Source organism: Vipera berus (assembly GCF_964194415.1).
Source record: "Vipera berus genome assembly, chromosome: 5".
Lineage (NCBI taxonomy): Eukaryota > Metazoa > Chordata > Lepidosauria > Squamata > Viperidae > Vipera > Vipera berus.
In genome coordinates this window covers 76110776-76182192 of record NC_138207.1, presented here as the reverse complement: position 1 = coordinate 76182192, position 71417 = coordinate 76110776, and positions in this window count along the sequence as shown.

The following is a 71417-nucleotide window of genomic DNA, read 5'->3' as shown; positions in this document are numbered from 1 at the left end:
GAAAAATGGTGCTTTTTCTAGTTTTTAAAAATCAAGCTATTTTGGTGTCCTGGGAAGGAAATTCCTGATGCCAGGGGGGTCAGGGATTTTTGTGCCCAGGAGGCAAAAAAATTTTTTGACCCAAATGTAAAAACGGACACCAGAATGAGATTCGGGGTTGAATTTCATGGTGAAAAATGGTGCTTTTTCTAGTTTTTAAAAATCAAGCTATTTTGGTGTCCTGGGAAGGAAATTCCTGATTTTGGGGTCTGGGATTTTTGTGCCCAGGATGCATGTTTTTTTGACCCAAATGTAAAAATAGACACCAGAACGAGATTCGGGGTTGAATTTCATGGTGAAAAATGTTGCTTTTTCTAGTTTTTAAAAATCAAGCTATTTTGGTGTCCTGGGAAGGAAATTCCTGATGCCGCGGTCAGGGATTTTTGTGCCCAGGTGGGAAATTTTTTTTTCACCCAAATGTAAAAACGGACACCAGAACAAGTTTCGGGGTTGAATTTCATGTTGAAAAATGTTGCTTTTTCTAGTTTTTAAAAATCAAGCTATTTTGGTGTCCTGGGAAGGAAATTCCTGATGCCGGGGTCAGGGATTTTTGTGCCCAGGAGGCAAATTTTTTTTTTGACCCAAATGTAAAAACGGACACCAGAACGAGATTCGGGGTTGAATTTCATGGTGAAAAATGGTGCTTTTTCTAGTTTTTAAAAATCAAGCTATTTTGATGTCCTGGGAAGGAAATTCCTGATGCCGGGGTCAGGGATTTTTGTGCCCAGGAGGGAAATTTTTTTTTGACCCAAATGTAAAAACGGACACCAGAACGAGATTCGGGGTTGAATTTCATGGTGAAAACTCGTGCTTTTTCTAGTTTTTAAAAATCAAGCTATTTTGGTGTCCTGGGAAAAAAATTCCTGATGCAGGGGTCAGGGATTTTTGTGCCCAGGAGGCAAATTTTTTTTTTGACCCAAATGTAAAAACGGACACCAGAACGAGATTCGGGGTTGAATTTCATGGTGAAAAATGGTGCTTTTTCTAGTTTTTAAAAATCAAGCTATTTTGGTGTCCTGGGAAGGAAATTCCTGCTGCCGGGGTAAGAGATTTTTTTGCCCAGGAGGGAAATTTTTTTTTGACCCAAATGTAAAAACGGACACCAGAACGTGATTCGGGGTTGAATTTCATGGTGAAAAATGGTGCTTTTTCTAGTTTTTAAAAATCAAGCTATTTTGGTGTCCTGGGAAGGAAATTCCTGATGGTCAGGGATTTTTTTGCCCAGGAGGGAAATTTTTTTTTTGACCCAAATGTAAAAACGGACACCAGAACGAGATTCGGGGTTGAATTTCATGTTGAAAAATGTTGCTTTTTCTAGTTTTTAAAAATCAAGCTATTTTGGTGTCCTGGGAAGGAAATTCCTGATGCCGGGGGTCAGGGATTTTTGTGCCCAGGAGGCAAATTTTTTTTTTGACCCAAATGTAAAAACGGACACCAGAACGAGATTCGGGGTTGAATTTCATGGTGAAAAATGGTGCTTTTTCTAGTTTTTAAAAATCAAGCTATTTTGATGTCCTGGGAAGGAAATTCCTGATGCCGGGGTCAGGGATTTTTGTGCCCAGGAGGCAAATTTTTTTTTTGACCCAAATGTAAAAACGGACACCAGAACGAGATTCGGGGTTGAATTTCATGGTGAAAAATGGTGCTTTTTCTAGTTTTTAAAAATCAAGCTATTTTGGTGTCCTGGGAAGGAAATTCCTGATGGTCAGGGATTTTTTTGCCCAGGAGGGAAATTTTTTTTTTGACCCAAATGTAAAAACGGACACCAGAACGAGATTCGGGGTTGAATTTCATTGTGAAAACTGGTGCTTTTTCTAGTTTTTAAAAATCAAGCTATTTTGGTGTCCTGGGAAGGAAATTCCTGCTGCCGGGGTCAGGGATTTTTGTGCCCAGGAGGCAATTATTTTTTTTTTTGACCCAAATATAAAAACGGACACCAGAACATGATTCGGGGTTGAATTTCATGGTGAAAAATGGTGATTTTTCTAGTTTTTAAAAATCAAGCTATTTTGGTGTCCTGGGAAGGAAATTCCTGATGCCGGGGTCAAGGATTTTTTTGCCCAGGAGGCAAAAAATTTTTTTGACCCAAATGTATAAACGGACACCAGAACGAGATTCGGGGTTGAATTTCATGTTGAAAAATGGTGCTTTTTCTAGTTTTTAAAAATCAAGCTATTTTGGTGTCCTGGGAAAAAAATTCCTGATGCAGGGGTCAGGGATTTTTGTGCCCAGGAGGCAAATTTTTTTTTTGACCCAAATGTAAAAACGGACACCAGAACGAGATTCGGGGTTGAATTTCATTGTGAGAAATGGTGCTTTTTCTAGTTTTTAAAAATCAAGCTATTTTGGTGTCCTGGGAAGGAAATTCCTGCTGCCGGGGTCAGGGATTTTTGTGCCCAGGAGGCAATTATTTTTTTTTTGACCCAAATGTATAAACGGACACCAGAACGAGATTCGGGGTTGAATTTCATGGTGAAAAATGGTGATTTTTCTAGTTTTTAAAAATCAAGCTATTTTGGTGTCCTGGGAAGGAAATTCCTGATGCCGGGGTCAAGGATTTTTTTGCCCAGGAGGCAAAAAATTTTTTTGACCCAAATGTAAAAACGGACACCAGAACGAGATTCGGGGTTGAATTTCATGTTGAAAAATGGTGCTTTTTCTAGTTTTTAAAAATCAAGCTATTTTGGTGTCCTGGGAAAAAAATTCCTGATGCAGGGGTCAGGGATTTTTGTGTCCAGGAGGCAAATTTTTTTTTTGACCCAAATGTAAAAACGGACACCAGAACGAGATTCGGGGTTGAATTTCATGGTGAAAAATGGTGCTTTTTCTAGTTTTTAAAAATCAAGCTATTTTGGTGTCCTGGGAAGGAAATTCCTGCTGCTGGGGTAAGAGATTTTTTTTGCCCAGGAGGGAAATTTTTTTTTGACCCAAATGTAAAAACGGACACCAGAACGAGATTCGGGGTTGAATTTCATTGTGAAAAATGGTGCTTTTTCTAGTTTTTAAAAATCAAGCTATTTTGGTGTCCTGGGAAGGAAATTCCTGCTGCCGGGGTCAGGGATTTTTGTGCCCAGGAGGCAATTATTTTTTTTTTGACCCAAATGTAAAAACGGACACCAGAACATGATTCGGGGTTGAATTTCATGGTGAAAAATGGTGATTTTTCTAGTTTTTAAAAATCAAGCTATTTTGGTGTCCTGGGAAGGAAATTCCTGATGCCGGGGTCAAGGATTTTTTTGCCCAGGAGGCAAAAAATTTTTTTGACCCAAATGTATAAACGGACACCAGAACGAGATTCGGGGTTGAATTTCATGTTGAAAAATGGTGCTTTTTCTAGTTTTTAAAAATCAAGCTATTTTGGTGTCCTGGGAAAAAAATTCCTGATGCAGGGGTCAGGGATTTTTGTGCCCAGGAGGCAAATTTTTTTTTTGACCCAAATGTAAAAACGGACACCAGAACGAGATTCGGGGTTGAATTTCATGGTGAAAAATGGTGCTTTTTCTAGTTTTTAAAAATCAAGCTATTTTGGTGTCCTGGGAAGGAAATTCCTGCTGCCGGGGTAAGAGATTTTTTTGCCCAGGAGGGAAATTTTTTTTTGACCCAAATGTAAAAACGGACACCAGAACATGATTCGGGGTTGAATTTCATGGTGAAAAATGGTGCTTTTTCTAGTTTTTAAAAATCAAGCTATTTTGGTGTCCTGGGAAGGAAATTCCTGATGGTCAGGGATTTTTGTGCCCAGGAGGGAAATTTTTTTTTTGACCCAAATGTAAAAACGGACACCAGAACGAGATTCGGGGTTGAATTTCATTGTGAAAACTGGTGCTTTTTCTAGTTTTTAAAAATCAAGCTATTTTGGTGTCCTGGGAAGGAAATTCCTGCTGCCGGGGTCAGGGATTTTTGTGCCCAGGAGGCAATTATTTTTTTTTTGACCCAAATGTAAAAACGGACACCAGATTGAGATTCGGAGTTGAATTTCATGGTGAAAAATGGTGCTTTTTCTAGTTTTTAAAAATCAAGCTATTTTGGTGTCCTGGGAAGGAAATTCCTGATGCCGGGGTCAGGGATTTTTGTGCCCAGGAGGCAAATTTTTTTTTGACCCAAATGTAAAAACGGACACCAGAACAAGATTCGGGGTTAAATTTCATGGTGAAAAATGGTGCTTTTTCTAGTTTTTAAAAATCAAGCTATTTTGGTGTCCTGGAAAAAAAATTCCTGATGCCGGGGTCACGGATTTTTGTGCCCAGGAGGCAAAAAAAAATTATTCACCGAAATGTAAAAACGGACACCAGATTGAGATTCGGAGTTGAATTTCATGGTGAAAATTGGTGCTTTTTCTAGTTTTTAAAAATCAAGCTATTTTGGTGTCCTGGGAAGTAAATCCCTGTTGCCGGGGTCAGGGATTTTTGTGCCCAGGAGGGAAATTTTTTTTTTGACCCAAATGTAAAAACGGACACCAGAACGAGATTCGGGGTTGAATTTCATTGTGAAAACTGGTGCTTTTTCTAGTTTTTAAAAATCAAGCTATTTTGGTGTCCTGGAAAGGAAATTCCTGCTGCCGGGGTCAGGGATTTTTGTGCCCAGGAGGCAATTATTTTTTTTTTGACCCAAATGTAAAAACGGACACCAGATTGAGATTCGGAGTTGAATTTCATGGTGAAAAATGGTGCTTTTTCTAGTTTTTAAAAATCAAGCTATTTTGGTGTCCTGGGAAGGAAATTCCTGATGCCGGGGTCAGGGATTTTTGTGCCCAGGAGGCAAATTTTTTTTTGACCCAAATGTAAAAACGGACACCAGAACGAGATTCGGGGTTGAATGTCATGGTGAAAACTGGTGCTTTTTCTAGTTTTTAAAAATCAAGCTATTTTGGTGTCCTGGGAAGGAAATTCCTGCTGCCGGGGTCAGGGATTTTTGTGCCCAGGAGGCAATTATTTTTTTTTGACCCAAATGTATAAACGGACACCAGAACGAGATTCGGGGTTGAATTTCATGGTGAAAAATGGTGCTTTTTCTAGTTTTTAAAAATCAAGCTATTTTGGTGTCCTGGGAAGGAAATTCCTGATGCCGGGGTCAGGGATTTTTGTGCCCAGGAGGCAAAAAAATTTTTTGACCGAAATGTAAAAACAGACACCAGAACGAGATTCGGGGTTGAATTTCATGGTTAAAAATGGTGCTTATTTTAGTTTTTAAAAATCAAGCTATTTTGGTGTCCTGGGAGGGAAATTCCTGATGCCGGGGTCAGGGATTTTTGTGCCCAGGAGGCAAATTTTTTTTTGACCCAAATGTAAAAACGGACACCAGATTGAGATTCGGGGTTGAATTTCATGGTGAAAAATGGTGCTTTTTCTAGTTTTTAAAAATCAAGCTATTTTGGTGTCCTGGGAAGGAAATTCCTGTTGCCGGGGTCAGGGATTTTTTTGCCCAGGAGGCAAATTTTTTTTTTGACCCAAATTTTAAAACGGACACCAGAATGAGATTCGGGGTTGAATTTCATGGTGAAAAATGGTGCTTTTTCTAGTTTTTAAAAATCAAGCTATTTTGGTGTCCTGGCAAGGAAATTCCTGATGCCCGGGGGGTCAGGGATTTTTGTGCCCATGAGGCAAAAAATTTTTTTGACCCAAATGTAAAAACGGACACCAGAACGAGATTCGGGGTTGAATTTCATGGTGAAAAATGTTGCTTTTTCTAGTTTTTAAAAATCAAGCTATTTTGGTGTCCTGGGAAGGAAATTCCTGATGCCGGGGTCAGGGATTTTTGTGCCAAGGAGGGAAATTTTTTTTTGACCCAAATGTAAAAACGGACACCAGAACAAGATTCGGGGTTGAATTTCATGTTGAAAAATGTTGCTTTTTCTAGTTTTTAAAAATCAAGCTATTTTGGTGTCCTGGGAAGGAAATTCCTGATGCCGGCGTCAGGGATTTTTGTGCCCAGGGGGGAATTATTTTTTGACCCAAATGTAAAAACGGACACCAGAACGAGATTCGGGGTTGAATTTCATGGTGAAAAATGGTGGTTTTTCTAGTTTTTAAAAATCAAGCTATTTTGGTGTCCTGGGAAGGAAATTCCTGCTGCCGGGGTCAGGGATTTTTGTGCTTAGGAGGCAATTATTTTTTTTTTTTACCCAAATGTATAAACGGACACCAGAACGAGATTCGGGGTTGAATTTCATGGTGAAAAATGGTGATTTTTCTAGTTTTTAAAAATCAAGCTATTTTGGTGTCCTGGGAAGGAAATTCCTGATGCCGGGGTCAGGGATTTTTGTGCCCAGGAGGCAAATTTTTTTTTTGACCCAAATGTAAAAACGGACACCAGAACGAGATTCGGGGTTGAATTTCATGGTGAAAAATGGTGCTTTTTCTAGTTTTTAAAAATCAAGCTATTTTGGTGTCCTGGAAAGGAAATTCCTGATGCCTGGGTCAGGGATTTTTGTGCCCAGGAGGCAAAAAAATTTTTTGACCGAAATGTAAAAACAGACACCAGAACGAGATTCGGGGTTGAATTTCATGGTGAAAATTGGTGCTTTTTCTAGTTTTTAAAAATCAAGCTATTTTGGTGTCCTGGGAAGGAAATTCCTGATGCCGGGGTCAAGGATTTTTTTGCCCAGGAGGCAAAAAATTTTTTTGACCCAAATGTATAAACGGACACCAGAACGAGATTCGGGGTTGAATTTCATGTTGAAAAATGGTGCTTTTTCTAGTTTTTAAAAATCAAGCTATTTTGGTGTCCTGGGAAAAAAATTCCTGATGCAGGGGTCAGGGATTTTTGTGCCCAGGAGGCAAATTTTTTTTTTGACCCAAATGTAAAAACGGACACCAGAACGAGATTCGGGGTTGAATTTCATTGTGAGAAATGGTGCTTTTTCTAGTTTTTAAAAATCAAGCTATTTTGGTGTCCTGGGAAGGAAATTCCTGCTGCCGGGGTCAGGGATTTTTGTGCCCAGGAGGCAATTATTTTTTTTTGACCCAAATGTATAAACGGACACCAGAACGAGATTCGGGGTTGAATTTCATGGTGAAAAATGGTGATTTTTCTAGTTTTTAAAAATCAAGCTATTTTGGTGTCCTGGGAAGGAAATTCCTGATGCCGGGGTCAAGGATTTTTTTGCCCAGGAGGCAAAAAATTTTTTTGACCCAAATGTAAAAACGGACACCAGAACGAGATTCGGGGTTGAATTTCATGTTGAAAAATGGTGCTTTTTCTAGTTTTTAAAAATCAAGCTATTTTGGTGTCCTGGGAAAAAAATTCCTGATGCAGGGGTCAGGGATTTTTGTGTCCAGGAGGCAAATTTTTTTTTTGACCCAAATGTAAAAACGGACACCAGAACGAGATTCGGGGTTGAATTTCATGGTGAAAAATGGTGCTTTTTCTAGTTTTTAAAAATCAAGCTATTTTGGTGTCCTGGGAAGGAAATTCCTGCTGCTGGGGTAAGAGATTTTTTTGCCCAGGAGGGAAATTTTTTTTTGACCCAAATGTAAAAACGGACACCAGAACGAGATTCGGGGTTGAATTTCATTGTGAAAAATGGTGCTTTTTCTAGTTTTTAAAAATCAAGCTATTTTGGTGTCCTGGGAAGGAAATTCCTGCTGCCGGGGTCAGGGATTTTTGTGCCCAGGAGGCAATTATTTTTTTTTTGACCCAAATGTAAAAACGGACACCAGAACATGATTCGGGGTTGAATTTCATGGTGAAAAATGGTGATTTTTCTAGTTTTTAAAAATCAAGCTATTTTGGTGTCCTGGGAAGGAAATTCCTGATGCCGGGGTCAAGGATTTTTTTGCCCAGGAGGCAAAAAATTTTTTTGACCCAAATGTATAAACGGACACCAGAACGAGATTCGGGGTTGAATTTCATGTTGAAAAATGGTGCTTTTTCTAGTTTTTAAAAATCAAGCTATTTTGGTGTCCTGGGAAAAAAATTCCTGATGCAGGGGTCAGGGATTTTTGTGCCCAGGAGGCAAATTTTTTTTTTGACCCAAATGTAAAAACGGACACCAGAACGAGATTCGGGGTTGAATTTCATGGTGAAAAATGGTGCTTTTTCTAGTTTTTAAAAATCAAGCTATTTTGGTGTCCTGGGAAGGAAATTCCTGCTGCCGGGGTAAGAGATTTTTTTGCCCAGGAGGGAAATTTTTTTTTGACCCAAATGTAAAAACGGACACCAGAACATGATTCGGGGTTGAATTTCATGGTGAAAAATGGTGCTTTTTCTAGTTTTTAAAAATCAAGCTATTTTGGTGTCCTGGGAAGGAAATTCCTGATGGTCAGGGATTTTTGTGCCCAGGAGGGAAATTTTTTTTTTGACCCAAATGTAAAAACGGACACCAGAACGAGATTCGGGGTTGAATTTCATTGTGAAAACTGGTGCTTTTTCTAGTTTTTAAAAATCAAGCTATTTTGGTGTCCTGGGAAGGAAATTCCTGATGGTCAGGGATTTTTGTGCCCAGGAGGGAAATTTTTTTTTTTGACCCAAATGTAAAAACGGACACCAGATTGAGATTCGGAGTTGAATTTCATGGTGAAAAATGGTGCTTTTTCTAGTTTTTAAAAATCAAGCTATTTTGGTGTCCTGGGAAGGAAATTCCTGATGCCGGGGTCAGGGATTTCTGTGCCCAGGAGGCAAATTTTTTTTTGACCCAAATGTAAAAACGGACACCAGAACAAGATTCGGGGTTAAATTTCATGGTGAAAAATGGTGCTTTTTCTAGTTTTTAAAAATCAAGCTATTTTGGTGTCCTGGAAAAAAAATTCCTGATGCCGGGGTCACGGATTTTTGTGCCCAGGAGGCAAAAAAAAATTATTCACCCAAATGTAAAAACGGACACCAGATTGAGATTCGGAGTTGAATTTCATGGTGAAAATTGGTGCTTTTTCTAGTTTTTAAAAATCAAGCTATTTTGGTGTCCTGGGAAGTAAATCCCTGTTGCCGGGGTCAGGGATTTTTGTGCCCAGGAGGGAAATTTTTTTTTTGACCCAAATGTAAAAACGGACACCAGAACGAGATTCGGGGTTGAATTTCATTGTGAAAACTGGTGCTTTTTCTAGTTTTTAAAAATAAAGCTATTTTGGTGTCCTGGAAAGGAAATTCCTGCTGCCGGGGTCAGGGATTTTTGTGCCCAGGAGGCAATTATTTTTTTTTTGACCCAAATGTAAAAACGGTCACCAGATTGAGATTCGGAGTTGAATTTCATGGTGAAAAATGGTGCTTTTTCTAGTTTTTAAAAATCAAGCTATTTTGGTGTCCTGGGAAGGAAATTCCTGATGCCGGGGTCAGGGATTTTTGTGCCCAGGAGGCAAATTTTTTTTTGACCCAAATGTAAAAACGGACACCAGAACGAGATTCGGGGTTGAATGTCATGGTGAAAACTGGTGCTTTTTCTAGTTTTTAAAAATCAAGCTATTTTGGTGTCCTGGGAAGGAAATTCCTGTTGCCGGGGTCAGGGATTTTTGTGCCCAGGAGGCAATTATTTTTTTTTGACCCAAATGTATAAACGGACACCAGAACGAGATTCGGGGTTGAATTTCATGGTTAAAAATGGTGCTTATTTTAGTTTTTAAAAATCAAGCTATTTTGGTGTCCTGGGAGGGAAATTCCTGATGCCGGGGTCAGGGATTTTTGTGCCCAGGAGGCAAATTTTTTTTGACCCAAATGTAAAAACGGAGACCAGATTGAGATTCGGGGTTGAATTTCATGGTGAAAAATGGTGCTTTTTCTAGTTTTTAAAAATCAAGCTATTTTGGTGTCCTGGGAAGGAAATTCCTGTTGCCGGGGTCAGGGATTTTTTTGCCTAGGAGGCAAATTTTTTTTTTGACCCAAATTTTAAAACGGACACCAGAATGAGATTCAGGGTTGAATTTCATGGTGAAAAATGGTGCTTTTTCTAGTTTTTAAAAATCAAGCTATTTTGGTGTCCTGGGAAGGAAATTCCTGATGCCGGGGGGGTCAGGGATTTTTGTGCCCAGGAGGCAAAAAATTTTTTTGACCCAAATGTAAAAATGGACACCAGAATGAGATTCGGGGTTGAATTTCATGGTGAAAAATGGTGCTTTTTCTAGTTTTTAAAAATCAAGCTATTTTGGTGTCCTGGGAAGGAAATTCCTGATTTCGGGGTCAGGGATTTTTGTGCCCAGGAGGCATGTTTTTTTGACCCAAATGTAAAAACGGACACCAGAACGAGATTCGGGGTTGAATTTCATGGTGAAAAATGTTGCTTTTTCTAGTTTTTAAAAATCAAGCTATTTTGGTGTCCTGGGAAGGAAATTCCTGATGCCGGGGTCAGGGATTTTTGTGCCAAGGAGGGAAATTTTTTTTTGACCCAAATGTAAAAACGGACACCAGAACAAGTTTCGGGGTTGAATTTCATGTTGAAAAATGTTGCTTTTTCTAGTTTTTAAAAATCAAGCTATTTTGGTGTCCTGGGAAGGAAATTCCTGATGCCGGCGTCAGGGATTTTTGTGCCCAGGGGGGAATTTTTTTTTGACCCAAATGTAAAAACGGACACCAGAACGAGATTCGGGGTTGAATTTCATGGTGAAAAATGGTGGTTTTTCTAGTTTTTAAAAATCAAGCTATTTTGGTGTCCTGGGAAGGAAATTCCTGCTGCCGGGGTCAGGGATTTTTGTGCCCAGGAGGCAATTATTTTTTTTTTGACCCAAATGTATAAACGGACACCAGAACGAGATTCGGGGTTGAATTTCATGGTGAAAAATGGTGATTTTTCTAGTTTTTAAAAATCAAGCTATTTTGGTGTCCTGGGAAGGAAATTCCTGATGCCGGGGTCAAGGATTTTTTTGCCCAGGAGGCAAAAATTTTTTTTGACCCAAATGTAAAAACGGACACCAGAACGAGATTCGGGGTTGAATTTCATGGTGAAAAATGGTGATTTTTCTAGTTTTTAAAAATCAAGCTATTTTGGTGTCCTGGGAAGGAAATTCCTGATGCCGGGGTCAGGGATTTTTGTGCCCAGGAGGGAAATTTTTTTTTTGACCCAAATGTAAAAACGGACACCAGAACGAGATTCGGGGTTGAATTTCATGGTGAAAAATGGTGCTTTTTCTAGTTTTTAAAAATCAAGCTATTTTGATGTCCTGGGAAGGAAATTCCTGATGCCGGGGTCAGGGATTTTTGTGCCCAGGAGGGAAATTTTTTTTTTGACCCAAATGTATAAACGGACACCAGAACGAGATTCGGGGTTGAATTTCATGGTGAAAACTGGTGCTTTTTCTAGTTTTTAAAAATCAAGCTATTTTGGTGTCCTGGGAAGGAAATTCCTGCTGCCGGGGTCAGGGATTTTTGTGCCCAGGAGGCAATTATTTTTTTTTTGACCCAAATGTATAAACGGACACCAGAACGAGATTCGGGGTTGAATTTCATGGTGAAAAATGGTGATTTTTCTAGTTTTTAAAAATCAAGCTATTTTGGTGTCCTGGGAAAAAAATTCCTGATGCAGGGGTCAGGGATTTTTGTGCCCAGGAGGCAAAATTTTTTTTTGACCCAAATGTAAAAACGGACACCAGAACGAGATTCGGGGTTGAATTTCATGGTGAAAAATGGTGCTTTTTCTAGTTTTTAAAAATCAAGCTATTTTGGTGTCCTGGGAAGGAAATTCCTGCTGCCGGGGTAAGAGATTTTTTTGCCCAGGAGGGAAATTTTTTTTTGACCCAAATGTAAAAACGGACACCAGAACGTGATTCGGGGTTGAATTTCATGGTGAAAAATGGTGCTTTTTCTAGTTTTTAAAAATCAAGCTATTTTGGTGTCCTGGGAAGGAAATTCCTGATGGTCAGGGATTTTTGTGCCCAGGAGGGAAATTTTTTTTTTGACCCAAATGTAAAAACGGACACCAGAACGAGATTCGGGGTTGAATTTCATTGTGAAAACTGGTGCTTTTTCTAGTTTTTAAAAATCAAGCTATTTTGGTGTCCTGGGAAGGAAATTCCTGCTGCCAGGGTCAGGGATTTTTGTGCCCAGGAGGCAATTATTTTTTTTTTGACCCAAATGTAAAAACGGACACCAGAACATGATTCGGGGTTGAATTTCATGGTGAAAAATGGTGCTTTTTCTAGTTTTTAAAAATCAAGCTATTTTGGTGTCCTGGGAAGGAAATTCCTGATGCCGGGGTCAAGGATTTTTTTGCCCAGGAGGCAAAAAATTTTTTTGACCCAAATGTAAAAACGGACACCAGAACGAGATTCGGGGTTGAATTTCATGTTGAAAAATGGTGCTTTTTCTAGTTTTTAAAAATCAAGCTATTTTGGTGTCCTGGGAAGGAAATTCCTGATGCAGGGGTCAGGGATTTTTTTGCCCAGGAGGGAAATTTTTTTTTGACCCAAATGTAAAAACGGACACCAGAACGTGATTCGGGGTTGAATTTCATGGTGAAAAATGGTGCTTTTTCTAGTTTTTAAAAATCAAGCTATTTTGGTGTCCTGGGAAGGAAATTCCTGATGGTCAGGGATTTTTGTGCCCAGGAGGGAAATTTTTTTTTTGACCCAAATGTAAAAACGGACACCAGAACGAGATTCGGGGTTGAATTTCATTGTGAAAACTGGTGCTTTTTCTAGTTTTTAAAAATCAAGCTATTTTGGTGTCCTGGGAAGGAAATTCCTGCTGCCAGGGTCAGGGATTTTTGTGCCCAGGAGGCAATTATTTTTTTTTGACCCAAATGTATAAACGGACACCAGAACGAGATTCGGGGTTGAATTTCATGGTGAAAAATGGTGCTTTTTCTAGTTTTTAAAAATCAAGCTATTTTGGTGTCCTGGGAAAAAAATTCCTGATGCAGGGGTCAGGGATTTTTGTGCCCAGGAGGCAAAATTGTTTTTTGACCCAAATGTAAAAACGGACACCAGAACGAGATTCGGGGTTGAATTTCATGTTGAAAAATGGTGCTTTTTCTAATTTTTAAAAATCAAGCTATTTTGGTGTCCTGGGAAGGAAATTCCTGATGCCGGGGTCAGGGATTTTTGTGCCCAGGAGGCAAATTTTTTTTGACCCAAATGTAAAAACGGAGACCAGATTGAGATTCGGGGTTGAATTTCATGGTGAAAAATGGTGCTTTTTCTAGTTTTTAAAAATCAAGCTATTTTGGTGTCCTGGGAAGGAAATTCCTGTTGCCGGGGTCAGGGATTTTTGTGCCCAGGAGGCAAAAAATTTTTTTGACCCAAATGTAAAAATGGACACCAGAATGAGATTCGGGGTTGAATTTCATGGTGAAAAATGGTGCTTTTTCTAGTTTTTAAAAATCAAGCTATTTTGGTGTCCTGGGAAGGAAATTCCTGATTTCGGGGTCAGGGATTTTTGTGCCCAGGAGGCATGTTTTTTTGACCCAAATGTAAAAACGGACACCAGAACGAGATTCGGGGTTGAATTTCATGGTGAAAAATGTTGCTTTTTCTAGTTTTTAAAAATCAAGCTATTTTGGTGTCCTGGGAAGGAAATTCCTGATGCCGGGGTCAGGGATTTTTGTGCCAAGGAGGGAAATTTTTTTTTGACCCAAATGTAAAAACGGACACCAGAACAAGTTTCGGGGTTGAATTTCATGTTGAAAAATGTTGCTTTTTCTAGTTTTTAAAAATCAAGCTATTTTGGTGTCCTGGGAAGGAAATTCCTGATGCCGGCGTCAGGGATTTTTGTGCCCAGGGGGGAATTTTTTTTTGACCCAAATGTAAAAACGGACACCAGAACGAGATTCGGGGTTGAATTTCATGGTGAAAAATGGTGGTTTTTCTAGTTTTTAAAAATCAAGCTATTTTGGTGTCCTGGGAAGGAAATTCCTGCTGCCGGGGTCAGGGATTTTTGTGCCCAGGAGGCAATTATTTTTTTTTGACCCAAATGTATAAACGGACACCAGAACGAGATTCGGGGTTGAATTTCATGGTGAAAAATGGTGATTTTTCTAGTTTTTAAAAATCAAGCTATTTTGGTGTCCTGGGAAGGAAATTCCTGATGCCGGGGTCAGGGATTTTTGTGCCCAGGAGGCAAATTTTTTTTTTGACCCAAATGTAAAAACGGACACCAGAACGAGATTCGGGGTTGAATTTCATGGTGAAAAATGGTGCTTTTTCTAGTTTTTAAAAATCAAGCTATTTTGATGTCCTGGGAAGGAAATTCCTGATGCCGGGGTCAGGGATTTTTGTGCCCAGGAGGGAAATTTTTTTTTTGACCCAAATGTAAAAACGGACACCAGAACGAGATTCGGGGTTGAATTTCATGGTGAAAACTGGTGCTTTTTCTAGTTTTTAAAAATCAAGCTATTTTGGTGTCCTGGGAAGGAAATTCCTGCTGCCGGGGTCAGGGATTTTTGTGCCCAGGAGGCAATTATTTTTTTTTTGACCCAAATGTATAAACGGACACCAGAACGAGATTCGGGGTTGAATTTCATGGTGAAAAATGGTGATTTTTCTAGTTTTTAAAAATCAAGCTATTTTGGTGTCCTGGGAAGGAAATTCCTGATGCCGGGGTCAAGGATTTTTTTGCCCAGGAGGCAAAAATTTTTTTTGACCCAAATGTAAAAACGGACACCAGAACGAGATTCGGGGTTGAATTTCATGGTGAAAAATGGTGATTTTTCTAGTTTTTAAAAATCAAGCTATTTTGGTGTCCTGGGAAGGAAATTCCTGATGCCGGGGTCAGGGATTTTTGTGCCCAGGAGGCAAATTTTTTTTTTGACCCAAATGTAAAAACGGACACCAGAACGAGATTCGGGGTTGAATTTCATGGTGAAAAATGGTGCTTTTTCTAGTTTTTAAAAATCAAGCTATTTTGATGTCCTGGGAAGGAAATTCCTGATGCCGGGGTCAGGGATTTTTGTGCCCAGGAGGGAAATTTTTTTTTTGACCCAAATGTATAAACGGACACCAGAACGAGATTCGGGGTTGAATTTCATGGTGAAAACTCGTGCTTTTTCTAGTTTTTAAAAATCAAGCTATTTTGGTGTCCTGGGAAGGAAATTCCTGCTGCCGGGGTCAGGGATTTTTGTGCCCAGGAGGCAATTATTTTTTTTTTGACCCAAATGTATAAACGGACACCAGAACGAGATTCGGGGTTGAATTTCATGGTGAAAAATGGTGATTTTTCTAGTTTTTAAAAATCAAGCTATTTTGGTGTCCTGGGAAGGAAATTCCTGATGCCGGGGTCAAGGATTTTTTTGCCCAGGAGGCAAAAATTTTTTTTGACCCAAATGTAAAAACGGACACCAGAACGAGATTCGGGGTTGAATTTCATGTTGAAAAATGGTGCTTTTTCTAGTTTTTAAAAATCAAGCTATTTTGGTGTCCTGGGAAAAAAATTCCTGATGCAGGGGTCAGGGATTTTTGTGCCCAGGAGGCAAAAATTTTTTTTGACCCAAATGTAAAAACGGACACCAGAACGAGATTCGGGGTTGAATTTCATGGTGAAAAATGGTGCTTTTTCTAGTTTTTAAAAATCAAGCTATTTTGGTGTCCTGGGAAGGAAATTCCTGCTGCCGGGGTAAGAGATTTTTTTGCCCAGGAGGGAAATTTTTTTTTGACCCAAATGTAAAAACGGACACCAGAACGTGATTCGGGGTTGAATTTCATGGTGAAAAATGGTGCTTTTTCTAGTTTTTAAAAATCAAGCTATTTTGGTGTCCTGGGAAGGAAATTCCTGATGGTCAGGGATTTTTGTGCCCAGGAGGGAAATTTTTTTTTTGACCCAAATGTAAAAACGGACACCAGAACGAGATTCGGGGTTGAATTTCATTGTGAAAACTGGTGCTTTTTCTAGTTTTTAAAAATCAAGCTATTTTGGTGTCCTGGGAAGGAAATTCCTGCTGCCAGGGTCAGGGATTTTTGTGCCCAGGAGGCAATTATTTTTTTTTTGACCCAAATGTAAAAACGGACACCAGAACATGATTCGGGGTTGAATTTCATGGTGAAAAATGGTGCTTTTTCTAGTTTTTAAAAATCAAGCTATTTTGGTGTCCTGGGAAGGAAATTCCTGATGCCGGGGTCAAGGATTTTTTTGCCCAGGAGGCAAAAAATTTTTTTGACCCAAATGTAAAAACGGACACCAGAACGAGATTCGGGGTTGAATTTCATGTTGAAAAATGGTGCTTTTTCTAGTTTTTAAAAATCAAGCTATTTTGGTGTCCTGGGAAGGAAATTCCTGATGCAGGGGTCAGGGATTTTTTTGCCCAGGAGGGAAATTTTTTTTTGACCCAAATGTAAAAACGGACACCAGAACGTGATTCGGGGTTGAATTTCATGGTGAAAAATGGTGCTTTTTCTAGTTTTTAAAAATCAAGCTATTTTGGTGTCCTGGGAAGGAAATTCCTGATGGTCAGGGATTTTTGTGCCCAGGAGGGAAATTTTTTTTTTGACCCAAATGTAAAAACGGACACCAGAACGAGATTCGGGGTTGAATTTCATTGTGAAAACTGGTGCTTTTTCTAGTTTTTAAAAATCAAGCTATTTTGGTGTCCTGGGAAGGAAATTCCTGATGCCGGGGTCAGGGATTTTTGTGCCCAGGAGGCAAAAAATTTTTTTGACCCAAATGTAAAAACGGACACCAGAATGAGATTCGGGGTTGAATTTCATGGTGAAAAATGGTGCTTTTTCTAGTTTTTAAAAATCAAGCTATTTTGGTGTCCTGGGAAGGAAATTCCTGATTTCGGGGTCAGGGATTTTTGTGCCCAGGAGGCATGTTTTTTTGACCCAAATGTAAAAACGGACACCAGAACGAGATTCGGGGTTGAATGTCATGGTGAAAACTGGTGCTTTTTCTAGTTTTTAAAAATCAAGCTATTTTGGTGTCCTGGGAAGGAAATTCCTGATGCCGGGGTCAGGGATTTTTGTGCCAAGGAGGGAAATTTTTTTTTGACCCAAATGTAAAAACGGACACCAGAACAAGTTTCGGGGTTGAATTTCATGTTGATAAATGTTGCTTTTTCTAGTTTTTAAAAATCAAGCTATTTTGGTGTCCTGGGAAGGAAATTCCTGATGCCGGCGTCAGGGATTTTTGTGCCCAGGGGGGAATTTTTTTTTGACCCAAATGTAAAAACGGACACCAGAACGAGATTCGGGGTTGAATTTCATGGTGAAAAATGGTGGTTTTTCTAGTTTTTAAAAATCAAGCTATTTTGGTGTCCTGGGAAGGAAATTCCTGCTGCCGGGGTCAGGGATTTTTGTGCCCAGGAGGCAATTATTTTTTTTTCACCCAAATGTATAAACGGACACCAGAACGAGATTCGGGGTTGAATTTCATGGTGAAAAATGGTGATTTTTCTAGTTTTTAAAAATCAAGCTATTTTGGTGTCCTGGGAAGGAAATTCCTGATGCCGGGGTCAGGGATTTTTGTGCCCAGGAGGCAAATTTTTTTTTTGACCCAAATGTAAAAACGGACACCAGAACGAGATTCGGGGTTGAATTTCATGGTGAAAAATGGTGCTTTTTCTAGTTTTTAAAAATCAAGCTATTTTGATGTCCTGGGAAGGAAATTCCTGATGCCGGGGTCAGGGATTTTTGTGCCCAGGAGGGAAATTTTTTTTTTGACCCAAATGTAAAAACGGACACCAGAACGAGATTTGGGGTTGAATTTCATGGTGAAAACTCGTGCTTTTTCTAGTTTTTAAAAATCAAGCTATTTTGGTGTCCTGGGAAGGAAATTCCTGCTGCCAGGGTCAGGGATTTTTGTGCCCAGGAGGCAATTATTTTTTTTTTGACCCAAATGTAAAAACGGACACCAGAACATGATTCGGGGTTGAATTTCATGGTGAAAAATGGTGCTTTTTCTAGTTTTTAAAAATCAAGCTATTTTGGTGTCCTGGGAAGGAAATTCCTGATGCCGGGGTCAAGGATTTTTTTGCCCAGGAGGCAAAAAATTTTTTTGACCCAAATGTAAAAACGGACACCAGAACGAGATTCGGGGTTGAATTTCATGTTGAAAAATGGTGCTTTTTCTAGTTTTTAAAAATCAAGCTATTTTGGTGTCCTGGGAAGGAAATTCCTGATGCAGGGGTCAGGGATTTTTTTGCCCAGGAGGGAAATTTTTTTTTGACCCAAATGTAAAAACGGACACCAGAACGTGATTCGGGGTTGAATTTCATGGTGAAAAATGGTGCTTTTTCTAGTTTTTAAAAATCAAGCTATTTTGGTGTCCTGGGAACGAAATTCCTGATGGTCAGGGATTTTTGTGCCCAGGAGGGAAATTTTTTTTTTGACCCAAATGTAAAAACGGACACCAGAACGAGATTCGGGGTTGAATTTCATTGTGAAAACTGGTGCTTTTTCTAGTTTTTAAAAATCAAGCTATTTTGGTGTCCTGGGAAGGAAATTCCTGATGCCGGGGTCAGGGATTTTTGTGCCCAGGAGGCAAAAAAATTTTTTGACCCAAATGTAAAAACGGACACCAGAATGAGATTCGGGGTTGAATTTCATGGTGAAAAATGGTGCTTTTTCTAGTTTTTAAAAATCAAGCTATTTTGGTGTCCTGGGAAGGAAATTCCTGATTTCGGGGTCAGGGATTTTTGTGCCCAGGAGGCATGTTTTTTTGACCCAAATGTAAAAACGGACACCAGAACGAGATTCGGGGTTGAATTTCATGGTGAAAAATGGTGCTTTTTCTAGTTTTTAAAAATCAAGCTATTTTGGTGTCCTGGGAAGGAAATTCCTGATGCCGGGGTCAGGGATTTTTGTGCCAAGGAGGGAAATTTTTTTTTGACCCAAATGTAAAAACGGACACCAGAACAAGTTTCGGGGTTGAATTTCATGTTGATAAATGTTGCTTTTTCTAGTTTTTAAAAATCAAGCTATTTTGGTGTCCTGGGAAGGAAATTCCTGATGCCGGCGTCAGGGATTTTTGTGCCCAGGGGGGAATTTTTTTTTGACCCAAATGTAAAAACGGACACCAGAACGAGATTCGGGGTTGAATTTCATGGTGAAAAATGGTGGTTTTTCTAGTTTTTAAAAATCAAGCTATTTTGGTGTCCTGGGAAGGAAATTCCTGCTGCCGGGGTCAGGGATTTTTGTGCCCAGGAGGCAATTATTTTTTTTTGACCCAAATGTATAAACGGACACCAGAACGAGATTCGGGGTTGAATTTCATGGTGAAAAATGGTGATTTTTCTAGTTTTTAAAAATCAAGCTATTTTGGTGTCCTGGGAAGGAAATTCCTGATGCCGGGGTCAGGGATTTTTGTGCCCAGGAGGCAAATTTTTTTTTTGACCCAAATGTAAAAACGGACACCAGAACGAGATTCGGGGTTGAATTTCATGGTGAAAAATGGTGCTTTTTCTAGTTTTTAAAAATCAAGCTATTTTGATGTCCTGGGAAGGAAATTCCTGATGCCGGGGTCAGGGATTTTTGTGCCCAGGAGGGAAATTTTTTTTTTGACCCAAATGTAAAAACGGACACCAGAACGAGATTTGGGGTTGAATTTCATGGTGAAAACTCGTGCTTTTTCTAGTTTTTAAAAATCAAGCTATTTTGGTGTCCTGGGAAGGAAATTCCTGCTGCCGGGGTCAGGGATTTTTGTGCCCAGGAGGCAATTATATTTTTTTTTGACCCAAATGTATAAACGGACACCAGAACGAGATTCGGGGTTGAATTTCATGGTGAAAAATGGTGATTTTTCTAGTTTTTAAAAATGAAGCTATTTTGGTGTCCTGGGAAGGAAATTCCTGATGCCGGGGTCAAGGATTTTTTTGCCCAGGAGGCAAAAATTTTTTTTGACCCAAATGTAAAAACGGACACCAGAACGTGATTCGGGGTTGAATTTCATGGTGAAAAATGGTGCTTTTTCTAGTTTTTAAAAATCAAGCTATTTTGGTGTCCTGGGAAGGAAATTCCTGATGGTCAGGGATTTTTGTGCCCAGGAGGGAAATTTTTTTTTTGACCCAAATGTAAAAACGGACACCTGAACGAGATTCGGGGTTGAATTTCATGGTGAAAAATGGTGGTTTTTCTAGTTTTTAAAAATCAAGCTATTTTGGTGTCCTGGGAAGGAAATTCCTGCTGCCGGGGTCAGGGATTTTTGTGCCCAGGAGGCAATTATTTTTTTTTGACCCAAATGTATAAACGGACACCAGAACGAGATAAGGGGTTGAATTTCATGGTGAAAAATGGTGCTTTTTCTAGTTTTTAAAAATCAAGCTATTTTGATGTCCTGGGAAGGAAATTCCTGATGCCGGGGTCAGGGATTTTTCTGCCCAGGAGGGAAATTTTTTTTTTGACCCAAATGTAAAAACGGACACCAGAACGAGATTCGGGGTTGAATTTCATGGTGAAAAATGGTGATTTTTCTAGTTTTTAAAAATCAAGCTATTTTGGTGTCCTGGGAAGGAAATTCCTGATGCCGGGGTCAAGGATTTTTTTGCCCAGGAGGCAAAAAATTTTTTTGACCCAAATGTAAAAACGGACACCAGAACGAGATTCGGGGTTGAATTTCATGGTGAAAAATGGTGATTTTTCTAGTTTTTAAAAATCAAGCTATTTTGGTGTCCTGGGAAGGAAATTCCTGATGCCGGGGTCAGGGATTTTTGTGCCCAGGAGGCAAATTTTTTTTTTGACCCAAATGTAAAAACGGACACCAGAACGAGATTCGGGGTTGAATTTCATGGTGAAAAATGGTGCTTTTTCTAGTTTTTAAAAATCAAGCTATTTTGATGTCCTGGGAAGGAAATTCCTTATGCCGGGGTCAGCGATTTTTGTGCCCAGGAGGGAAATTTTTTTTTTGACCCAAATGTAAAAACGGACACCAGAACGAGATTCGGGGTTGAATTTCATGGTGAAAACTCGTGCTTTTTCTAGTTTTTAAAAATCAAGCTATTTTGGTGTCCTGGGAAGGAAATTCCTGCTGCCTGGGTCAGGGATTTTTGTGCCCAGGAGGCAATTATTATTTTTTTGACCCAAATGTATAAACGGACACCAGAACGAGATTCGGGGTTGAATTTCATGGTGAAAAATGGTGATTTTTCTAGTTTTTAAAAATCAAGCTATTTTGGTGTCCTGGGAAGGAAAATCCTGATGCCGGGGTCAAGGATTATTTTGCCTAGGAGGCAAAAAATTTTTTTGACCCAAATGTAAAAACGGACACCAGAACGAGATTCGGGGTTGAATTTCATGTTGAAAAATGGTGCTTTTTCTAATTTTTAAAAATCAAGCTATTTTGGTGTCCTGGGAAAAAAATTCCTGATGCAGGGGTCAGGGATTTTTGTGCCCAGGAGGCAAATTTTTTTTTTGACCCAAATGTAAAAACGGACACCAGAACGAGATTCGGGGTTGAATTTCATGGTGAAAAATGGTGCTTTTTCTAGTTTTTAAAAATCAAGCTATTTTGATGTCCTGGGAAGGAAATTCCTGATGCCGGGGTCAGGGATTTTTGTGCCCAGGAGGGAAATTTTTTTTTTGACCCAAATGTAAAAACGGACACCAGAACGAGATTTGGGGTTGAATTTCATGGTGAAAACTCGTGCTTTTTCTAGTTTTTAAAAATCAAGCTATTTTGGTGTCCTGGGAAGGAAATTCCTGCTGCCGGGGTCAGGGATTTTTGTGCCCAGGAGGCAATTATTTTTTTTTTTGACCCAAATGTATAAACGGACACCAGAACGAGATTCGGGGTTGAATTTCATGGTGAAAAATGGTGATTTTTCTAGTTTTTAAAAATGAAGCTATTTTGGTGTCCTGGGAAGGAAATTCCTGATGCCGGGGTCAAGGATTTTTTTGCCCAGGAGGCAAAAATTTTTTTTGACCCAAATGTAAAAACGGACACCAGAACGTGATTCGGGGTTGAATTTCATGGTGAAAAATGGTGCTTTTTCTAGTTTTTAAAAATCAAGCTATTTTGGTGTCCTGGGAAGGAAATTCCTGATGGTCAGGGATTTTTGTGCCCAGGAGGGAAATTTTTTTTTTGACCCAAATGTAAAAACGGACACCTGAACGAGATTCGGGGTTGAATTTCATGGTGAAAAATGGTGGTTTTTCTAGTTTTTAAAAATCAAGCTATTTTGGTGTCCTGGGAAGGAAATTCCTGCTGCCGGGGTCAGGGATTTTTGTGCCCAGGAGGCAATTATTTTTTTTTGACCCAAATGTATAAACGGACACCAGAACGAGATAAGGGGTTGAATTTCATGGTGAAAAATGGTGCTTTTTCTAGTTTTTAAAAATCAAGCTATTTTGATGTCCTGGGAAGGAAATTCCTGATGCCGGGGTCAGGGATTTTTGTGCCCAGGAGGGAAATTTTTTTTTTGACCCAAATGTAAAAACGGACACCAGAACGAGATTCGGGGTTGAATTTCATGGTGAAAAATGGTGATTTTTCTAGTTTTTAAAAATCAAGCTATTTTGGTGTCCTGGGAAGGAAATTCCTGATGCCGGGGTCAAGGATTTTTTTGCCCAGGAGGCAAAAATTTTTTTTGACCCAAATGTAAAAACGGACACCAGAACGAGATTCGGGGTTGAATTTCATGTTGAAAAATGGTGCTTTTTCTAGTTTTTAAAAATCAAGCTATTTTGGTGTCCTGGGAAAAATATTCCTGATGCAGGGGTCAGGGATTTTTGTGCCCAGGAGGCAAATTTTTTTTTTGACCCAAATGTAAAAACGGACACCAGAACGAGACTCGGGGTTGAATTTCATGGTGAAAACTCGTGCTTTTTCTAGTTTTTAAAAATCAAGCTATTTTGGTGTCCTGGGAAGGAAATTCCTGCTGCCTGGGTCAGGGATTTTTGTGCCCAGGAGGCAATTATTATTTTTTTGACCCAAATGTATAAACGGACACCAGAACGAGATTCGGGGTTGAATTTCATGGTGAAAAATGGTGATTTTTCTAGTTTTTAAAAATCAAGCTATTTTGTTGTCCTGGGAAGGAAATTCCTGATGCCGGGGTCAGGGATTTTTGTGCCCTGGATGCAAATTTTTTTTTTGACCCAAATGTAAAAACGGACACCAGAATGAGATTCGGGGTTGAATTTCATGGTGAAAAATGGTGCTTTTTCTAGTTTTTAAAAATCAAGCTATTTTGGTGTCCTGGGAAGGAAATTCCTGATGCCGGGGCCAGGGATTTTTGTGCCCAGGAGGCAAAATTTTTTTTCACCCAAATGTAAAAACGGACACCAGAACGAGATTCGGGGTTGAATTTCATGGTGAAAACTGGTGCTTTTTCTAGTTTTTAAAAATCAAGCTATTTTGTTGTCCTGGGAAGGAAATTCCTGATGGCGGGGTCAGGGATTTTTGTGCCCAGGAGGCAATTTTTTTTTAACCCAAATGTAAAAACGGACACCAGAACGAGATTCGGGGTTGAATTTCATGGTGAAAAATGGTGCTTTTTCTAGTTTTTAAAAATCAAGCTATTTTGGTGTCCTGGGAAGGAAATTCCTGATGCCGGGGTCAGGGATTTTTGTGCCCAGGAGGCAATATTTTTTTTGACCCAAATGTAAAAACGGACACCAGAACGAGATTCGGGGTTGAATTTCATGGTGAAAAATGGTGCTTTTTCTAGTTTTTAAAAATCAAGTTATTTTGGTGTCCTGGGAAGGAAATTCCTGATGCCGGGGTCAGGGATTTTTGTGCCCAGGAGGGAAATTTTTTTTTTGACCCAAATGTAAAAACGGACACCAGAACGAGGTTCGGCGTTGAATTTCATGGTGAAAAATAGTGCTTTTTCTAGTTTTTAAAAATCAAGCTATTTCGTCCTTAAAAATGGTGTTTTTCATAGTTTTTAAAAATCAAGCTATTTTGGTGTCCTGGGAAGGAAATTCCTGATGCCGGGGTCAGGGATTTTTGTGCCCAGGAGGCAATATTTTTTTTGACCCAAATGTAAAAACGGACACCAGAACGAGATTCGGGGTTGAATTTCATGGTGAAAAATGTTGCTTTTTCTAGTTTTTAAAAATCAAGCTATTTTGGTGTCCTGGGAAGGAAATTCCTGATGCCGGGGTCAGGGATTTTTGTGCCCAGGAGGCAAAAAAATTTTTTGACCGAAATGTAAAAACAGACACCAGAACGAGATTCGGGGTTGAATTTCATGGTGAAAAATGGTGCTTTTTCTAGTTTTTAAAAATCAAGCTATTTTGGTGTCCTGGGAAGGAAATTCCTGATGCCGGGGTCAGGGATTTTTGTGCCCAGGAGGCAAAAAATTTTTTTGACCCAAATGTAAAAACGGACACCAGAACGAGATTCGGGGTTGAATTTCATGGTGAAAAATGGTGCTTTTTCTAGTTTTTAAAAATCAAGCTATTTTGGTGTCCTGGGAAGGAAATTCCTGATGCCGGGGTCAGGGATTTTTGTGCCCAGGAGGCAAAAAATTTTTTTGACCCAAATGTAAAAACGGACACCAGAACGAGATTCGGGGTTGAATTTCATGGTGAAAAATGGTGCTTTTTCTAGTTTTTAAAAATCAAGCTATTTTGGTGTCCTGGGAAGGAAATTCCTGATGCCGGGGTCAGGGATTTTTGTGCCCAGGAGGCAAAAATTTTTTTTGACCGAAATGTAAAAACAGACACCAGAACGAGATTCGGGGTTGAATTTCATGGTGAAAAATGGTGCTTTTTCTAGTTTTTAAAAATCAAGCTATTTTGGTGTCCTGGGAAGGAAATTCCTGATGCCGGGGTCAGGGATTTTTGTGCCCAGGAGGCAAAAAATTTTTTTGACGCAAATGTAAAAACGGACACCAGAACGAGATTCGGGGTTGAATTTCATGGTGAAAAATGGTGCTTTTTCTAGTTTTTAAAAATCAAGCTATTTTGGTGTCCTGGGAAGGAAATTCCTGATGCCGGGGTCAGGGATTTTTGTGCCCAGGAGGCAAAAAAATTTTTTGACCGAAATGTAAAAACAGACACCAGAACGAGATTCGGGGTTGAATTTCATGGTGAAAACTGGTGCTTTTTCTAGTTTTTAAAAATCAAGCTATTTTGTTGTCCTGGGAAGGAAATTCCTGATGCCGGGGTCAGGGATTTTTGTGCCCAGGAAGCAATTTTTTTTTGACCCAAATGTAAAAACGGACACCAGAACGAGATTCGGGGTTGAATTTCATGGTGAAAAATGGTGCTTTTTCTAGTTTTTAAAAATCAAGCTATTTTGGTGTCCTGGGAAGGAAATTCCTGATGCCGGGGTCAGAGATTTTTGTGCCCAGGAGGCAAAAAATTTTTTTGACCGAAATGTAAAAACAGACACCAGAACGAGATTCGGGGTTGAATTTCATGGTGAAAACTGGTGCTTTTTCTAGTTTTTAAAAATCAAGCTATTTTGTTGTCCTGGGAAGGAAATTCCTGATGCCGGGGTCAGGGATTTTTGTGCCCAGGAGGCAATTTTTTTTTAACCCAAATGTAAAAACGGACACCAGAACGAGATTCGGGGTTGAATTTCATGGTGAAAAATGGTGCTTTTTCTAGTTTTTAAAAATCAAGCTATTTTGGTGTCCTGGGAAGGAAATTCCTGATGCCGGGGTCAGGGATTTTTGTGCCCAGGAGGCAAAAATTTTTTTTGACCCAAATGTAAAAACGGACACCAGAACGAGATTCGGGGTTGAATTTCATGGTGAAAAATGGTGCTTTTTCTAGTTTTTAAAAATCAAGCTATTTTGGTGTCCTGGGAAGGAAATTCCTGATGCCGGGGTCAGGGATTTTTGTGCCCAGGAGGCAAAAAAATTTTTTGACCGAAATGTAAAAACAGACACCAGAACGAGATTCGGGGTTGAATTTCATGGTGAAAACTGGTGCTTTTTCTAGTTTTTAAAAATCAAGCTATTTTGTTGTCCTGGGAAGGAAATTCCTGATGCCGGGGTCAGGGATTTTTGTGCCCAGGAGGCAATTTTTTTTTAACCCAAATGTAAAAACGGACACCAGAACGAGATTCGGGGTTGAATTTCATGGTGAAAAATGGTGCTTTTTCTAGTTTTTAAAAATCAAGCTATTTTGGTGTCCTGGGAAGGAAATTCCTGATGCCGGGGTCAGGGATTTTTGTGCCCAGGAGGCAATATTTTTTTTGACCCAAATGTAAAAACGGACACCAGAACGAGATTCGGGGTTGAATTTCATGGTGAAAAATAGTGCTTTTTCTAGTTTTTAAAAATCAAGCTATTTCGTCCTTAAAAATGGTGTTTTTCATAGTTTTTAAAAATCAAGCTATTTTGGTGTCCTGGGAAGGAAATTCCTGATGCCGGGGTCAGGGATTTTTGTGCCCAGGAGGCAATATTTTTTTTGACCCAAATGTAAAAACGGACACCAGAACGAGATTCGGGGTTGAATTTCATGGTGAAAAATGTTGCTTTTTCTAGTTTTTAAAAATCAAGCTATTTTGGTGTCCTGGGAAGGAAATTCCTGATGCCGGGGTCAGGGATTTTTGTGCCCAGGAGGCAAAAAAATTTTTTGACCGAAATGTAAAAACAGACACCAGAACGAGATTCGGGGTTGAATTTCATGGTGAAAAATGGTGCTTTTTCTAGTTTTTAAAAATCAAGCTATTTTGGTGTCCTGGGAAGGAAATTCCTGATGCCGGGGTCAGGGATTTTTGTGCCCAGGAGGCAAAAAAATTTTTTGACCCAAATGTAAAAACGGACACCAGAACGAGATTCGGGGTTGAATTTCATGGTGAAAAATGGTGCTTTTTCTAGTTTTTAAAAATCAAGCTATTTTGGTGTCCTGGGAAGGAAATTCCTGATGCCGGGGTCAGGGATTTTTGTGCCCAGGAGGCAAAAAATTTTTTTGACCCAAATGTAAAAACGGACACCAGAACGAGATTCGGGGTTGAATTTCATGGTGAAAAATGGTGCTTTTTCTAGTTTTTAAAAATCAAGCTATTTTGGTGTCCTGGGAAGGAAATTCCTGATGCCGGGGTCAGGGATTTTTGTGCCCAGGAGGCAAAAATTTTTTTTGACCGAAATGTAAAAACAGACACCAGAACGAGATTCGGGGTTGAATTTCATGGTGAAAAATGGTGCTTTTTCTAGTTTTTAAAAATCAAGCTATTTTGGTGTCCTGGGAAGGAAATTCCTGATGCCGGGGTCAGGGATTTTTGTGCCCAGGAGGCAAAAAATTTTTTTGACCCAAATGTAAAAACGGACACCAGAACGAGATTCGGGGTTGAATTTCATGGTGAAAAATGGTGCTTTTTCTAGTTTTTAAAAATCAAGCTATTTTGGTGTCCTGGGAAGGAAATTCCTGATGCCGGGGTCAGGGATTTTTGTGCCCAGGAGGCAAAAAAATTTTTTGACCGAAATGTAAAAACAGACACCAGAACGAGATTCGGGGTTGAATTTCATGGTGAAAACTGGTGCTTTTTCTAGTTTTTAAAAATCAAGCTATTTTGTTGTCCTGGGAAGGAAATTCCTGATGCCGGGGTCAGGGATTTTTGTGCCCAGGAAGCAATTTTTTTTTGACCCAAATGTAAAAACGGACACCAGAACGAGATTCGGGGTTGAATTTCATGGTGAAAAATGGTGCTTTTTCTAGTTTTTAAAAATCAAGCTATTTTGGTGTCCTGGGAAGGAAATTCCTGATGCCGGGGTCAGAGATTTTTGTGCCCAGGAGGCAAAAAATTTTTTTGACCGAAATGTAAAAACAGACACCAGAACGAGATTTGGGGTTGAATTTCATGGTGAAAACTGGTGCTTTTTCTAGTTTTTAAAAATCAAGCTATTTTGTTGTCCTGGGAAGGAAATTCCTGATGCCGGGGTCAGGGATTTTTGTGCCCAGGAGGCAATTTTTTTTTAACCCAAATGTAAAAACGGACACCAGAACGAGATTCGGGGTTGAATTTCATGGTGAAAAATGGTGCTTTTTCTAGTTTTTAAAAATCAAGCTATTTTGGTGTCCTGGGAAGGAAATTCCTGATGCCGGGGTCAGGGATTTTTGTGCCCAGGAGGCAAAAATTTTTTTTGACCCAAATGTAAAAACGGACACCAGAACGAGATTCGGGGTTGAATTTCATGGTGAAAAATGGTGCTTTTTCTAGTTTTTAAAAATCAAGCTATTTTGGTGTCCTGGGAAGGAAATTCCTGATGCCGGGGTCAGGGATTTTTGTGCCCAGGAGGCAAAAAAATTTTTTGACCGAAATGTAAAAACAGACACCAGAACGAGATTCGGGGTTGAATTTCATGGTGAAAACTGGTGCTTTTTCTAGTTTTTAAAAATCAAGCTATTTTGTTGTCCTGGGAAGGAAATTCCTGATGCCGGGGTCAGGGATTTTTGTGCCCAGGAGGCAATTTTTTTTTAACCCAAATGTAAAAACGGACACCAGAACGAGATTCGGGGTTGAATTTCATGGTGAAAAATGGTGCTTTTTCTAGTTTTTAAAAATCAAGCTATTTTGGTGTCCTGGGAAGGAAATTCCTGATGCCGGGGTCAGGGATTTTTGTGCCCAGGAAGCAATTTTTTTTTGACCTAAATGTAAAAACGGACACCAGAACGAGATTCGGGGTTGAATTTCATGGTGAAAAATGGTGCTTTTTCTAGTTTTTAAAAATCAAGCTATTTTGGTGTCCTGGAAAGGAAATTCCTGATGCCGGGGTCAGGGATTTTTGTGCCCAGGAGGCAAAAAATTTTTTTGACCGAAATGTAAAAACAGACACCAGAACGAGATTCGGGGTTGAATTTCATGGTGAAAACTGGTGCTTTTTCTAGTTTTTAAAAATCAAGCTATTTTGTTGTCCTGGGAAGGAAATTCCTGATGCCGGGGTCAGGGATTTTTGTGCCCAGGAGGCAATTTTTTTTTAACCCAAATGTAAAAACGGACACCAGAACGAGATTCGGGGTTGAATTTCATGGTGAAAAATGGTGCTTTTTCTAGTTTTTAAAAATCAAGCTATTTTGGTGTCCTGGGAAGGAAATTCCTGATGCCGGGGTCAGGGATTTTTGTGCCCAGGAAGCAATTTTTTTTTGACCCAAATGTAAAAACGGACACCAGAACGAGATTCGGGGTTGAATTTCATGGTGAAAAATGGTGCTTTTTCTAGTTTTTAAAAATCAAGCTATTTTGGTGTCCTGGGAAGGAAATTCCTGATGCCGGGGTCAGGGATTTTTGTGCCCAGGAGGCAAAAAAATTTTTTGACCGAAATGTAAAAACAGACACCAGCACGAGATTCGGGGTTGAATTTCATGGTGAAAAATGGTGCTTTTTCTAGTTTTTAAAAATCAAGCTATTTTGGTGTCCTGGGAAGGAAATTCCTGATGCCGGGGTCAGGGATTTTTGTGCCCAGGAGGCAATATTTTTTTTGACCCAAATGTAAAAACGGACACCAGAACGAGATTCGGGGTTGAATTTCATGGTGAAAAATGGTGCTTTTTCTAGTTTTTAAAAATCAAGTTATTTTGGTGTCCTGGGAAGGAAGTTCCTGATGCCAGGGTCAGGGATTTTTGTGCCCAGGAGGGAAATTTTTTTTTTGACCCAAATGTAAAAACGGACACCAGAACGAGGTTCGGCGTTGAATTTCATGGTGAAAAATGGTGCTTTTTCTAGTTTTTAAAAATCAAGCTATTTCGTCCTTGAAAATGGTGTTTTTCATAGTTTTTAAAAATCAAGCTATTTTGGTGTCCTGGGAAGGAAATTCCTGATGCCGGGGTCAGGGATTTTTGTGCCCAGGAGGCAAAAAAAAATTATTCACCCAAATGTAAAAACGGACACCAGAACGAGATTCGGGGTTAAATTTCATGGTGAAAAATGGTGCTTTTTCTAGTTTTTAAAAATCAAGGTATTTTGATGTCCTGGGAAGGAAATTCCTGCTGCTGGGGTCAGCGATTTTTGTGCCCAGGAGGCAAATTTTTTTTTGACCCAAATGTAAAAACGGACACCAGAACGAGATTCGGGGTTGAATTTCATGGTGAAAAATGGTGCTTATTCTAGTTTTTAAAAATCAAGCTATTTTGGTGTCCTGGGAGGGAAATTCCAGATGCCGGGGTCAGGGATTTTTGTGCCCAGGAGGCAATATTTTTTTTGACCCAAATGTAAAAACGGACACCAGAACGAGATTCGGGGTTGAATTTCATGGTGAAAAATGGTGCTTTTTCTAGTTTTTAAAAATCAAGCTATTTTGGTCTCCTGGAAAGGAAATTCCTGATGCCGGGGTCAGGGATTTTTGTGCCCAGGAGGCAATTTTTTTTGACCCAAATGTAAAAACGGACACCAGAACGAGATTCGGTGTTGAATTTCATGGTGAATAATGGTGCTTTTTCTAGTTTTTAAAAATCAAGCTATTTTGGTGTCCTGGGAAGGAAATTCCTGATGCCGGGGTCAGGGATTTTTGTGCCCAGGAGGGAATTTTTTTTTTGACCCAAATGTAAAAACGGACACCAGAACGAGGTTCGGCATTGAATTTCATGGTGAAAAATGGTGCTTTTTCTAGTTTTTAAAAATCAAGCTATTTCGTCCTTAAAAATGGTGTTTTTCATAGTTTTTAAAAATCAAGCTATTTTGGTGTCCTGGGAAGGAAATTCCTGATGCCGGGGTCAGGGGCTTTTGTGCCCAGGAGGCAATATTTTTTTTGACCCAAATGTAAAAACGGACACCAGAACGAGATTCGGGGTTGAATTTCATGGTGAAAACTGGTGCTTTTTCTAGTTTTTAAAAATCAAGCTATTTTGTTGTCCTGGGAAGGAAATTCCTGATGCCGGGGTCAGGGATATTTGTGCCCAGGAGGCAAAAAATTTTTTTGACCGAAATGTAAAAACAGACACCAGAACGAGATTCGGGGTTGAATTTCATGGTGAAAAATGGTGCTTTTTCTAGTTTTTAAAAATCAAGCTATTTTGGTGTCCTGGGAAGGAAATTCCTGATGCCGGGGTCAGGGATTTTTGTGCCCTGGAGGCAAAACCTTTTTTTGACCCAAATGTAAAAACGGACACCAGAACGAGATTCGGGGTTGAATTTCATGGTGAAAAATGGTGCTTTTTCTAGTTTTTAAAAATCAAGTTATTTTGTTGTCCTGGGAAGGAAATTCCAGATGCCGGGGTCAGGGATTTTTGTGCCCAGGAGGCAAATTTTTTTTTTGACCCAAATGTAAAAACGGACACCAGAACGAGATTCGGGGTTGAATTTCATGGTGAAAAATGGTGGTTTTTAAAGTTTTTAAAAATCAAGCTATTTTGTTGTCCTGGGAAGGAAATTCCTGATGCCGGGGTCAGGGATTTTTGTGCCCTGGATGCAAATTTTTTTTTTGACCCAAATGTAAAAACGGACACCAGAATGAGATTCGGGGTTGAATTTCATGGTGAAAAATGGTGCTTTTTCTAGTTTTTAAAAATCAAGCTATTTTGGTGTCCTGGGAAGGAAATTCCTGATGCCAGGGCCAGGGATTTTTGTGCCCAGGAGGCAAAATTTTTTTTCACCCAAATGTAAAAACGGACACCAGAACGAGATTCGGGGTTGAATTTCATGGTGAAAACTGGTGCTTTTTCTAGTTTTTAAAAATCAAGCTATTTTGTTGTCCTGGGAAGGAAATTCCTGATGGCGGGGTCAGGGATTTTTGTGCCCAGGAGGCAATTTTTTTTTAACCCAAATGTAAAAACGGACACCAGAACGAGATTCGGGGTTGAATTTCATGGTGAAAAATGGTGCTTTTTCTAGTTTTTAAAAATCAAGCTATTTTGGTGTCCTGGGAAGGAAATTCCTGATGCCGGGGTCAGGGATTTTTGTGCCCAGGAGGCAATATTTTTTTTGACCCAAATGTAAAAACGGACACCAGAACGAGATTCGGGGTTGAATTTCATGGTGAAAAATGTTGCTTTTTCTAGTTTTTAAAAATCAAGCTATTTTGGTGTCCTGGGAAGGAAATTCCTGATGCCGGGGTCAGGGATTTTTGTGCCCAGGAGGCAAAAAAATTTTTTGACCGAAATGTAAAAACAGACACCAGAACGAGATTCGGGGTTGAATTTCATGGTGAAAAATGGTGCTTTTTCTAGTTTTTAAAAATCAAGCTATTTTGGTGTCCTGGGAAGGAAATTCCTGATGCCGGGGTCAGGGATTTTTGTGCCCAGGAGGCAAAAAATTTTTTTGACCCAAATGTAAAAACGGACACCAGAACGAGATTCGGGGTTGAATTTCATGGTGAAAAATGGTGCTTTTTCTAGTTTTTAAAAATCAAGCTATTTTGGTGTCCTGGGAAGGAAATTCCTGATGCCGGGGTCAGGGATTTTTGTGCCCAGGAGGCAAAAAAAAATTATTCACCCAAATGTAAAAACGGACACCAGAACGAGATTCGGGGTTAAATTTCATGGTGAAAACTGGTGCTTTTTCTAGTTTTTAAAAATCAAGGTATTTTGATGTCCTGGGATGGAAATTCCTGCTGCTGGGGTCAGCGATTTTTGTGCCCAGGAGGCAAATTTTTTTTTGACCCAAATGTAAAAACGGACACCAGAACGAGATTCGGGGTTGAATTTCATGGTGAAAAATGGTGCTTATTCTAGTTTTTAAAAATCAAGCTATTTTGGTGTCCTGGGAGGGAAATTCCAGATGCCGGGGTCAGGGATTTTTGTGCCCAGGAGGCAAATTTTTTTTTGACCCAAATGTAAAAACGGACACCAGATTGAGATTCGGGGTTGAATTTCATGGTGAAAAATGGTGCTTTTTCTAGTTTTTAAAAATCAAGCTATTTTGGTGTCCTGGGAAGGAAATTCCTGATGCCGGGGGGGTCAGGGATTTTTGTGCCCAGGAGGCAAAAAATTTTTTTGACCGAAATGTAAAAACGGACACCAGAATGAGATTCGGGGTTGAATTTCATGGTGAAAACTGGTGCTTTTTCTAGTTTTTAAAAATCAAGCTATTTTGGTGTCCTGGGAAGGAAATTCCTGCTGCCGGGGTCAGGGATTTTGGTGCCCAGGAGGCATTTTTTTTTGACCCAAATGTAAAAACGGACACCAGATTGAGATTCGGAGTTGAATTTCATGGTGAAAAATGGTGCTTTTTCAAGTTTTTAAAAATCAAGCTATTTTGGTGTCCTGGGAAGGAAATTCCTGATGCCGGGGTCAGGGATTTTTGTGCCCAGGAGGCAAAAAAATTTTTTGACCGAAATGTAAAAACAGACACCAGAACGAGATTCGGGGTTGAATTTCATGGTGAAAAATGGTGCTTTTTCTAGTTTTTAAAAATCAAGCTATTTTGGTGTCCTGGGAAGGAAATTCCTGATGCCGGGGTCAGGGATTTTTGTGCCAAGGAGGCAATTATTTTTTTTTTGACCCAAATGTAAAAACGGACACCAGAATGAGATTTGGGGTTGAATTTCATGGTGAAAAATGGTGCTTTTTCTAGTTTTTAAAAATCAAGCTATTTTGGTGTCCTGGGAAGGAAATTCCTGATGCCGGGCGGGGTCAGGGATTTTTGTGCCCAGGAGGCAAATTTTTTTTTGACCCAAATGTAAAAATGGACACCAAAATGAGATTCGGGGTTGAATTTCATGGTGAAAAATGGTGCTTATTCTAGTTTTTAAAAATCAAGCTATTTTGGTGTCCTGGGAGGGAAATTCCAGATGCCGGGGGGGTCAGGGATTTTTGTGCCCAGGAGGCAAAAAAATTTTTTGACCCAAATGTAAAAACGGACACCAGAACGAGATTCGGGGTTCAATGTCATGGTGAAAACTGGTGCTTTTTCTAGTTTTTAAAAATCAAGCTATTTTGGTGTCCTGGGAAGGAAATTCCTGCTGACGGGGTCAGGGATTTTTGTGCCCAGGAGGCAATTATTTTTTTTGACACAAATGTATAAACGGACACCAGAACGAGATTCGGGGTCTAATTTCATGGTGAAAAATGGTGCTTTTTCTAGTTTTTAAAAATCAAGCTATTTTGGTGTCCTGGGAAGGAAATTCCTGATGCCGGGGTCAGGGATTTTTGTGCCCAGGAGGCAAAAATTTTTTTTGACCGAAATGTAAATACAGACACCAGAACGAGATTCGGGGTTGAATTTCATGGTGAAAACTGGTGCTTTTTCTAGTTTTTAAAAATCAAGCTATTTTGGTGTCCTGGGAAGGAAATTCCTGCTGCCGGGGTCAGGGATTTTTGTGCCCAGGAGGCAAATTTTTTTTGACCCAAATTTAAAAACGGACACCAGAATGAGATTCGGGGTTGAATTTCATGGTGAAAAATGGTGCTTTTTCTAGTTTTTAAAAATCAAGCTATTTTGGTGTCCTGGGAAGGAAATTCCTGATGCCGGGCGGGGTCAGGGATTTTTGTGCCCAGGAGGCAAAAAAAAATTATTCACCCAAATGTAAAAACGGACACCAGAACGAGATTCGGGGTTAAATTTCATGGTGAAAAATGGTGCTTTTTCTAGTTTTTTAAAATCAAGGTATTTTGATGTCCTGGGATGGAAATTCCTGCTGCTGGGGTCAGCGATTTTTGTGCCCAGGAGGCAATTATTTTTTTTTTGACCCAAATGTAAAAACGGACACCAGAATGAGATTTGGGGTTGAATTTCATGGTGAAAACTGGTGCTTTTTCTAGTTTTTAAAAATCAAGCTATTTTGGTGTCCTGGGAAGGAAATTCCTGATGCCGGGGTCAGGGATTTTTGTGCCCAGGAGGCAAAAAATTTTTTTGACCAAAATGTAAAAACAGACACCAGAACGAGATTCGGGGTTGAATTTCATGGTGAAAAATGGTGCTTTTTCTAGTTTTTAAAAATCAAGCTATTTTGGTGTCCTGGGAAGGAAATTCCTGATGCCGGGGTCAGGGATTTTTGTGCCAAGGAGGCAAATTTTTTTTTCACCCAAATTTTAAAACGAACACCAGAATGAGATTTCGGGTTGAATTTCATGGGGAAAAATGGTGCTTTTTCTAGTTTTTAAAAATCAAGCTATTTTGGTGTTCTGGGAAGGAAATTCCTGATGCCGGGGGGTCAGGGATTTTTGTGCCCAGGAGGCAAATTTTTTTTTTGACCCAAATTTAAAAACGGACACCAGAATGAGATTCGGGGTTGAATTTCATGGTGAAAAATGGTGCTTTTTCTAGTTTTTAAAAATCAAGCTATTTTGGTGTCCTGGGAAGGAAATTCCTGATGCCGGGCGGGGTCAGGGATTTTTGTGCCCAGGAGGCAAATTTTTTTTTGACCCAAATGTAAAAATGGACACCAAAATGAGATTCGGGGTTGAATTTCATGGTGAAAAATGGTGCTTATTCTAGTTTTTAAAAATCAAGCTATTTTGGTGTCCTGGGAGGGAAATTCCAGATGCCGGGGGGGTCAGGGATTTTTGTGCCCAGGAGGCAATTATTTTTTTTGACACAAATGTATAAACGGACACCAGAACGAGATTCGGGGTCTAATTTCATGGTGAAAAATGGTGCTTTTTCTAGTTTTTAAAAATCAAGCTATTTTGGTGTCCTGGAAAGGAAATTCCTGATGCCGGGGTCAGGGATTTTTGTGCCCAGGAGGCAAAAAATTTTTTTGACCGAAATGTAAAAACAGACACCAGAACGAGATTCGGGGTTGAATTTCATGGTGAAAAATGGTGCTTTTTCTAGTTTTTAAAAATCAAGCTATTTTAGTGTCCTGGGAAGGAAATTCCTGGTGCCGGGGTCAGGGATTTTTGTGCCCAGGAGGCAAAAAAAATTATTCACCCAAATGTAACAACGGACACCAGAACGAGATTCGGGGTTAAATTTCATGGTGAAAAATGGTGCTTTTTCTAGTTTTTAAAAATCAAGGTATTTTGGTGTCCTGGGAAGGAAATTCCTGATGCCGGGGGGGTCAGGGATTTTTGTGCCCAGGAGGTAAAAAAATTTTTTGACCCAAATGTAAAAATGGACACCAGAATGAGATTCGGGGTTGAATTTTATGGTGAAAACTGGTGCTTTTTCTAGTTTTTAAAAATCAAGCTATTTTGGTGTCCTAGGAAGGAAATTCCTGATGCCGGGGTCAGGGATTTTTGTGCCCAGGAGGCAAAAATATTTTTTGACCGAAATGTAAATACAGACACCAGAACGAGATTCGGGGTTGAATTTCATGGTGAAAAATGGTGCTTTTTCTAGTTTTTAAAAATCAAGCTATTTTGGTGTCCTGGGAAGGAAATTCCTGCTGCCGGGGTCAGGGATTTTTGTGCCCAGGAGGCAAATTTTTTTTGACCCAAATTTAAAAACGGACACCAGAATGAGATTCGGGGTTGAATTTCATGGTGAAAAATGGTGCTTTTTCTAGTTTTTAAAAATCAAGCTATTTTGGTGTCCTGGGAAGGAAATTCCTGATGCCGGGCGGGGTCAGGGATTTTTGTGCCCAGGAGGCAAATTTTTTTTTGACCCAAATGTAAAAATGGACACCAAAATGAGATTCGGGGTTGAATTTCATGGTGAAAAATGGTGCTTATTCTAGTTTTTAAAAATCAAGCTATTTTGGTGTCCTGGGAGGGAAATTCCAGATGCCGGGGTCAGGGATTTTTGTGCCAAGGAGGCAAATTTTTTTTTCACCCAAATGTAAAAACAGACACCAGAACGAGATTCGGGGTTGAATTTCATGGTGAAAAATGGTGCTTTTTCTAGTTTTTAAAAATCAAGCTATTTTGGTGTCCTGGGAAGGAAATTCCTGATGCCGGGGTCAGGGATTTTTGTGCCAAGGAGGCAAATTTTTTTTTCACCCAAATTTTAAAACGAACACCAGAATGAGATTTGGGGTTGAATTTCATGGGGAAAAATGGTGCTTTTTCTAGTTTTTAAAAATCAAGCTATTTTGGTGTTCTGGGAAGGAAATTCCTGATGCCGGGGGGTCAGGGATTTTTGTGCCCAGGAGGCAAATTTTTTTTTTGACCCAAATTTAAAAACGGACACCAGAATGAGATTCGGGGTTGAATTTCATGGTGAAAAATGGTGCTTTTTCTAGTTTTTAAAAATCAAGCTATTTTGGTGTCCTGGGAAGGAAATTCCTGATGCCGGGCGGGGTCAGGGATTTTTGTGCCCAGGAGGCAAATTTTTTTTTGACCCAAATGTAAAAATGGACACCAAAATGAGATTCGGGGTTGAATTTCATGGTGAAAAATGGTGCTTATTCTAGTTTTTAAAAATCAAGCTATTTTGGTGTCCTGGGAGGGAAATTCCAGATGCCGGGGGGGTCAGGGATTTTTGTGCCCAGGAGGCAAAAAATTTTTTTGACCCAAATGTAAAAACGGACACCAGAACGAGATTCGGGGTTCAATGTCATGGTGAAAACTGGTGCTTTTTCTAGTTTTTAAAAATCAAGCTATTTTGGTGTCCTGGGAAGGAAATTCCTGCTGACGGGGTCAGGGATTTTTGTGCCCAGGAGGCAATTATTTTTTTTGACACAAATGTATAAACGGACACCAGAACGAGATTCGGGGTCTAATTTCATGGTGAAAAATGGTGCTTTTTCTAGTTTTTAAAAATCAAGCTATTTTGGTGTCCTGGAAAGGAAATTCCTGATGCCGGGGTCAGGGATTTTTGTGCCCAGGAGGCAAAAAATTTTTTTGACCCAAATGTAAAAACGGACACCAGAACGAGATTCGGGGTTGAATTTCATGGTGAAAAATGGTGCTTTTTCTAGTTTTTAAAAATCAAGCTATTTTGGTGTCCTGGGAAGGAAATTCCTGATGCCGGGGTCAGGGATTTTTGTGCCCAGGAGGCAAAAATTTTTTTTGACCGAAATGTAAAAACAGACACCAGAACGAGATTCGGGGTTGAATTTCATGGTGAAAAATGGTGCTTTTTCTAGTTTTTAAAAATCAAGCTATTTTGGTGTCCTGGGAAGGAAATTCCTGATGCCGGGGTCAGGGATTTTTGTGCCCAGGAGGCAAAAAATTTTTTTGACGCAAATGTAAAAACGGACACCAGAACGAGATTCGGGGTTGAATTTCATGGTGAAAAATGGTGCTTTTTCTAGTTTTTAAAAATCAAGCTATTTTGGTGTCCTGGGAAGGAAATTCCTGATGCCGGGGTCAGGGATTTTTGTGCCCAGGAGGCAAAAAAATTTTTTGACCGAAATGTAAAAACAGACACCAGAACGAGATTCGGGGTTGAATTTCATGGTGAAAACTGGTGCTTTTTCTAGTTTTTAAAAATCAAGCTATTTTGTTGTCCTGGGAAGGAAATTCCTGATGCCGGGGTCAGGGATTTTTGTGCCCAGGAAGCAATTTTTTTTTGACCCAAATGTAAAAACGGACACCAGAACGAGATTCGGGGTTGAATTTCATGGTGAAAAATGGTGCTTTTTCTAGTTTTTAAAAATCAAGCTATTTTGGTGTCCTGGGAAGGAAATTCCTGATGCCGGGGTCAGAGATTTTTGTGCCCAGGAGGCAAAAAATTTTTTTGACCGAAATGTAAAAACAGACACCAGAACGAGATTCGGGGTTGAATTTCATGGTGAAAACTGGTGCTTTTTCTAGTTTTTAAAAATCAAGCTATTTTGTTGTCCTGGGAAGGAAATTCCTGATGCCGGGGTCAGGGATTTTTGTGCCCAGGAGGCAATTTTTTTTTAACCCAAATGTAAAAACGGACACCAGAACGAGATTCGGGGTTGAATTTCATGGTGAAAAATGGTGCTTTTTCTAGTTTTTAAAAATCAAGCTATTTTGGTGTCCTGGGAAGGAAATTCCTGATGCCGGGGTCAGGGATTTTTGTGCCCAGGAGGCAAAAATTTTTTTTGACCCAAATGTAAAAACGGACACCAGAACGAGATTCGGGGTTGAATTTCATGGTGAAAAATGGTGCTTTTTCTAGTTTTTAAAAATCAAGCTATTTTGGTGTCCTGGGAAGGAAATTCCTGATGCCGGGGTCAGGGATTTTTGTGCCCAGGAGGCAAAAAAATTTTTTGACCGAAATGTAAAAACAGACACCAGAACGAGATTCGGGGTTGAATTTCATGGTGAAAACTGGTGCTTTTTCTAGTTTTTAAAAATCAAGCTATTTTGTTGTCCTGGGAAGGAAATTCCTGATGCCGGGGTCAGGGATTTTTGTGCCCAGGAGGCAATTTTTTTTTAACCCAAATGTAAAAACGGACACCAGAACGAGATTCGGGGTTGAATTTCATGGTGAAAAATGGTGCTTTTTCTAGTTTTTAAAAATCAAGCTATTTTGGTGTCCTGGGAAGGAAATTCCTGATGCCGGGGTCAGGGATTTTTGTGCCCAGGAGGCAATATTTTTTTTGACCCAAATGTAAAAACGGACACCAGAACGAGATTCGGGGTTGAATTTCATGGTGAAAAATAGTGCTTTTTCTAGTTTTTAAAAATCAAGCTATTTCGTCCTTAAAAATGGTGTTTTTCATAGTTTTTAAAAATCAAGCTATTTTGGTGTCCTGGGAAGGAAATTCCTGATGCCGGGGTCAGGGATTTTTGTGCCCAGGAGGCAATATTTTTTTTGACCCAAATGTAAAAACGGACACCAGAACGAGATTCGGGGTTGAATTTCATGGTGAAAAATGTTGCTTTTTCTAGTTTTTAAAAATCAAGCTATTTTGGTGTCCTGGGAAGGAAATTCCTGATGCCGGGGTCAGGGATTTTTGTGCCCAGGAGGCAAAAAAATTTTTTGACCGAAATGTAAAAACAGACACCAGAACGAGATTCGGGGTTGAATTTCATGGTGAAAAATGGTGCTTTTTCTAGTTTTTAAAAATCAAGCTATTTTGGTGTCCTGGGAAGGAAATTCCTGATGCCGGGGTCAGGGATTTTTGTGCCCAGGAGGCAAAAAATTTTTTTGACCCAAATGTAAAAACGGACACCAGAACGAGATTCGGGGTTGAATTTCATGGTGAAAAATGGTGCTTTTTCTAGTTTTTAAAAATCAAGCTATTTTGGTGTCCTGGGAAGGAAATTCCTGATGCCGGGGTCAGGGATTTTTGTGCCCAGGAGGCAAAAAATTTTTTTGACCCAAATGTAAAAACGGACACCAGAACGAGATTCGGGGTTGAATTTCATGGTGAAAAATGGTGCTTTTTCTAGTTTTTAAAAATCAAGCTATTTTGGTGTCCTGGGAAGGAAATTCCTGATGCCGGGGTCAGGGATTTTTGTGCCCAGGAGGCAAAAATTTTTTTTGACCGAAATGTAAAAACAGACACCAGAACGAGATTCGGGGTTGAATTTCATGGTGAAAAATGGTGCTTTTTCTAGTTTTTAAAAATCAAGCTATTTTGGTGTCCTGGGAAGGAAATTCCTGATGCCGGGGTCAGGGATTTTTGTGCCCAGGAGGCAAAAAATTTTTTTGACCCAAATGTAAAAACGGACACCAGAACGAGATTCGGGGTTGAATTTCATGGTGAAAAATGGTGCTTTTTCTAGTTTTTAAAAATCAAGCTATTTTGGTGTCCTGGGAAGGAAATTCCTGATGCCGGGGTCAGGGATTTTTGTGCCCAGGAGGCAAAAAAATTTTTTGACCGAAATGTAAAAACAGACACCAGAACGAGATTCGGGGTTGAATTTCATGGTGAAAACTGGTGCTTTTTCTAGTTTTTAAAAATCAAGCTATTTTGTTGTCCTGGGAAGGAAATTCCTGATGCCGGGGTCAGGGATTTTTGTGCCCAGGAAGCAATTTTTTTTTGACCCAAATGTAAAAACGGACACCAGAACGAGATTCGGGGTTGAATTTCATGGTGAAAAATGGTGCTTTTTCTAGTTTTTAAAAATCAAGCTATTTTGGTGTCCTGGGAAGGAAATTCCTGATGCCGGGGTCAGGGATTTTTGTGCCCAGGAGGCAAAAAATTTTTTTGACCGAAATGTAAAAACAGACACCAGAACGAGATTCGGGGTTGAATTTCATGGTGAAAACTGGTGCTTTTTCTAGTTTTTAAAAATCAAGCTATTTTGTTGTCCTGGGAAGGAAATTCCTGATGCCGGGGTCAGGGATTTTTGTGCCCAGGAGGCAATTTTTTTTTAACCCAAATGTAAAAACGGACACCAGAACGAGATTCGGGGTTGAATTTCATGGTGAAAAATGGTGCTTTTTCTAGTTTTTAAAAATCAAGCTATTTTGGTGTCCTGGGAAGGAAATTCCTGATGCCGGGGTCAGGGATTTTTGTGCCCAGGAAGCAATTTTTTTTTGACCCAAATGTAAAAACGGACACCAGAACGAGATTCGGGGTTGAATTTCATGGTGAAAAATGGTGCTTTTTCTAGTTTTTAAAAATCAAGCTATTTTGGTGTCCTGGGAAGGAAATTCCTGATGCCGGGGTCAGGGATTTTTGTGCCCAGGAGGCAAAAAAATTTTTTGACCGAAATGTAAAAACAGACACCAGCACGAGATTCGGGGTTGAATTTCATGGTGAAAAATGGTGCTTTTTCTAGTTTTTAAAAATCAAGCTATTTTGGTGTCCTGGGAAGGAAATTCCTGATGCCGGGGTCAGGGATTTTTGTGCCCAGGAGGCAATATTTTTTTTGACCCAAATGTAAAAACGGACACCAGAACGAGATTCGGGGTTGAATTTCATGGTGAAAAATGGTGCTTTTTCTAGTTTTTAAAAATCAAGTTATTTTGGTGTCCTGGGAAGGAAGTTCCTGATGCCAGGGTCAGGGATTTTTGTGCCCAGGAGGGAAATTTTTTTTTTGACCCAAATGTAAAAACGGACACCAGAACGAGGTTCGGCGTTGAATTTCATGGTGAAAAATGGTGCTTTTTCTAGTTTTTAAAAATCAAGCTATTTCGTCCTTGAAAATGGTGTTTTTCATAGTTTTTAAAAATCAAGCTATTTTGGTGTCCTGGGAAGGAAATTCCTGATGCCGGGGTCAGGGATTTTTGTGCCCAGGAGGCAAAAAAAAATTATTCACCCAAATGTAAAAACGGACACCAGAACGAGATTCGGGGTTAAATTTCATGGTGAAAAATGGTGCTTTTTCTAGTTTTTAAAAATCAAGGTATTTTGATGTCCTGGGAAGGAAATTCCTGCTGCTGGGGTCAGCGATTTTTGTGCCCAGGAGGCAAATTTTTTTTTGACCCAAATGTAAAAACGGACACCAGAACGAGATTCGGGGTTGAATTTCATGGTGAAAAATGGTGCTTATTCTAGTTTTTAAAAATCAAGCTATTTTGGTGTCCTGGGAGGGAAATTCCAGATGCCGGGGTCAGGGATTTTTGTGCCCAGGAGGCAAATTTTTTTTTGACCCAAATGTAAAAACGGACACCAGATTGAGATTCGGGGTTGAATTTCATGGTGAAAAATGGTGCTTTTTCTAGTTTTTAAAAATCAAGCTATTTTGGTGTCCTGGGAAGGAAATTCCTGTTGCCGGGGTCAGGGATTTTTGTGCCCAGGAGGCAAATTTTTTTTTTGACCCAAATTTTAAAACGGACACCAGAATGAGATTCGGGGTTGAATTTCATGGTGAAAAATGGTGCTTTTTCTAGTTTTTAAAAATCAAGCTATTTTGGTGTCCTGGGAAGGAAATTCCTGATGCCGGGGGGGTGAGGGATTTTTGTGCCCAGGAGGCAAAAAATTTTTTTGACCCAAATGTAAAAACGGACACCAGAATGAGATTCGGGGTTGAATTTCATGGTGAAAACTGGTGCTTTTTCTAGTTTTTAAAAATCAAGCTATTTTGGTGTCCTGGGAAGGAAATTCCTGTTGCCGGGGTCAGGGATTTTTGTGCCCAGGAGGGAAATTTTTTTTTTACCCAAATGTAAAAACGGACACCAGAACGAGATTCGGGGTTGAATTTCATTGTGAAAACTGGTGCTTTTTCTAGTTTTTAAAAATCAAGCTATTTTGGTGTCCTGGAAAGGAAATTCCTGCTGCCGGGGTCAGGGATTTTTGTGCCCAGGAGGCAATTATTTTTTTTTGACCCAAATGTAAAAACGGACACCAGATTGAGATTCGGAGTTGAATTTCATGGTGAAAAATGGTGCTTTTTCTAGTTTTTAAAAATCAAGCTATTTTGGTGTCCTGGGAAGGAAATTCCTGATGCCGGGGTCAGGGATTTTTGTGCCCAGGAGGCAAATTTTTTGTTGACCCAAATGTAAAAACGGACACCAGAACGAGATTCGGGGTTGAATGTCATGGTGAAAACTGGTGCTTTTTCTAGTTTTTAAAAATCAAGCTATTTTGGTGTCCTGGGTAGGAAATTCCTGATGCCGGGGTCAGGGATTTTTGTGCCAAGGAGGGAAAATTTTTTTTGACCCAAATGTAAAAACGGACACCAGAATGAGATTCGGGGTTGAATTTCATGTTGAAAAATGTTGCTTTTTCTAGTTTTTAAAAATCAAGCTATTTTGGTGTCCTGGGAAGGAAATTCCTGATGCCGGCGTCAGGGATTTTTGTGCCCAGGGGGGAATTTTTTTTTGACCCAAATGTAAAAACGGACACCAGAACGAGATTTGGGGTTGAATTTCATGGTGAAAAATGGTGCTTTTTCTAGTTTTTAAAAATCAAGCTATTTTGGTGTCCTGGGAAGGAAATTCCTGCTGCCGGGGTAAGAGATTTTTGTGCCCAGGAGGCAATTATTTTTTTTTGACCCAAATGTAAAAACGGACACCAGAACGAGATTCGGGGTTGAATTTCATGGTGAAAACTGGTGCTTTTTCTAGTTTTTAAAAATCAAGCTATTTTGGTGTCCTGGGAAGGAAATTCCTGCTTGCCGGGGTCAGGGATTTTTGTGCCCAGGAGGCATTTTTTTTTGACCCAAATGTAAAAACGGACACCAGATTGAGATTTGGAGTTGAATTTCATGGTGAAAAGTGGTGCTTTTTCTAGTTTTTAAAAATCAAGTTATTTTGTTGTCCTGGGAAGGAAATTCCTGATGCCGGGGTCAGGGATTTTTGTGCCCAGGAGGCAAATTTTTTTTTTGACCCAAATGTAAAAACGGACACCAGAACGAGATTCGGGGTTGAATTTCATGGTGAAAAATGGTGGTTTTTAAAGTTTTTAAAAATCAAGCTATTTTGTTGTCCTGGGAAGGAAATTCCTGATGCCGGGGTCAGGGATTTTTGTGCCCTGGATGCAAATTTTTTTTTTGACCCAAATGTAAAAACGGACACCAGAATGAGATTCGGGGTTGAATTTCATGGTGAAAAATGGTGCTTTTTCTAGTTTTTAAAAATCAAGCTATTTTGGTGTCCTGGGAAGGAAATTCCTGATGCCGGGGCCAGGGATTTTTGTGCCCAGGAGGCAAAATTTTTTTTCACCCAAATGTAAAAACGGACACCAGAACGAGATTCGGGGTTGAATTTCATGGTGAAAACTGGTGCTTTTTCTAGTTTTTAAAAATCAAGCTATTTTGGTGTCCTGGGAAGGAAATTCCTGATGCCGGGGTCAGGGATTTTTGTGCCCAGGAGGCAAAAAATTTTTTTGACCCAAATGTAAAAACGGACACCAGAACGAGATTCGGGGTTGAATTTCATGGTGAAAAATGGTGCTTTTTCTAGTTTTTAAAAATCAAGCTATTTTGGTGTCCTGGGAAGGAAATTCCTGATGCCGGGGTCAGGGATTTTTGTGCCCAGGAGGCAAAAATTTTTTTTGACCGAAATGTAAAAACAGACACCAGAACGAGATTCGGGGTTGAATTTCATGGTGAAAAATGGTGCTTTTTCTAGTTTTTAAAAATCAAGCTATTTTGGTGTCCTGGGAAGGAAATTCCTGATGCCGGGGTCAGGGATTTTTGTGCCCAGGAGGCAAAAAATTTTTTTGACCCAAATGTAAAAACGGACACCAGAACGAGATTCGGGGTTGAATTTCATGGTGAAAAATGGTGCTTTTTCTAGTTTTTAAAAATCAAGCTATTTTGGTGTCCTGGGAAGGAAATTCCTGATGCCGGGGTCAGGGATTTTTGTGCCCAGGAGGCAAAAAAATTTTTTGACCGAAATGTAAAAACAGACACCAGAACGAGATTCGGGGTTGAATTTCATGGTGAAAACTGGTGCTTTTTCTAGTTTTTAAAAATCAAGCTATTTTGTTGTCCTGGGAAGGAAATTCCTGATGCCGGGGTCAGGGATTTTTGTGCCCAGGAAGCAATTTTTTTTTGACCCAAATGTAAAAACGGACACCAGAACGAGATTCGGGGTTGAATTTCATGGTGAAAAATGGTGCTTTTTCTAGTTTTTAAAAATCAAGCTATTTTGGTGTCCTGGGAAGGAAATTCCTGATGCCGGGGTCAGAGATTTTTGTGCCCAGGAGGCAAAAAATTTTTTTGACCGAAATGTAAAAACAGACACCAGAACGAGATTCGGGGTTGAATTTCATGGTGAAAACTGGTGCTTTTTCTAGTTTTTAAAAATCAAGCTATTTTGTTGTCCTGGGAAGGAAATTCCTGATGCCGGGGTCAGGGATTTTTGTGCCCAGGAGGCAATTTTTTTTTAACCCAAATGTAAAAACGGACACCAGAACGAGATTCGGGGTTGAATTTCATGGTGAAAAATGGTGCTTTTTCTAGTTTTTAAAAATCAAGCTATTTTGGTGTCCTGGGAAGGAAATTCCTGATGCCGGGGTCAGGGATTTTTGTGCCCAGGAGGCAAAAATTTTTTTTGACCCAAATGTAAAAACGGACACCAGAACGAGATTCGGGGTTGAATTTCATGGTGAAAAATGGTGCTTTTTCTAGTTTTTAAAAATCAAGCTATTTTGGTGTCCTGGGAAGGAAATTCCTGATGCCGGGGTCAGGGATTTTTGTGCCCAGGAGGCAAAAAAATTTTTTGACCGAAATGTAAAAACAGACACCAGAACGAGATTCGGGGTTGAATTTCATGGTGAAAACTGGTGCTTTTTCTAGTTTTTAAAAATCAAGCTATTTTGTTGTCCTGGGAAGGAAATTCCTGATGCCGGGGTCAGGGATTTTTGTGCCCAGGAGGCAATTTTTTTTTAACCCAAATGTAAAAACGGACACCAGAACGAGATTCGGGGTTGAATTTCATGGTGAAAAATGGTGCTTTTTCTAGTTTTTAAAAATCAAGCTATTTTGGTGTCCTGGGAAGGAAATTCCTGATGCCGGGGTCAGGGATTTTTGTGCCCAGGAAGCAATTTTTTTTTGACCTAAATGTAAAAACGGACACCAGAACGAGATTCGGGGTTGAATTTCATGGTGAAAAATGGTGCTTTTTCTAGTTTTTAAAAATCAAGCTATTTTGGTGTCCTGGAAAGGAAATTCCTGATGCCGGGGTCAGGGATTTTTGTGCCCAGGAGGCAAAAAATTTTTTTGACCGAAATGTAAAAACAGACACCAGAACGAGATTCGGGGTTGAATTTCATGGTGAAAACTGGTGCTTTTTCTAGTTTTTAAAAATCAAGCTATTTTGTTGTCCTGGGAAGGAAATTCCTGATGCCGGGGTCAGGGATTTTTGTGCCCAGGAGGCAATTTTTTTTTAACCCAAATGTAAAAACGGACACCAGAACGAGATTCGGGGTTGAATTTCATGGTGAAAAATGGTGCTTTTTCTAGTTTTTAAAAATCAAGCTATTTTGGTGTCCTGGGAAGGAAATTCCTGATGCCGGGGTCAGGGATTTTTGTGCCCAGGAAGCAATTTTTTTTTGACCCAAATGTAAAAACGGACACCAGAACGAGATTCGGGGTTGAATTTCATGGTGAAAAATGGTGCTTTTTCTAGTTTTTAAAAATCAAGCTATTTTGGTGTCCTGGGAAGGAAATTCCTGATGCCGGGGTCAGGGATTTTTGTGCCCAGGAGGCAAAAAAATTTTTTGACCGAAATGTAAAAACAGACACCAGCACGAGATTCGGGGTTGAATTTCATGGTGAAAAATGGTGCTTTTTCTAGTTTTTAAAAATCAAGCTATTTTGGTGTCCTGGGAAGGAAATTCCTGATGCCGGGGTCAGGGATTTTTGTGCCCAGGAGGCAATATTTTTTTTGACCCAAATGTAAAAACGGACACCAGAACGAGATTCGGGGTTGAATTTCATGGTGAAAAATGGTGCTTTTTCTAGTTTTTAAAAATCAAGTTATTTTGGTGTCCTGGGAAGGAAGTTCCTGATGCCAGGGTCAGGGATTTTTGTGCCCAGGAGGGAAATTTTTTTTTTGACCCAAATGTAAAAACGGACACCAGAACGAGGTTCGGCGTTGAATTTCATGGTGAAAAATGGTGCTTTTTCTAGTTTTTAAAAATCAAGCTATTTCGTCCTTGAAAATGGTGTTTTTCATAGTTTTTAAAAATCAAGCTATTTTGGTGTCCTGGGAAGGAAATTCCTGATGCCGGGGTCAGGGATTTTTGTGCCCAGGAGGCAAAAAAAAATTATTCACCCAAATGTAAAAACGGACACCAGAACGAGATTCGGGGTTAAATTTCATGGTGAAAAATGGTGCTTTTTCTAGTTTTTAAAAATCAAGGTATTTTGATGTCCTGGGAAGGAAATTCCTGCTGCTGGGGTCAGCGATTTTTGTGCCCAGGAGGCAAATTTTTTTTTGACCCAAATGTAAAAACGGACACCAGAACGAGATTCGGGGTTGAATTTCATGGTGAAAAATGGTGCTTATTCTAGTTTTTAAAAATCAAGCTATTTTGGTGTCCTGGGAGGGAAATTCCAGATGCCGGGGTCAGGGATTTTTGTGCCCAGGAGGCAAATTTTTTTTTGACCCAAATGTAAAAACGGACACCAGATTGAGATTCGGGGTTGAATTTCATGGTGAAAAATGGTGCTTTTTCTAGTTTTTAAAAATCAAGCTATTTTGGTGTCCTGGGAAGGAAATTCCTGTTGCCGGGGTCAGGGATTTTTGTGCCCAGGAGGCAAATTTTTTTTTTGACCCAAATTTTAAAACGGACACCAGAATGAGATTCGGGGTTGAATTTCATGGTGAAAAATGGTGCTTTTTCTAGTTTTTAAAAATCAAGCTATTTTGGTGTCCTGGGAAGGAAATTCCTGATGCCGGGGGGGTGAGGGATTTTTGTGCCCAGGAGGCAAAAAATTTTTTTGACCCAAATGTAAAAACGGACACCAGAATGAGATTCGGGGTTGAATTTCATGGTGAAAACTGGTGCTTTTTCTAGTTTTTAAAAATCAAGCTATTTTGGTGTCCTGGGAAGGAAATTCCTGTTGCCGGGGTCAGGGATTTTTGTGCCCAGGAGGGAAATTTTTTTTTTACCCAAATGTAAAAACGGACACCAGAACGAGATTCGGGGTTGAATTTCATTGTGAAAACTGGTGCTTTTTCTAGTTTTTAAAAATCAAGCTATTTTGGTGTCCTGGAAAGGAAATTCCTGCTGCCGGGGTCAGGGATTTTTGTGCCCAGGAGGCAATTATTTTTTTTTGACCCAAATGTAAAAACGGACACCAGATTGAGATTCGGAGTTGAATTTCATGGTGAAAAATGGTGCTTTTTCTAGTTTTTAAAAATCAAGCTATTTTGGTGTCCTGGGAAGGAAATTCCTGATGCCGGGGTCAGGGATTTTTGTGCCCAGGAGGCAAATTTTTTGTTGACCCAAATGTAAAAACGGACACCAGAACGAGATTCGGGGTTGAATGTCATGGTGAAAACTGGTGCTTTTTCTAGTTTTTAAAAATCAAGCTATTTTGGTGTCCTGGGTAGGAAATTCCTGATGCCGGGGTCAGGGATTTTTGTGCCAAGGAGGGAAAATTTTTTTTGACCCAAATGTAAAAACGGACACCAGAATGAGATTCGGGGTTGAATTTCATGTTGAAAAATGTTGCTTTTTCTAGTTTTTAAAAATCAAGCTATTTTGGTGTCCTGGGAAGGAAATTCCTGATGCCGGCGTCAGGGATTTTTGTGCCCAGGGGGGAATTTTTTTTTGACCCAAATGTAAAAACGGACACCAGAACGAGATTTGGGGTTGAATTTCATGGTGAAAAATGGTGCTTTTTCTAGTTTTTAAAAATCAAGCTATTTTGGTGTCCTGGGAAGGAAATTCCTGCTGCCGGGGTAAGAGATTTTTGTGCCCAGGAGGCAATTATTTTTTTTTGACCCAAATGTAAAAACGGACACCAGATTGAGATTTGGAGTTGAATTTCATGGTGAAAAGTGGTGCTTTTTCTAGTTTTTAAAAATCAAGTTATTTTGTTGTCCTGGGAAGGAAATTCCTGATGCCGGGGTCAGGGATTTTTGTGCCCAGGAGGCAAATTTTTTTTTTGACCCAAATGTAAAAACGGACACCAGAACGAGATTCGGGGTTGAATTTCATGGTGAAAAATGGTGGTTTTTAAAGTTTTTAAAAATCAAGCTATTTTGTTGTCCTGGGAAGGAAATTCCTGATGCCGGGGTCAGGGATTTTTGTGCCCTGGATGCAAATTTTTTTTTTGACCCAAATGTAAAAACGGACACCAGAATGAGATTCGGGGTTGAATTTCATGGTGAAAAATGGTGCTTTTTCTAGTTTTTAAAAATCAAGCTATTTTGGTGTCCTGGGAAGGAAATTCCTGATGCCGGGGCCAGGGATTTTTGTGCCCAGGAGGCAAAATTTTTTTTCACCCAAATGTAAAAACGGACACCAGAACGAGATTCGGGGTTGAATTTCATGGTGAAAACTGGTGCTTTTTCTAGTTTTTAAAAATCAAGCTATTTTGTTGTCCTGGGAAGGAAATTCCTGATGGCGGGGTCAGGGATTTTTGTGCCCAGGAGGCAATTTTTTTTAACCCAAATGTAAAAACGGACACCAGAACGAGATTCGGGGTTGAATTTCATGGTGAAAAATGGTGCTTTTTCTAGTTTTTAAAAATCAAGCTATTTTGGTGTCCTGGGAAGGAAATTCCTGATGCCGGGGTCAGGGATTTTTGTGCCCAGGAGGCAATATTTTTTTTGACCCAAATGTAAAAACGGACACCAGAACGAGATTCGGGGTTGAATTTCATGGTGAAAAATGGTGCTTTTTCTAGTTTTTAAAAATCAAGTTATTTTGGTGTCCTGGGAAGGAAATTCCTGATGCCGGGGTCAGGGATTTTTGTGCCCAGGAGGGAAATTTTTTTTTTGACCCAAATGTAAAAACGGACACCAGAACGAGGTTCGGCGTTGAATTTCATGGTGAAAAATAGTGCTTTTTCTAGTTTTTAAAAATCAAGCTATTTCGTCCTTAAAAATGGTGTTTTTCATAGTTTTTAAAAATCAAGCTATTTTGGTGTCCTGGGAAGGAAATTCCTGATGCCGGGGTCAGGGATTTTTGTGCCCAGGAGGCAATATTTTTTTTGACCCAAATGTAAAAACGGACACCAGAACGAGATTCGGGGTTGAATTTCATGGTGAAAAATGTTGCTTTTTCTAGTTTTTAAAAATCAAGCTATTTTGGTGTCCTGGGAAGGAAATTCCTGATGCCGGGGTCAGGGATTTTTGTGCCCAGGAGGCAAAAAAATTTTTTGACCGAAATGTAAAAACAGACACCAGAACGAGATTCGGGGTTGAATTTCATGGTGAAAAATGGTGCTTTTTCTAGTTTTTAAAAATCAAGCTATTTTGGTGTCCTGGGAAGGAAATTCCTGATGCCGGGGTCAGGGATTTTTGTGCCCAGGAGGCAAAAAATTTTTTTGACCCAAATGTAAAAACGGACACCAGAACGAGATTCGGGGTTGAATTTCATGGTGAAAAATGGTGCTTTTTCTAGTTTTTAAAAATCAAGCTATTTTGGTGTCCTGGGAAGGAAATTCCTGATGCCGGGGTCAGGGATTTTTGTGCCCAGGAGGCAAAAAATTTTTTTGACCCAAATGTAAAAACGGACACCAGAACGAGATTCGGGGTTGAATTTCATGGTGAAAAATGGTGCTTTTTCTAGTTTTTAAAAATCAAGCTATTTTGGTGTCCTGGGAAGGAAATTCCTGATGCCGGGGTCAGGGATTTTTGTGCCCAGGAGGCAAAAATTTTTTTTGACCGAAATGTAAAAACAGACACCAGAACGAGATTCGGGGTTGAATTTCATGGTGAAAAATGGTGCTTTTTCTAGTTTTTAAAAATCAAGCTATTTTGGTGTCCTGGGAAGGAAATTCCTGATGCCGGGGTCAGGGATTTTTGTGCCCAGGAGGCAAAAAATTTTTTTGACCCAAATGTAAAAACGGACACCAGAACGAGATTCGGGGTTGAATTTCATGGTGAAAAATGGTGCTTTTTCTAGTTTTTAAAAATCAAGCTATTTTGGTGTCCTGGGAAGGAAATTCCTGATGCCGGGGTCAGGGATTTTTGTGCCCAGGAGGCAAAAAAATTTTTGGACCGAAATGTAAAAACAGACACCAGAACGAGATTCGGGGTTGAATTTCATGGTGAAAACTGGTGCTTTTTCTAGTTTTTAAAAATCAAGCTATTTTGTTGTCCTGGGAAGGAAATTCCTGATGCCGGGGTCAGGGATTTTTGTGCCCAGGAGGCAATTTTTTTTTAACCCAAATGTAAAAACGGACACCAGAACGAGATTCGGGGTTGAATTTCATGGTGAAAAATGGTGCTTTTTCTAGTTTTTAAAAATCAAGCTATTTTGGTGTCCTGGGAAGGAAATTCCTGATGCCGGGGTCAGGGATTTTTGTGCCCAGGAAGCAATTTTTTTTTGACCCAAATGTAAAAACGGACACCAGAACGAGATTCGGGGTTGAATTTCATGGTGAAAAATGGTGCTTTTTCTAGTTTTTAAAAATCAAGCTATTTTGGTGTCCTGGGAAGGAAATTCCTGATGCCGGGGTCAGAGATTTTTGTGCCCAGGAGGCAAAAAATTTTTTTGACCGAAATGTAAAAACAGACACCAGAACGAGATTCGGGGTTGAATTTCATGGTGAAAACTGGTGCTTTTTCTAGTTTTTAAAAATCAAGCTATTTTGTTGTCCTGGGAAGGAAATTCCTGATGCCGGGGTCAGGGATTTTTGTGCCCAGGAGGCAATTTTTTTTTAACCCAAATGTAAAAACGGCCACCAGAACGAGATTCGGGGTTGAATTTCATGGTGAAAAATGGTGCTTTTTCTAGTTTTTAAAAATCAAGCTATTTTGGTGTCCTGGGAAGGAAATTCCTGATGCCGGGGTCAGGGATTTTTGTGCCCAGGAGGCAAAAAATTTTTTTGACCCAAATGTAAAAACGGACACCAGAACGAGATTCGGGGTTGAATTTCATGGTGAAAAATGGTGCTTTTTCTAGTTTTTAAAAATCAAGCTATTTTGGTGTCCTGGGAAGGAAATTCCTGATGCCGGGGTCAGGGATTTTTGTGCCCAGGAGGCAAAAAAATTTTTTGACCGAAATGTAAAAACAGACACCAGAACGAGATTCGGGGTTGAATTTCATGGTGAAAACTGGTGCTTTTTCTAGTTTTTAAAAATCAAGCTATTTTGTTGTCCTGGGAAGGAAATTCCTGATGCCGGGGTCAGGGATTTTTGTGCCCAGGAGGCAATTTTTTTTTAACCCAAATGTAAAAACGGACACCAGAACGAGATTCGGGGTTGAATTTCATGGTGAAAAATGGTGCTTTTTCTAGTTTTTAAAAATCAAGCTATTTTGGTGTCCTGGGAAGGAAATTCCTGATGCCGGGGTCAGGGATTTTTGTGCCCAGGAAGCAATTTTTTTTTGACCCAAATGTAAAAACGGACACCAGAACGAGATTCGGGGTTGAATTTCATGGTGAAAAATGGTGCTTTTTCTAGTTTTTAAAAATCAAGCTATTTTGGTGTCCTGGGAAGGAAATTCCTGATGCCGGGGTCAGGGATTTTTGTGCCCAGGAGGCAAAAAATTTTTTTGACCGAAATGTAAAAACAGACACCAGAACGAGATTCGGGGTTGAATTTCATGGTGAAAACTGGTGCTTTTTCTAGTTTTTAAAAATCAAGCTATTTTGTTGTCCTGGGAAGGAAATTCCTGATGCCGGGGTCAGGGATTTTTGTGCCCAGGAGGCAATTTTTTTTTAACCCAAATGTAAAAACGGACACCAGAACGAGATTCGGGGTTGAATTTCATGGTGAAAAATGGTGCTTTTTCTAGTTTTTAAAAATCAAGCTATTTTGGTGTCCTGGGAAGGAAATTCCTGATGCCGGGGTCAGGGATTTTTGTGCCCAGGAAGCAATTTTTTTTTGACCCAAATGTAAAAACGGACACCAGAACGAGATTCGGGGTTGAATTTCATGGTGAAAAATGGTGCTTTTTCTAGTTTTTAAAAATCAAGCTATTTTGGTGTCCTGGGAAGGAAATTCCTGATGCCGGGGTCAGGGATTTTTGTGCCCAGGAGGCAAAAAATTTTTTTGACCGAAATGTAAAAACAGACACCAGCACGAGATTCGGGGTTGAATTTCATGGTGAAAAATGGTGCTTTTTCTAGTTTTTAAAAATCAAGCTATTTTGGTGTCCTGGGAAGGAAATTCCTGATGCCGGGGTCAGGGATTTTTGTGCCCAGGAGGCAATATTTTTTTTGACCCAAATGTAAAAACGGACACCAGAACGAGATTCGGGGTTGAATTTCATGGTGAAAAATGGTGCTTTTTCTAGTTTTTAAAAATCAAGTTATTTTGGTGTCCTGGGAAGGAAGTTCCTGATGCCAGGGTCAGGGATTTTTGTGCCCAGGAGGGAAATTTTTTTTTTGACCCAAATGTAAAAACGGACACCAGAACGAGGTTCGGCGTTGAATTTCATGGTGAAAAATGGTGCTTTTTCTAGTTTTTAAAAATCAAGCTATTTCGTCCTTGAAAATGGTGTTTTTCATAGTTTTTAAAAATCAAGCTATTTTGGTGTCCTGGGAAGGAAATTCCTGATGCCGGGGTCAGGGATTTTTGTGCCCAGGAGGCAAAAAAAAATTATTCACCCAAATGTAAAAACGGACACCAGAACGAGATTCGGGGTTAAATTTCATGGTGAAAAATGGTGCTTTTTCTAGTTTTTAAAAATCAAGGTATTTTGATGTCCTGGGAAGGAAATTCCTGCTGCTGGGGTCAGCGATTTTTGTGCCCAGGAGGCAAATTTTTTTTTGACCCAAATGTAAAAACGGACACCAGAACGAGATTCGGGGTTGAATTTCATGGTGAAAAATGGTGCTTATTCTAGTTTTTAAAAATCAAGCTATTTTGGTGTCCTGGGAGGGAAATTCCAGATGCCGGGGTCAGGGATTTTTGTGCCCAGGAGGCAAATTTTTTTTTGACCCAAATGTAAAAACGGACACCAGATTGAGATTCGGGGTTGAATTTCATGGTGAAAAATGGTGCTTTTTCTAGTTTTTAAAAATCAAGCTATTTTGGTGTCCTGGGAAGGAAATTCCTGTTGCCGGGGTCAGGGATTTTTGTGCCCAGGAGGCAAATTTTTTTTTTGACCCAAATTTTAAAACGGACACCAGAATGAGATTCGGGGTTGAATTTCATGGTGAAAAATGGTGCTTTTTCTAGTTTTTAAAAATCAAGCTATTTTGGTGTCCTGGGAAGGAAATTCCTGATGCCGGGGGGGTGAGGGATTTTTGTGCCCAGGAGGCAAAAAATTTTTTTGACCCAAATGTAAAAACGGACACCAGAATGAGATTCGGGGTTGAATTTCATGGTGAAAACTGGTGCTTTTTCTAGTTTTTAAAAATCAAGCTATTTTGGTGTCCTGGGAAGGAAATTCCTGTTGCCGGGGTCAGGGATTTTTGTGCCCAGGAGGGAAATTTTTTTTTTACCCAAATGTAAAAACGGACACCAGAACGAGATTCGGGGTTGAATTTCATTGTGAAAACTGGTGCTTTTTCTAGTTTTTAAAAATCAAGCTATTTTGGTGTCCTGGAAAGGAAATTCCTGCTGCCGGGGTCAGGGATTTTTGTGCCCAGGAGGCAATTATTTTTTTTTGACCCAAATGTAAAAACGGACACCAGATTGAGATTCGGAGTTGAATTTCATGGTGAAAAATGGTGCTTTTTCTAGTTTTTAAAAATCAAGCTATTTTGGTGTCCTGGGAAGGAAATTCCTGATGCCGGGGTCAGGGATTTTTGTGCCCAGGAGGCAAATTTTTTGTTGACCCAAATGTAAAAACGGACACCAGAACGAGATTCGGGGTTGAATGTCATGGTGAAAACTGGTGCTTTTTCTAGTTTTTAAAAATCAAGCTATTTTGGTGTCCTGGGTAGGAAATTCCTGATGCCGGGGTCAGGGATTTTTGTGCCAAGGAGGGAAAATTTTTTTTGACCCAAATGTAAAAACGGACACCAGAATGAGATTCGGGGTTGAATTTCATGTTGAAAAATGTTGCTTTTTCTAGTTTTTAAAAATCAAGCTATTTTGGTGTCCTGGGAAGGAAATTCCTGATGCCGGCGTCAGGGATTTTTGTGCCCAGGGGGGAATTTTTTTTTGACCCAAATGTAAAAACGGACACCAGAACGAGATTTGGGGTTGAATTTCATGGTGAAAAATGGTGCTTTTTCTAGTTTTTAAAAATCAAGCTATTTTGGTGTCCTGGGAAGGAAATTCCTGCTGCCGGGGTAAGAGATTTTTGTGCCCAGGAGGCAATTATTTTTTTTTGACCCAAATGTAAAAACGGACACCAGAACGAGATTCGGGGTTGAATTTCATGGTGAAAACTGGTGCTTTTTCTAGTTTTTAAAAATCAAGCTATTTTGGTGTCCTGGGAAGGAAATTCCTGCTGCCGGGGTCAGGGATTTTTGTGCCCAGGAGGCATTTTTTTTTGACCCAAATGTAAAAACGGACACCAGATTGAGATTTGGAGTTGAATTTCATGGTGAAAAGTGGTGCTTTTTCTAGTTTTTAAAAATCAAGCTATTTTGGTGTCCTGGGAAGGAAATTCCTGATGCCGGGGTCAGGGATTTTTGTGCCCAGGAGGCAAAATTTTTTTTTGACCGAAATGTAAAAACAGACACCAGAACGAGATTCGGGGTTCAATGTCATGGTGAAAACTGGTGCTTTTTCTAGTTTTTAAAAATCAAGCTATTTTGGTGTCCTGGGAAGGAAATTCCTGCTGCCGGGGTCAGGGATTTTTGTGCCCAGGAGGCAATTATTTTTTTTGACACAAATGTATAAACGGACACCAGAACGAGATTCGGGGTTGAATTTCATGGTGGAAAATGGTGCTTTTTCTAGTTTTTAAAAATCAAGCAATTTTGGTGTCCTGGAAAGGAAATTCCTGATGCCGGGGTCAGGGATTTTTGTGCCCAGGAGGCAAAAAAAATTTATTCACCCAAATGTAAAAACGGACACCAGAACGAGATTCGGGGTTAAATTTCATGGTGAAAAATGGTGCTTTTTCTAGTTTTTAAAAATCAAGGTATTTTGGTGTCCTGGGAAGGAAATTCCTGCTGCCGGGGTCAGGGATTTTTGTGCCAAGGAGGCAAATTTTTTTTTGACCCAAATGTAAAAACGGACACCAGAACGAGATTCGGGGTTGAATTTCATGGTGAAAAATGGTGCTTATTCTAGTTTTTAAAAATCAAGCTATTTTGGTGTCCTGGGAGGGAAATTCCTGATGCCGGGGTCAGGGATTTTTGTGCCCAGGAGGCAAATTTTTTTTGACCCAAATGTAAAAACGGACACCAGATTGAGATTCGGGGTTGAATTTCATGGTGAAAAATGGTGCTTTTTCTAGTTTTTAAAAATCAAGCTATTTTGGTGTCCTGGGAAGGAAATTCCTGTTGCCGGGGTCAGGGATTTTTGTGCCCAGGAGGGAAATTTTTTTTTTACCCAAATGTAAAAACGGACACCAGAACGAGATTCGGGGTTGAATTTCATTGTGAAAACTGGTGCTTTTTCTAGTTTTTAAAAATCAAGCTATTTTGGTGTCCTGGAAAGGAAATTCCTGCTGCCGGGGTCAGGGATTTTTGTGCCCAGGAGGCAATTATTTTTTTTTGACCCAAATGTAAAAACGGACACCAGATTGAGATTCGGAGTTGAATTTCATGGTGAAAAATGGTGCTTTTTCTAGTTTTTAAAAATCAAGCTATTTTGGTGTCCTGGGAAGGAAATTCCTGATGCCGGGGTCAGGGATTTTTGTGCCCAGGAGGCAAATTTTTTGTTGACCAAATGTAAAAACGGACACCAGAACGAGATTCGGGGTTGAATGTCATGGTGAAAACTGGTGCTTTTTCTAGTTTTTAAAAATCAAGCTATTTTGGTGTCCTGGGTAGGAAATTCCTGATGCCGGGGTCAGGGATTTTTGTGCCCAGGAAGCAATTTTTTTTTGACCCAAATGTAAAAACGGACACCAGAACGAGATTCGGGGTTGAATTTCATGGTGAAAAATGGTGCTTTTTCTAGTTTTTAAAAATCAAGCTATTTTGGTGTCCTGGGAAGGAAATTCCTGATGCCGGGGTCAGGGATTTTTGTGCCCAGGAGGCAAAAAATTTTTTTGACCGAAATGTAAAAACAGACACCAGCACGAGATTCGGGGTTGAATTTCATGGTGAAAAATGGTGCTTTTTCTAGTTTTTAAAAATCAAGCTATTTTGGTGTCCTGGGAAGGAAATTCCTGATGCCGGGGTCAGGGATTTTTGTGCCCAGGAGGCAATATTTTTTTTGACCCAAATGTAAAAACGGACACCAGAACGAGATTCGGGGTTGAATTTCATGGTGAAAAATGGTGCTTTTTCTAGTTTTTAAAAATCAAGTTATTTTGGTGTCCTGGGAAGGAAGTTCCTGATGCCAGGGTCAGGGATTTTTGTGCCCAGGAGGGAAATTTTTTTTTTGACCCAAATGTAAAAACGGACACCAGAACGAGGTTCGGCGTTGAATTTCATGGTGAAAAATGGTGCTTTTTCTAGTTTTTAAAAATCAAGCTATTTCGTCCTTGAAAATGGTGTTTTTCATAGTTTTTAAAAATCAAGCTATTTTGGTGTCCTGGGAAGGAAATTCCTGATGCCGGGGTCAGGGATTTTTGTGCCCAGGAGGCAAAAAAAAATTATTCACCCAAATGTAAAAACGGACACCAGAACGAGATTCGGGGTTAAATTTCATGGTGAAAAATGGTGCTTTTTCTAGTTTTTAAAAATCAAGGTATTTTGATGTCCTGGGAAGGAAATTCCTGCTGCTGGGGTCAGCGATTTTTGTGCCCAGGAGGCAAATTTTTTTTTGACCCAAATGTAAAAACGGACACCAGAACGAGATTCGGGGTTGAATTTCATGGTGAAAAATGGTGCTTATTCTAGTTTTTAAAAATCAAGCTATTTTGGTGTCCTGGGAGGGAAATTCCAGATGCCGGGGTCAGGGATTTTTGTGCCCAGGAGGCAAATTTTTTTTTGACCCAAATGTAAAAACGGACACCAGATTGAGATTCGGGGTTGAATTTCATGGTGAAAAATGGTGCTTTTCCTAGTTTTTAAAAATCAAGCTATTTTGGTGTCCTGGGAAGGAAATTCCTGTTGCCGGGGTCAGGGATTTTTGTGCCCAGGAGGCAAATTTTTTTTTTGACCCAAATTTTAAAACGGACACCAGAATGAGATTCGGGGTTGAATTTCATGGTGAAAAATGGTGCTTTTTCTAGTTTTTAAAAATCAAGCTATTTTGGTGTCCTGGGAAGGAAATTCCTGCTGCCGGGGTCAGGGATTTTTGTGCCCAGGAGGCAATTATTTTTTTTTGACCCAAATGTAAAAACGGACACCAGATTGAGATTCGGAGTTGAATTTCATGGTGAAAAATGGTGCTTTTTCTAGTTTTTAAAAATCAAGCTATTTTGGTGTCCTGGGAAGGAAATTCCTGATGCCGGGGTCAGGGATTTTTGTGCCCAGGAGGCAAATTTTTTGTTGACCCAAATGTAAAAACGGACACCAGAACGAGATTCGGGGTTGAATGTCATGGTGAAAACTGGTGCTTTTTCTAGTTTTTAAAAATCAAGCTATTTTGGTGTCCTGGGTAGGAAATTCCTGATGCCGGGGTCAGGGATTTTTGTGCCAAGGAGGGAAAATTTTTTTTGACCCAAATGTAAAAACGGACACCAGAATGAGATTCGGGGTTGAATTTCATGTTGAAAAATGTTGCTTTTTCTAGTTTTTAAAAATCAAGCTATTTTGGTGTCCTGGGAAGGAAATTCCTGATGCCGGCGTCAGGGATTTTTGTGCCCAGGGGGGAATTTTTTTTTGACCCAAATGTAAAAACGGACACCAGAACGAGATTTGGGGTTGAATTTCATGGTGAAAAATGGTGCTTTTTCTAGTTTTTAAAAATCAAGCTATTTTGGTGTCCTGGGAAGGAAATTCCTGCTGCCGGGGTAAGAGATTTTTGTGCCCAGGAGGCAATTATTTTTTTTTGACCCAAATGTAAAAACGGACACCAGAACGAGATTCGGGGTTGAATTTCATGGTGAAAACTGGTGCTTTTTCTAGTTTTTAAAAATCAAGCTATTTTGGTGTCCTGGGAAGGAAATTCCTGCTGCCGGGGTCAGGGATTTTTGTGCCCAGGAGGCATTTTTTTTTGACCCAAATGTAAAAACGGACACCAGATTGAGATTTGGAGTTGAATTTCATGGTGAAAAGTGGTGCTTTTTCTAGTTTTTAAAAATCAAGCTATTTTGGTGTCCTGGGAAGGAAATTCCTGATGCCGGGGTCAGGGATTTTTGTGCCCAGGAGGCAAAATTTTTTTTTGACCGAAATGTAAAAACAGACACCAGAACGAGATTCGGGGTTCAATGTCATGGTGAAAACTGGTGCTTTTTCTAGTTTTTAAAAATCAAGCTATTTTGGTGTCCTGGGAAGGAAATTCCTGCTGCCGGGGTCAGGGATTTTTGTGCCCAGGAGGCAATTATTTTTTTTGACACAAATGTATAAACGGACACCAGAACGAGATTCGGGGTTGAATTTCATGGTGGAAAATGGTGCTTTTTCTAGTTTTTAAAAATCAAGCAATTTTGGTGTCCTGGAAAGGAAATTCCTGATGCCGGGGTCAGGGATTTTTGTGCCCAGGAGGCAAAAAAAATTTATTCACCCAAATGTAAAAACGGACACCAGAACGAGATTCGGGGTTAAATTTCATGGTGAAAAATGGTGCTTTTTCTAGTTTTTAAAAATCAAGGTATTTTGGTGTCCTGGGAAGGAAATTCCTGCTGCCGGGGTCAGGGATTTTTGTGCCAAGGAGGCAAATTTTTTTTTGACCCAAATGTAAAAACGGACACCAGAACGAGATTCGGGGTTGAATTTCATGGTGAAAAATGGTGCTTATTCTAGTTTTTAAAAATCAAGCTATTTTGGTGTCCTGGGAGGGAAATTCCTGATGCCGGGGTCAGGGATTTTTGTGCCCAGGAGGCAAATTTTTTTTGACCCAAATGTAAAAACGGACACCAGATTGAGATTCGGGGTTGAATTTCATGGTGAAAAATGGTGCTTTTTCTAGTTTTTAAAAATCAAGCTATTTTGGTGTCCTGGGAAGGAAATTCCTGTTGCCGGGGTCAGGGATTTTTGTGCCCAGGAGGGAAATTTTTTTTTTACCCAAATGTAAAAACGGACACCAGAACGAGATTCGGGGTTGAATTTCATTGTGAAAACTGGTGCTTTTTCTAGTTTTTAAAAATCAAGCTATTTTGGTGTCCTGGAAAGGAAATTCCTGCTGCCGGGGTCAGGGATTTTTGTGCCCAGGAGGCAATTATTTTTTTTTGACCCAAATGTAAAAACGGACACCAGATTGAGATTCGGAGTTGAATTTCATGGTGAAAAATGGTGCTTTTTCTAGTTTTTAAAAATCAAGCTATTTTGGTGTCCTGGGAAGGAAATTCCTGATGCCGGGGTCAGGGATTTTTGTGCCCAGGAGGCAAATTTTTTGTTGACCAAATGTAAAAACGGACACCAGAACGAGATTCGGGGTTGAATGTCATGGTGAAAACTGGTGCTTTTTCTAGTTTTTAAAAATCAAGCTATTTTGGTGTCCTGGGTAGGAAATTCCTGATGCCGGGGTCAGGGATTTTTGTGCCCAGGAAGCAATTTTTTTTTGACCCAAATGTAAAAACGGACACCAGAACGAGATTCGGGGTTGAATTTCATGGTGAAAAATGGTGCTTTTTCTAGTTTTTAAAAATCAAGCTATTTTGGTGTCCTGGGAAGGAAATTCCTGATGCCGGGGTCAGGGATTTTTGTGCCCAGGAGGCAAAAAATTTTTTTGACCGAAATGTAAAAACAGACACCAGCACGAGATTCGGGGTTGAATTTCATGGTGAAAAATGGTGCTTTTTCTAGTTTTTAAAAATCAAGCTATTTTGGTGTCCTGGGAAGGAAATTCCTGATGCCGGGGTCAGGGATTTTTGTGCCCAGGAGGCAATATTTTTTTTGACCCAAATGTAAAAACGGACACCAGAACGAGATTCGGGGTTGAATTTCATGGTGAAAAATGGTGCTTTTTCTAGTTTTTAAAAATCAAGTTATTTTGGTGTCCTGGGAAGGAAGTTCCTGATGCCAGGGTCAGGGATTTTTGTGCCCAGGAGGGAAATTTTTTTTTTGACCCAAATGTAAAAACGGACACCAGAACGAGGTTCGGCGTTGAATTTCATGGTGAAAAATGGTGCTTTTTCTAGTTTTTAAAAATCAAGCTATTTCGTCCTTGAAAATGGTGTTTTTCATAGTTTTTAAAAATCAAGCTATTTTGGTGTCCTGGGAAGGAAATTCCTGATGCCGGGGTCAGGGATTTTTGTGCCCAGGAGGCAAAAAAAAATTATTCACCCAAATGTAAAAACGGACACCAGAACGAGATTCGGGGTTAAATTTCATGGTGAAAAATGGTGCTTTTTCTAGTTTTTAAAAATCAAGGTATTTTGATGTCCTGGGAAGGAAATTCCTGCTGCTGGGGTCAGCGATTTTTGTGCCCAGGAGGCAAATTTTTTTTTGACCCAAATGTAAAAACGGACACCAGAACGAGATTCGGGGTTGAATTTCATGGTGAAAAATGGTGCTTATTCTAGTTTTTAAAAATCAAGCTATTTTGGTGTCCTGGGAGGGAAATTCCAGATGCCGGGGTCAGGGATTTTTGTGCCCAGGAGGCAAATTTTTTTTTGACCCAAATGTAAAAACGGACACCAGATTGAGATTCGGGGTTGAATTTCATGGTGAAAAATGGTGCTTTTCCTAGTTTTTAAAAATCAAGCTATTTTGGTGTCCTGGGAAGGAAATTCCTGTTGCCGGGGTCAGGGATTTTTGTGCCCAGGAGGCAAATTTTTTTTTTGACCCAAATTTTAAAACGGACACCAGAATGAGATTCGGGGTTGAATTTCATGGTGAAAAATGGTGCTTTTTCTAGTTTTTAAAAATCAAGCTATTTTGGTGTCCTGGGAAGGAAATTCCTGATGCCGGGGGGGTGAGGGATTTTTGTGCCCAGGAGGCAAAAAATTTTTTTGACCCAAATGTAAAAACGGACACCAGAATGAGATTCGGGGTTGAATTTCATGGTGAAAACTGGTGCTTTTTCTAGTTTTTAAAAATCAAGCTATTTTGGTGTCCTGGGAAGGAAATTCCTGCTGCCGGGGTCAGGGATTTTTGTGCCCAGGAGGCATTTTTTTTTGACACAAATGTATAAACGGACACCAGAACGAGATTCGGGGTTGAATTTCATGGTGAAAAATGGTGCTTTTTCTAGTTTTTAAAAATCAAGCAATTTTGGTGTCCTGGAAAGGAAATTCCTGATGCCGGGGTCAGGGATTTTTGTGCCCAAAAGGCAAAAAATTTTTTTGACCGAAATGTAAAAACAGACACCAGAACGAGATTCGGGGTTGAATTTCATGGTGAAAAATGGTGCTTTTTCTAGTTTTTAAAAATCAAGCTATTTTGGTGTCCTGGGAAGGAAATTCCTGCTGCCGGGGTAAGAGATTTTTTTGCCCAGGAGGGAAATTTTTTTTTGACCCAAATGTAAAAACGGACACCAGAACGTGATTCGGGGTTGAATTTCATGGTGAAAAATGGTGCTTTTTCTAGTTTTTAAAAATCAAGCTATTTTGGTGTCCTGGGAAGGAAATTCCTGATGGTCAGGGATTTTTGTGCCCAGGAGGGAAATTTTTTTTTTGACCCAAATGTAAAAACGGACACCAGAACGCGATTCGGGGTTGAATTTCATTGTGAAAACTGGTGCTTTTTCTAGTTTTTAAAAATCAAGCTATTTTGGTGTCCTGGGAAGGAAATTCCTGCTGCCGGGGTCAGGGATTTTTGTGCCCAGGAGGCAATTATTTTTTTTTTTTACCCAAATGTAAAAACGGACACCAGATTGAGATTCGGAGTTGAATTTCATGGTGAAAAATGGTGCTTTTTCTAGTTTTTAAAAATCAAGCTATTTTGGTGTCCTGGAAAAAAAATTCCTGATGCCGGGGTCAGGGATTTTTGTGCCCAGGAGGCAAAAAAAATTTATTCACCCAAATGTAAAAACGGACACCAGAACGAGATTCGGGGTTAAATTTCATGGTGAAAAATGGTGCTTTTTCTAGTTTTTAAAAATCAAGGTATTTTGGTGTCCTGGGAAGGAAATTCCTGCTGCCGGGGTCAGGGATTTTTGTGCCAAGGAGGCAAATTTTTTTTTGACCCAAATGTAAAAACGGACACCAGAACGAGATTCGGGGTTGAATTTCATGGTGAAAAATGGTGCTTATTCTAGTTTTTAAAAATCAAGCTATTTTGGTGTCCTGGGAGGGAAATTCCTGATGCCGGGGTCAGGGATTTTTGTGCCCAGGAGGCAAATTTTTTTTGACCCAAATGTAAAAACGGACACCAGATTGAGATTCGGGGTTGAATTTCATGGTGAAAAATGGTGCTTTTTCTAGTTTTTAAAAATCAAGCTATTTTGGTGTCCTGGGAAGGAAATTCCTGTTGCCGGGGTCAGGGATTTTTGTGCCCAGGAGGGAAATTTTTTTTTTACCCAAATGTAAAAACGGACACCAGAACGAGATTCGGGGTTGAATTTCATTGTGAAAACTGGTGCTTTTTCTAGTTTTTAAAAATCAAGCTATTTTGGTGTCCTGGAAAGGAAATTCCTGCTGCCGGGGTCAGGGATTTTTGTGCCCAGGAGGCAATTATTTTTTTTTGACCCAAATGTAAAAACGGACACCAGATTGAGATTCGGAGTTGAATTTCATGGTGAAAAATGGTGCTTTTTCTAGTTTTTAAAAATCAAGCTATTTTGGTGTCCTGGGAAGGAAATTCCTGATGCCGGGGTCAGGGATTTTTGTGCCCAGGAGGCAAATTTTTTGTTGACCCAAATGTAAAAACGGACACCAGAACGAGATTCGGGGTTGAATGTCATGGTGAAAACTGGTGCTTTTTCTAGTTTTTAAAAATCAAGCTATTTTGGTGTCCTGGGTAGGAAATTCCTGATGCCGGGGTCAGGGATTTTTGTGCCAAGGAGGGAAAATTTTTTTTGACCCAAATGTAAAAACGGACACCAGAATGAGATTCGGGGTTGAATTTCATGTTGAAAAATGTTGCTTTTTCTAGTTTTTAAAAATCAAGCTATTTTGGTGTCCTGGGAAGGAAATTCCTGATGCCGGCGTCAGGGATTTTTGTGCCCAGGGGGGAATTTTTTTTTGACCCAAATGTAAAAACGGACACCAGAACGAGATTTGGGGTTGAATTTCATGGTGAAAAATGGTGCTTTTTCTAGTTTTTAAAAATCAAGCTATTTTGGTGTCCTGGGAAGGAAATTCCTGCTGCCGGGGTAAGAGATTTTTGTGCCCAGGAGGCAATTATTTTTTTTTGACCCAAATGTAAAAACGGACACCAGAACGAGATTCGGGGTTGAATTTCATGGTGAAAACTGGTGCTTTTTCTAGTTTTTAAAAATCAAGCTATTTTGGTGTCCTGGGAAGGAAATTCCTGCTGCCGGGGTCAGGGATTTTTGTGCCCAGGAGGCATTTTTTTTTGACCCAAATGTAAAAACGGACACCAGATTGAGATTTGGAGTTGAATTTCATGGTGAAAAGTGGTGCTTTTTCTAGTTTTTAAAAATCAAGCTATTTTGGTGTCCTGGGAAGGAAATTCCTGATGCCGGGGTCAGGGATTTTTGTGCCCAGGAGGCAAAATTTTTTTTTGACCGAAATGTAAAAACAGACACCAGAACGAGATTCGGGGTTCAATGTCATGGTGAAAACTGGTGCTTTTTCTAGTTTTTAAAAATCAAGCTATTTTGGTGTCCTGGGAAGGAAATTCCTGCTGCCGGGGTCAGGGATTTTTGTGCCCAGGAGGCAATTATTTTTTTTGACACAAATGTATAAACGGACACCAGAACGAGATTCGGGGTTGAATTTCATGGTGGAAAATGGTGCTTTTTCTAGTTTTTAAAAATCAAGCAATTTTGGTGTCCTGGAAAGGAAATTCCTGATGCCGGGGTCAGGGATTTTTGTGCCCAAAAGGCAAAAAATTTTTTTGACCGAAATGTAAAAACAGACACCAGAACGAGATTCGGGGTTGAATTTCATGGTGAAAAATGGTGCTTTTTCTAGTTTTTAAAAATCAAGCTATTTTGGTGTCCTGGGAAGGAAATTCCTGCTGCCGGGGTAAGAGATTTTTTTGCCCAGGAGGGAAATTTTTTTTTGACCCAAATGTAAAAACGGACACCAGAACGTGATTCGGGGTTGAATTTCATGGTGAAAAATGGTGCTTTTTCTAGTTTTTAAAAATCAAGCTATTTTGGTGTCCTGGGAAGGAAATTCCTGATGGTCAGGGATTTTTGTGCCCAGGAGGGAAATTTTTTTTTTGACCCAAATGTAAAAACGGACACCAGAACGCGATTCGGGGTTGAATTTCATTGTGAAAACTGGTGCTTTTTCTAGTTTTTAAAAATCAAGCTATTTTGGTGTCCTGGGAAGGAAATTCCTGCTGCCGGGGTCAGGGATTTTTGTGCCCAGGAGGCAATTATTTTTTTTTTTTACCCAAATGTAAAAACGGACACCAGATTGAGATTCGGAGTTGAATTTCATGGTGAAAAATGGTGCTTTTTCTAGTTTTTAAAAATCAAGCTATTTTGGTGTCCTGGAAAAAAAATTCCTGATGCCGGGGTCAGGGATTTTTGTGCCCAGGAGGCAAAAAAAATTTATTCACCCAAATGTAAAAACGGACACCAGAACGAGATTCGGGGTTAAATTTCATGGTGAAAAATGGTGCTTTTTCTAGTTTTTAAAAATCAAGGTATTTTGGTGTCCTGGGAAGGAAATTCCTGCTGCCGGGGTCAGGGATTTTTGTGCCAAGGAGGCAAATTTTTTTTTGACCCAAATGTAAAAACGGACACCAGAACGAGATTCGGGGTTGAATTTCATGGTGAAAAATGGTGCTTATTCTAGTTTTTAAAAATCAAGCTATTTTGGTGTCCTGGGAAGGAAATTCCTGTTGCCGGGGTCAGGGATTTTTGTGCCCAGGAGGGAAATTTTTTTTTTACCCAAATGTAAAAACGGACACCAGAACGAGATTCGGGGTTGAATTTCATTGTGAAAACTGGTGCTTTTTCTAGTTTTTAAAAATCAAGCTATTTTGGTGTCCTGGAAAGGAAATTCCTGCTGCCGGGGTCAGGGATTTTTGTGCCCAGGAGGCAATTATTTTTTTTTGACCCAAATGTAAAAACGGACACCAGATTGAGATTCGGAGTTGAATTTCATGGTGAAAAATGGTGCTTTTTCTAGTTTTTAAAAATCAAGCTATTTTGGTGTCCTGGGAAGGAAATTCCTGATGCCGGGGTAGGGGTTTTTGTGCCCAGGAGGCAAATTTTTTGTTGACCCAAATGTAAAAACGGACACCAGAACGAGATTCGGGGTTGAATGTCATGGTGAAAACTGGTGCTTTTTCTAGTTTTTAAAAATCAAGCTATTTTGGTGTCCTGGGTAGGAAATTCCTGATGCCGGGGTCAGGGATTTTTGTGCCAAGGAGGGAAAATTTTTTTTGACCCAAATGTAAAAACGGACACCAGAATGAGATTCGGGGTTGAATTTCATGTTGAAAAATGTTGCTTTTTCTAGTTTTTAAAAATCAAGCTATTTTGGTGTCCTGGGAAGGAAATTCCTGATGCCGGCGTCAGGGATTTTTGTGCCCAGGGGGGAATTTTTTTTTGACCCAAATGTAAAAACGGACACCAGAACGAGATTTGGGGTTGAATTTCATGGTGAAAAATGGTGCTTTTTCTAGTTTTTAAAAATCAAGCTATTTTGGTGTCCTGGGAAGGAAATTCCTGCTGCCGGGGTAAGAGATTTTTGTGCCCAGGAGGCAATTATTTTTTTTTGACCCAAATGTAAAAACGGACACCAGAACGAGATTCGGGGTTGAATTTCATGGTGAAAACTGGTGCTTTTTCTAGTTTTTAAAAATCAAGCTATTTTGGTGTCCTGGGAAGGAAATTCCTGCTGCCGGGGTCAGGGATTTTTGTGCCCAGGAGGCAAAATTTTTTTTTGACCGAAATGTAAAAACAGACACCAGAACGAGATTCGGGGTTCAATGTCATGGTGAAAACTGGTGCTTTTTCTAGTTTTTAAAAATCAAGCTATTTTGGTGTCCTGGGAAGGAAATTCCTGCTGCCGGGGTCAGGGATTTTTGTGCCCAGGAGGCAATTATTTTTTTTGACACAAATGTATAAACGGACACCAGAACGAGATTCGGGGTTGAATTTCATGGTGGAAAATGGTGCTTTTTCTAGTTTTTAAAAATCAAGCTATTTTGGTGTCCTGGAAAGGAAATTTCTGATGCCGGGGTCAGGGATTTTTGTGCCCAGGAGGCAAAAAAATTTTTTGACCGAAATGTAAAAACAGACACCAGAACGAGATTCGGGGTTGAATTTCATGGTGAAAAATGGTGCTTTTTCTAGTTTTTAAAAATCAAGCTATTTTGGTGTCCTGGGAAGGAAATTCCAGATGCCGGGGTCAGGGATTTTTGTGCCCAGGAGGCAAAAAAAAATTATTCACCCAAATGTAAAAACGGACACCAGATTGAGATTCGGGGTTGAATTTCATGGAGAAAAATGGTGCTTTTTCTCGTTTTTAAAAATCAAGCTATTTTGGTGTCCTGGGAAGGAAATTCCTGTTGCCGGGGTCAGGGATTTTTGTGCCCAGGAGGCAAATTTTTTTTTTGACCCAAATTTTAAAACGGACACCAGAATGAGATTCGGGGTTGAATTTCATGGTGAAAAATGGTGCTTTTTCTAGTTTTTAAAAATCAAGCTATTTTGGTGTCCTGGGAAGGAAATTCCTGATGCCGGGCGGGATCAGGGATTTTTGTGCCCAGGAGGCAAATTTTTTTTGACCCAAATGTAAAAATGGACACCAGAATGAGATTCGGGGTTGAATTTCATGGTGAAAAATGGTGCTTTTTCTAGTTTTTAAAAATCAAGCTATTTTGGTGTCCTGGGAAGGAAATTCCTGCTGCCGGGGTCAGGGATTTTTGTGCCCAGGAGGCATTTTTTTTGACACAAATGTAAAAACGGACACCAGATTGAGATTCGGAGTAGAATTTCATGGTGAAAAATGGTGCTTTTTCTAGTTTTTAAAAATCAAGCTATTTTGGTGTCCTGGGAGGGAAATTCCTGATGCCGGGGTCAGGGATTTTTGTGCCCAGGAGGCAAATTTTTTTTTGACCCAAATGTAAAAACGGACACCAGAACGAGATTCGGGGTTGAATTTCATGGTGAAAAATGGTGCTTTTTCTAGTTTTTAAAAATCAAGCTATTTTGGTGTCCTGGGAAGGAAATTCCTGATGCCGGGCGGGATCAGGGATTTTTGTGCCCAGGAGGCAAATTTTTTTTGACCCAAATGTAAAAACGGACACCAGATTGAGATTCGGAGTTGAATTTCATGGTGAAAAATGGTGCTTTTTCTAGTTTTTAAAAATCAAGCTATTTTGGTGTCCTGGGAGGGAAATTCCTGATGCCGGGGTCAGGGATTTTTGTGCCCAGGAGGCAAATTTTTTTTTGACCCAAATGTAAAAACGGACACCAGATTGAGATTCGGGGTTGAATTTCATGGTGAAAAATGGTGCTTTTTCTAGTTTTTAAAAATCAAGCTATTTTGGTGTCCTGGGAAGGAAATTCCTGTTGCCGGGGTCAGGGATTTTTGTGCCCTGGAGGCAAATTTTTTTTTTGACCCAAATTTTAAAACGGACACCAGAATGAGATTCGGGGTTGAATTTCATGGTGAAAACTGGTGCTTTTTCTAGTTTTTAAAAATCAAGCTATTTTGGTGTCCTGGGAAGGAAATTCCTGATGCCGGGGGGGTCAGGGATTTTTGTGCCCAGGAGGCAAAAAAATTTTTTGACCCAAATTTTAAAACGGACACCAGAATGAGATTCGGGGTTGAATTTCATGGTGAAAACTGGTGCTTTTTCTAGTTTTTAAAAATCAAGCTATTTTGGTGTCCTGGGAAGGAAATTCCTGCTGCCGGGGTCAGGGATTTTTGTGCCCAGGAGGCAAAAATATTTTTTTGACCCAAATGTAAAAACGGACACCAGAATGAGATTCGGGGTTGAATTTCATGGTGAAAACTGGTGCTTTTTCTAGTTTTTAAAAATCAAGCTATTTTGGTGTCCTGGGAAGGAAATTCCTGATGCTGGGGTCAGGGATTTTTGTGCCCAGGAGGCAAAAAATTTTTTTGACCGAAATGTAAAAACAGACACCAGAACGAGATTCGGGGTTGAATTTCATGGTGAAAAATGGTGCTTTTTCTAGTTTTTAAAAATCAAGCTATTTTGGTGTCCTGGGAAGGAAATTCCTGATGCCGGGCAGGGTCAGGGATTTTTGTGCCAAGGAGGCAAATTTTTTTTTGACCCAAATGTAAAAACGGACACCAGATTGAGATTCGGGGTTGAATTTCATGGTGAAAAATGGTGCTTTTTCTAGTTTTTAAAAATCAAGCTATTTTGGTGTCCTGGGAAGGAAATTCCTGTTGCCGGGGTCAGGGATTTTTGTGCCCAGGAGGCAAATTTTTTTTTTGACCCAAATTTTAAAACGGACACCAGAATGAGATTCGGGGTTGAATTTCATGGTGAAAAATGGTGCTTTTTCTAGTTTTTAAAAATCAAGCTATTTTGGTGTCCTGGGAAGGAAATTCCTGATGCCGGGGGGGGTCAGGGATTTTTGTGCCCAGGAGGCAAAAAAATTTTTTGACCCAAATGTAAAAACGGACACCAGAATGAGATTCGGGGTTGAATTTCATGGTGAAAACTGGTGCTTTTTCTAGTTTTTAAAAATCAAGCTATTTTGGTGTCCTGGGAAGGAAATTCCTGCTGCCGGGGTCAGGGATTTTTGTGCCCAGGAGGCATTTTTTTTGACCCAAATGTAAAAACGGACACCAGATTGAGATTCGGAGTTGAATTTCATGGTGAAAAATGGTGCTTTTTCTAGTTTTTAAAAATCAAGCTATTTTGGTGTCCTGGGAAGGAAATTCCTGTTGCCGGGGTCAGGGATTTTTGTGCCCAGGAGGCAAATTTTTTTTTTGACCCAAATTTTAAAACGGACACCAGAATGAGATTCGGGGTTGAATTTCATGGTGAAAAATGGTGCTTTTTCTAGTTTTAAAAAATCAAGCTATTTTGGTGTCCTGGGAAGGAAATTCCTGATGCCGGGCGGGATCAGGGATTTTTGTGCCCAGGAGGCAAATTTTTTTTGACCCAAATGTAAAAATGGACACCAGAATGAGATTCGGGGTTGAATTTCATGGTGAAAAATGGTGCTTTTTCTAGTTTTTAAAAATCAAGCTATTTTGGTGTCCTGGGAAGGAAATTCCTGCTGCCGGGGTCAGGGATTTTTGTGCCCAGGAGGCATTTTTTTTTGACCCAAATGTAAAAACGGACACCAGATTGAGATTCGGAGTTGAATTTCATGGTGAAAAATGGTGCTTTTTCTAGTTTTTAAAAATCAAGCTATTTTGGTGTCCTGGGAGGGAAATTCCTGATGCCGGGGTCAGGGATTTTTGTGCCCAGGAGGCAAATTTTTTTTGACCCAAATGTAAAAACGGACACCAGAACGAGATTCGGGGTTGAATTTCATGGTGAAAAATGGTGCTTTTTCTAGTTTTTAAAAATCAAGCTATTTTGGTGTCCTGGGAAGGAGATTCCTGATGCCGGGCAGGATCAGGGAGTTTTGTGCCCAGGAGGCAAATTTTTTTTGACCCAAATGTAAAAACGGACACCAGATTGAGATTCGGAGTTGAATTTCATGGTGAAAAATGGTGCTTTTTCTAGTTTTTAAAAATCAAGCTATTTTGGTGTCCTGGGAGGGAAATTCCTGATGCCGGGGTCAGGGATTTTTGTGCCCAGGAGGCAAATTTTTTTTTGACCCAAATGTAAAAACGGACACCAGATTGAGATTCGGGGTTGAATTTCATGGTGAAAAATGGTGCTTTTTCTAGTTTTTAAAAATCAAGCTATTTTGGTGTCCTGGGAAGGAAATTCCTGTTGCCGGGGTCAGGGATTTTTGTGCCCTGGAGGCAAATTTTTTTTTTGACCCAAATTTTAAAACGGACACCAGAATGAGATTCGGGGTTGAATTTCATGGTGAAAACTGGTGCTTTTTCTAGTTTTTAAAAATCAAGCTATTTTGGTGTCCTGGGAAGGAAATTCCTGATGCCGGGGGGGTCAGGGATTTTTGTGCCCAGGAGGCAAAAAAATTTTTTGACCCAAATTTTAAAACGGACACCAGAATGAGATTCGGGGTTGAATTTCATGGTGAAAACTGGTGCTTTTTCTTGTTTTTAAAAATCAAGCTATTTTGGTGTCCTGGGAAGGAAATTCCAGATGCCGGGGTCAGGGATTTTTGTGCCCAGGAGGCAAATTTTTTTTTGACCCAAATGTAAAAATGGACAC